Source organism: Lygodium microphyllum, chromosome 4 (assembly GCF_053477565.2).
Source record: "Lygodium microphyllum isolate KBCC chromosome 4, Lygodium_microphyllum_v1.1.10, whole genome shotgun sequence".
Classification (NCBI taxonomy): domain Eukaryota; kingdom Viridiplantae; phylum Streptophyta; class Polypodiopsida; order Schizaeales; family Lygodiaceae; genus Lygodium; species Lygodium microphyllum.
The window spans coordinates 157,365,333-157,437,421 of NC_141138.1; the positions used below are offsets into that span (position 1 = coordinate 157,365,333).

A 72,089-nucleotide genomic window follows, 5' to 3' on the forward strand; every position below is an offset into this window, starting at 1 on the left:
GGTTGGAGTTTGCAGTAAATGGATGTTAAGAATGCCTTCTTGCATGGTGAATTGCAAGAAGAAGTGTATATGGAGCAGCCAGCAGGTTATGAGGATTTAGAGCATCCCACATATGTGTGTAGGTTAAAGAAGGCGCTCTATGGGCTGAAGCAAGCACCTAGAGCATGGTTGACAAGATTGGAGAGTATCTTGTCAATATTGGATTTTGTATTTCTGATGCGGATCACTCACTTTATGTGCGAAAGGGAGATGCAAGGTTGGTCATCATAGTCATCTATGTGGATGACTTGATTATTACAAGTGAGAGTGACAATGGGATTGCTAAAGTTAAGGACTTCTTGAAGAAAAAGTTTGAGATGAAAGATTTGGGTGAGCTGAGATACTTTCTTGGCATTGAGGTGATCAGATGTGATGATGGTATATGGCTATCCCAAAGGTAGTATGGCTTGGATATGTTATCCAATTATGGTATGGCAACATGTAAGCCTCTTTCAATACCATTGGAGAAAAATGTGAAGCTGAGTGCTAATGTTGGAGATGAGATAGAAGACCCTACTATGTTCAAGAGGATAGTAGGGAGTTTGATTTACATGACTATCACAAGGCCAGACTTGAGCTATGATGTTGGTCTTGTCAGTCAGTTTATGCAAATGCCTAGAAAGCCTCATTTGGATGCAGTTAGATGTATATTGAGGTATGTGAAGTCCACTTTACATTATGGACTTTTTTATGAGGTAGGTAAGGACGTACTTGTCTTTGGATACACAGATGCAGATTGGGCTGGTAGCATGTCAAACAGAAGATCTACAAGTGGATTCGTGTTTTCCCTCGGTAGTGCAACTGTTACATGGAGCAGCAAAAAGCAACCTACAGTTGCTTTATCGAGTACAGAGGCTGAGTACAGAAGTGTTGCTATGGCAGCATGTGAGGTGGTATGGTTGCAAAAGTTATTAGTTGATTTGGATGTGCAGGGAGATGGTCTAGTTGTCATTCATTGTGACAACATGAGCAGCATACAGCTAGCTAGGAATCCAGTGCTCCATGCTAGGACAAAACACATTGAGGTGCACTACCACTTTGTGAGAGAGAAGGTACTTGCAGGAGAGATTGACTTGGTATATGTCAGCACACAGGATTAGATAACTGACATTTTCACAAAGGCATTGGGTGCAGAGAAGCTTCGAAAGTTTCGAAGCTTACTTGGAGTTGCAGAGATAGAATTGAGCTTGAGGGGGAGTGTTGAGATGGCAAGCTCAACACATGCAGACATTGATGATGGACCCCCTGGCTAGATGAGTCCGCACATCTATACTTAGCACGTTGGTGGTCATTATGATACTCACATGGCCACTGACTTATCACTTATTATATTTAGTTTGTTACACCTGCCTACTGCTAGCAAAGATTTAACACTAGTTGATTAGTGTAGTCGGTTATGTAATGTTTGACTTAGAAGGCCACTTTCCTTTATGTTGTATCTTATCTATACTTTGTGTACATTGTATAGTGTGTGGAAGAATAAGAAAAAAACAGCAAGAAAACGTTTTGGTCTCCATCTCTCTTCTTGTGTTCTTGAGTAAGCTTCCTCTCGTGGATATAGTGTGTGTTTGGCGTAGCAGCTCAAGCACATCCCCCTATCACGTGATTCTTGATAAGAGAGGGGTGGAGATGCCCAACGGAGAGTGGACAGCATGGGATATGGAGGCTCAACCATTTTATTTTTTTTATCTTCATCTTCTTCTATCTCTACATACAACTATTCTCACAGACTACTCCAAGTGGTATCCTGAAAGTGATAGATACCCTCAACTTAAGGACACTTTACATATGCTTCTACTTTAGATATATACAACCATGGGATATGACTTAGGATATGTCATATTTATCAACATAGAAAGCCAAGGGCTTTGTAGAAAGAGACAAGGTATATCTAGTATGAAAACTGAAGAAGAGTCTTTATGGGATTAAGCAAGCACGTAGGGAGTAGTACCATAAATAAAGCACAAAAAAAAGATTGGTTATTGTGCAAGTGTATTCAACCTCTCTAATGCTCATTCAAATACTAGAATTACATCCTTTAGAGCTTTATATAGTTGTAAAAATTATCTTTTCTCCATCGTCTTCCAAAAGATTGTCAATCTTTTGAGCTTGGTTAAGATGGGGTTTTTTTTTTAATGACAATGCAAATTTATGAAGAGAACTCAAGAAATACTAAAGTTGTATGTTTATGACAAAGACATTACAAATGTGTATGCTAAATGACTAAACTTTTTATGTTTTAAAACTTTAGAGAGGGCTCCATGTAGATAGTCAATTTCTCTCTACCAATGCACTTACTCTTGCTTTTGATAAATGCATTATTTGGAATCAGCATTCCTTGATTGAGAAGGGTGGTTGAACCTTGATTTGCAATTGATTACAACGATGAGTTAATCCATAAGATACATGATAAAGTGCTTTACTTTGGGCTAGATTTCCCTCAAAAGAGATAATAGCATGAGTTTCTACCTACAATGGAGAGAGAGAGAGAGAGAGTGTGTGTGTGTGTGTGTGTGTGTGTGTGTGTGCGTGTGCGTGTGTGTGTGCATGTATATATTAGCAACTGAGCCATTTAGATGTGAATGATATGTTATTATAGAATGTAGATATTAAACATTGTAGGTTAGGATTAGCTATGCATGGCTTAATTCTACAAAAATGAAGGTATCAAGAGTATGAATTGTTTGGCTCTTAAAAAAGCTACATACAGTATCTAAGAGTTTGCATCATACATTCAAGTAGCTTTATATTTATAACACATGTCATTGCACATGAAGTGCAAAATGTATTGTTTGTTTTATTTTCTTTCATGTGAGCAAAGGGAAGCAATTGTGCTAAACTCACTAAAACATGAAGCTAGCAAGACATAGGCTCATTAGCTTCACAACAGTGCCCACTATGCGAAGCACGATTGGCCAAGCCAACTAGTATATTACTATTTTCAAATTGCGATAAGCTTATAATTGAGGGATTTCACAAAATTGACAGTAATCCTAGCTATCATGTGTACAATACTCCCAAACCTCCTTTTTTCTTTTCAAAAAACAGAAATATCATTCCTCTTCCAATGGTGCATTTAAGATTCTATCATCGTAATATCGTGCACTGTCTGTGTGTGGGTACCCTCCTATTGTCACCTGCCCTTTTTATCCTTTCATCAATCTTTTATTGTGTAAGAAATGTCTCTCTTCAAGTTGATGGCAGTCTTAAAGCCCCTGCGGAGATGGAGAACTTGCATGAGTTTCACCACTTCCATCGATAAACCCCGAGTGGTAGGTACAATGCTGGATATCACACCTGTATTTCTTTGTCTAAGACGAGTACTCACTCGATATGATGAAGGTGGAAGATGCAGGAAAGTCTACCTATGATCTCTTTTTTCTGTTTTTCGTAATTGATGTAGGACGTTATTGAATACCCGGGTAACGGTAATTATAATTACATTTTATATTTTCACAAGATGACCGAGATCTGTCATACTAGCAAATTTCTTTCACCCCTAGCAAGTCTATGGATTGTGCGTGTGAATTCACTGGTCTCCTCGCACCATGCCTTTCTTCGTCATGGAAACAAAAAACCCCAGAATCCATTAATTTGATAATCGCCTTCAGCAACATTTTCATTTGATCCGCGAGAGAGAGAGAGAGAAATGGAGCTGCATTGCAATGCTAAGCGACACGATGACTGGCTATCGCATTCCACGAAGCAAGAGGCACAAGATTAGCTAGGGCAGCGCCTGCTGCGCCTCCTCACAAGCCACTCCACTCCGTCTTTTAGCTCATGATGCTTTTGTTTGTTGCCTCAAGGGCATAATTTTAAGCTAACATGTGCCATGTGCCCTTGTACCAGCAAAAAAAGATATCGGGGATGCTCGTCTAAAGATACATATGTGCCTGCCTGCCTGCCTAGTTAGGCAGTTTTTGTTATCTTTTGCTGCCTAACCATGTTCTCTTCAAGCAGCCAGCTAATTAGCGACATGCAGTGCCATTATGGATGCTGAGGGACTATGCTAGAGGTTTTGCCACAAAAGGCCCCATTTGTCTGTGCATTCCATAACTGTCTTTGTACAGAGAATATCCTCTCTTTGTCTGAGTTCTTTTGCCATGTCATTACTCTTTCTTTCCACTAAAAATGTTATATATTGAGATTAGTCCTTCCTCAGTATTGCTGCCTTCTTTCTTGCTAGAACTTGTGTGATTATTTTATCCTTGTTCGTCCTGCCTTACTGCTTTTGGAGTTACTTATTTATAAATCAACCATGGATCTCACGTGTAAATATAATTTTGAGACCTTATTTTTGGCTTTCCTCGAGCTCATGTCTAAATGCTTGTATTTTATTGTCGAATTCTAACAGTTTTGAGGATTTTAACATTGGTAAGTCAAATTCAACATAGTTTTAGGAATTGGGAATTAGGGTCTTATCCCCAACTAACTACCTTTACTTTCAACAATTAAGAATCGCTTTTGGATTCTAGAGTCCCCAACATATTGGGGCTTCTATTATGAAAAGTAGCTCAAAATCTTGGCAAGGCTAGTCAGATGTGTTCATTAGGTTCCTTTGCTTCTTCTATGATCCTCCATGTCTATCTCTTTCACTCATCCATAACTGTGCCATTTATGAGCATGGGACATGGACTAATCTTTTCATCTTCTTCTCCGCCAAAAAATAGACTCTACAGAAGCATCAATGCAAGGCACCTCCAAATGCAATGAAGCTTTAAGTTGTGCCATGAGCTTCACAAGCCCTTTCAAAGTTGCTCACCCTTTTTAAGTTGCATGGTGAACTCTACAAGCCTTTCCAAAGTTGTGGTGAGATTAAAACTTAGGACTTCCAACTTTAGCCTGATCATTTGTAATGTCAATTGCCTCTCTACTTACATCTTCCTTCTAATTCATAAGTTGAAGGACTTTATTGAAATAATGCATAAATGTATTGATGAGCAATACATGTCCTTAGGATGTTATAAGGAATGTATCAATGTATTGATGAGAAATATATAGTGCTAACAATAAAAATGAAGATATTACTATCATGTTCACAAGTATCTTTTATGTTTGTGTTTTATTTAGTTGTTATATTATGCGATTTATTATTCAGTGGCTTCTTTGTAATTAAACATTTTTTGTACTTGAGTTTATAGCCTTTTAGAATATTCATTGAGGGTTCAAGGCTGCATGTGCCTAGCCGCCTACATTTACTTTTATACAGTTCTTGCACATATATACACTGCAAGTGGCAGGCGGGCATCACAGTCACTTTATTCTTTATTATTTTAGTGGCAATTAAATAAGGGGAGGCAGATCCTACATTGTGATTATTGGAGTTCCCACAAATCGGTCTCTCTCTTCTTACTTAAACCTCCATAGCTCTTACTCTCTTCTTGCTTCTACTCGTGCTTCTACCAAAGAGTGTGATGAGAACTATTGATCTGAGTACTCGTAAAGTTGATTCTATGCAATTTTAAGTTCCATGTTTTACATAGGACAGAACAGTTCTGGTTTAGACACAACAAGCTTATAGGCTACAAAGCTTTATGTATCATATGCCTACATGGTATGTGAGTCTTCTATACGGTTATGTTGATGCTCAACATTGATATTTATGTTGGATATGTTTATGGTGACCTTTGAAGCTTGGATTTAAGCTATGTTGGATGTATTTAGATGTCAACCATTTCCTTCAATGATCCTTCACTTAGGGGTTGAAGACATATTGGATGTGTGTGCTCTTGGGTATATTGATTCATGTCTTTGGGCACCTTGATGCTATGTACTTGATGTATTGACCCTTATTGTACTCTTGGGCATTACGGATTTGCTTTTGGTGGGAGCCATTTGCATTTTTTCTTGTAAAGCTTGGTCCTTTAGAGACAGTGGGAGTCTCTTGCTCATGTACATGCTCAATTGATATATGCATACACTATTCTTGTAGACGTTGACTCTTATGGGTTTATTTGCTCTTAAGCATTTGGGTACCCTATATCTATCATTGTTAGTGGACTGTCAGTGGGGGATGCTTGATATGCATTGGTTGTATGCATCGATACACCTGACACTTCTTATGATTTGACAATTCTTGGTACTCGCTTACTACTTTATGTTGATTTATTGTAGTTTTATGAACAACAATGTTGAATGAGTAGTTTCTTTGAGAATAGATGCCTTGTTTGAGAACTCTACTACATACTATTTGTGGTCATCTATATACACTTTTATTCCCACCATTTTGCCCGCCCTTTTGGCACAATTTTGGGGTTGTTTTGCTCTACTTACAATAGTCTATACTCTTGTAATTTGCAAACCTTTTGCAATCATTATGGCAGGTGCTTCTCATGCATTAGTCAATAGTGTTATTTTCAACATTGAAAAGCTTGATATAACAACTTCCAATATTAGAAGACACAAGTATGGTGAGTCACGGTGCAAAAGACCCACGTTAGGCCATGGAAAACAAAGAGTGTAAAGCCAAAAGGTTGGGATCAGCTTGATGAGTTATGCAAGTCCACTATCATATTGTCTTTGTTTAAGCAAGTGTATTTCAATGTTTTCTCTACTAAGAGTGGTGCATATGATCTATGAAACAAGATCTGTGATCTAACAAGCAAAGTCCTATATCTCAATTGTATTAGTTAAAGAAGCTTGTGGATCTTTGCATGAAGGAGGGCACCCCCACATCTACTCATTTGGATAAGTTCCGCTCTATTTTCAACTAGCTTGTCTCGCATGACATCAAGTTTGAGAATAACATAAACTCGTTGTTCTTGCTTGTCATACTACCCAAGTCATGGGATACATTTCATACTACTATGAGTGCTAATTCTCCTGGTGGTTTTAAATGCAGTGATATAGAGAGTGTTTTACTTACTAAAGTAGACATGAAGAATATTTTACGCAGCCCACACTTGTCATGTTTTTTACTGTTAGAGACAAAAATAGTGAAAACGGTAATAATAATTATGGTAGAGACTCACATTCCAATAGGAACAAGTCTTGGTCTCGTGGAAAATCCCGTAGAAAGTCTTGCAATCATAAGTCCTCTTTGACATGTCTTTATTGTGGGCAATAGGCTCACATTAGATTGCAATGCCATAAAATACGCAATGATAGGTGCAATGATAAAGGCAAGATGAAAGTATAGGAAAATGCGATGTCTACAAAGATTGTGCCTAAGTCTAGTGCGAAATTAGAGGAGATAAATATCTTAGAGTACAAAAGTCCACATGACTATTGCTAATGTGGAATGCATTGTGGACTTTAGGGTTATCACGTTTGCAGGGCAGCCAAGTTATCAAGTCTTGTTAGGAAGGCCATGGATCTTGCAATCCGACTATCAAGTTGGTATACCTGCCGGTCGTCTAATTTTTGGTAGAGGTACTCGACGTGTGATAATAGATATGTATCATGAATCTCCTTAAAATGAGAGAGTACCTTTATCTTTGTTAGAATTAGATGCATTAGAGGATCCATCTGGTAGTGAGACTTCATCAAGTGTGACGAATCAAAAGGGGGGTCCACTACAAAGGATGTCTACCATGTGACTCTAAATGAGTCGATAGAAGCTCAAGATAGAATAAAAGATGTGGATGTGATTGAGCTAGAACTTGGTATGTTGGATGATTCACAACTAATTAAACTAGGTCTATGCTCAGTTTGAAAGAAAGGAAGGACTATGTGTCCTTGATTCAAGAATTCCATGACATTTTTGCATGGATCTATGATGAGCTAAGGGATATTCTTCCCAGTTTAGCTGTGCACACCATTCCCTTGAAGGAAGGTAGCTCTCTGTACGATAAAAAGTGAGGCATATGCCTTTTAAGCTAAGGGACAACATATTTGAGGAGTTGCAAAAATTATGTAAGGCTGGCTTGATATTTCTTGTACAACACACAGGGTGATGTTCGCGAGTACTTATTAGGGAAAAGAATAATAATCAAATCTGTCTTTGCATAGATTTTAGGGAGCTCAATAAATAGACAAGTCAAAGATTACTATCCGCTACCATTTATTGATCAAATTCTGGATCAGTTGGCAGGTAGAGATATCTATTCATTCATGGACTGCTTTGTTGGATATAACCAAATGGCTATTGCAAAGAGATACAAGTTGAAAATGATATTTATCACTGTATTCAGAACCTTTGCATATCATGTTATGGCATTTGATTATGCCATGTGGTAGGTTCTTAGCAATGTACAGCTAATAAAACTTTTGGTGATATTTCCCCAGAGGAGTTAAAAATCTTTATTGATGATCTAGGGGAAGCCACCACAAGGGAGAGATAGCTAGGTATTTTAAGAAAATGTTTTGAGCATTGTAGGTAGTTTTCCATTGCTCTTAATCTAATCCAAGAAAGTATGGCTTTGGAGTGCCCTATGGATTGTTATTGGGCCATGCGGTTAGCTTGATTGGTATTGCAACAAATCCTAAAAAGATAAAGGTTATTGTCACTATGAGTCTGCCACATGCTCCTAAAGAAGTACATAACTTTATGTCATCAGTAGGATACTATCAAAGATTTATCAATGCACTGGCAAAGAGGACGTTGCTAGTGACAAATCTACTATCCTTTAATTGTCAGTTTGTTTGGAGTGACCCATGTCGAGTATCCTTTGAGGATGTAAAGCAAAAACTAGTGAAAATACCAGTCTTGAAAGAACCCAAAAGAGTGAGATCATTTATATATTTTCGAGAGCCACAATGCATAGCATAATCTCTTGTTTAGCCTTGATTTGGGAGGAGAAGTGGTATCATCCAATTACATTTGCTAGTTGTAAATTGAGGATATTAGAGATTAATTACACCTACATGGACAAGTTGTGCCTTGGAATGGTATATGCAACAAAGAAATTTAGGCATTACATTCTCTATAAAAGGGTGATATTTTATACAAACGCATAGGGATTAAGGCTATTGATGAATAAGTTGCAGTCGCCTGACCGCCTATGGCAAAGTAGTTAATCACTTTGTAGGAGTTCGATTATGAAATCAAGAGTAAGTTGCCAAAGTTGTAGGGCATCCTTGAACACTTGTGAATTTTAGGAAGCCACAAGAAATTTTTGTTGAAGGTAGTGACCTTGAATGTCCATTCAAAATTGATATGGCTTCCATTCCATCTTGGTATGCTGCCATCATGCACTATCTATCTACAAGAGATACTAGAGCCGCTTTGTGTCAAAGACTGAGAATAGGAAAATTAAATAGCGGACTTTGAAATTCGTCTTGATTAGGTTGATGATTTTTATCATCGATGTGTTATGCCTGATGAGGTTCCATTTATCTTGAAAGAGTGTCATGACTTCACTTGTGGAGACGCTTTGTTGGACGGTTGACTGCACAAAAAGCTTTAAGAGCTGGATATTGGTGGCTATCTATTTTCTAGGGTGCATTTGCATATGTCAAGAGATATGATACATGTCAAAGACATGATAGCTAGGAGAATAGAAAGTCCCCACTGACCCCTATTATGGCTATACTGCCATTCAACAAGTGGAACATCAATTTTGTGGGTCCTATTATCCTGTCATCCTCTACACATAAGAGCTATATCATAGTGGCAACTAATTTTTTTACAACGTGGTTAGAAGCACTAGAGATGAGGAAGGATAATGCAAAGGAGACTACTAGCTTCCTGCTTGAGCAAATTATCTATCGATTTAGTCTGCCAAAGGAGTTAGTATAAGACCATGAAACCCATTTTCTAAATAAGGTGACTAAGAGCTTGATTGAAGCATGGAAATTTAAACATAATAAAACAACACCTTATAATCCTCAGGTGAATGGGTAGGTTGAAAGTGCCAATAAACATCTTGTGGGTATTCTATCGAAGATGGTATTAGAGAAGAAACGAGATTGGGATAAGAATCTATATGTGGCTGTGTGGGTGTATAATACGGCCTTTAAGTGAGCTACCGGCCACACCCCATTTAAGTTAGTTTATGGCAAGGAATGCATACTATCCCCAGAGATCAAGTTACCGACTATAAGATTTGCAATTAACCATTCTTTAGGGAATAAAGATACACTCTTTGAGTGCATTACCACTTTAGCACATCTCGATGAGCTCAAATTGTAGAGTTTGTTACATAAAGAGGTAGCTAAGCATTGAATGAAGCAACTTCATGATTTAAAAGAAAAGAAGTATACCTTTAAGAAATGATAGTTGATTTTATATTATGATACACATAGCGAGCTATTTTCCAAAAAACTAGAGCCTAAGTGGGATGGTCCCTACAAAAAAATAGTTAGAATTTTAAAAAAAAGTCCATAGCATTACTAGTAGATTTGCAAGGAGTGGAGTTTAAAAACAAGGTTAGTCTAAACAAGATTAAACATTATTATCTTTAGGTATACCGATGAGATAACTGTCTTGCAGGTCAAGGTTGGACTGATTTGAAACCTACAAGAGAGGCTAAAGGTTGGTTGATGGGGCAGCTAATTCCCTACTTAGAACACCTGTACTTGGAATAAAGATACCATCAGGGAAAACTTGTTTGGTGGAGCAAAGGTTATAAAGTGATTGAGCAAGAGGATGAGACATTTGTTTGGGAGATCATAATGACTACATTCTTGTAGCTTTATCTCTTGATGCTACACTCAATTGATTGATGAACTGTCCACTTAACCTCAATGTTGGTGTCTTGATTCAGGAGCTTCATTCCAATGTTACCTCTCATCTCTATTGGTTTCATCGCTATTATACCATTATGGATTCTATTAGACTAAGAGATGGCACTGCATTGGATATCATTGGTATAGATGATATTAGACTGTAGTTTGATATGTTGTTCCTTTTGTGATTCATGATATATGTCATGTCCCCGCTTTAACAAAAAGCCTTATTTCAAATGGATAGTTGGATAATGATAGGTACCATGTATCTTTTAGTGATTCTTCATGGAAGATCACCCATAGGAATCTTTTTTTTTTTTTTTTGCTAAAGGTGCCAAGGTTGGTAGCCTACCCTTTGTACATTTATGGGCATGTTAACCATGTTTTGGTTGTGATCAATCTATTGTCGCCTTGGGCATATGTCTTTGAAAGAAACAAAAGTATCAATCCATTTGCAGCATCTCTCACCCTTAGATTATTCATGTTTGATTCATGTGATCATTATTTGTATGCCAAGCAAACTCGTAACTCAGATAAGAAGTTTGATTCTACGCATGTGGGTGAGCCTTTGACTCTTGTGTATTTAGATGTTTGTGGCCCCATGTCCTATCATTCCTTGGGTGGCGTGAAGTATTTTGTTGCATACATAGATGATTATTAACTAAAGTTCGGGCTTTTCCTATTAAGCAAAAATTGAATGTTTTGCCTATGTTTCAACACTTCCTCACGATGGTTGAGAACTAATTTAGGTATAGGATGAAATGCATATGGTCTGACAATGGAGATGAATATGTTTCTAAGAATTTTGAGCAACTATGTGATGAGAGGGGTATTAGTTGTCAATTGACCACCTGGTACACCCCACCCCAAAATGGTGTTATAGAGCACATGAACAAGACTATTAAGGAAAGATTCTATAGTATGCTTAGTAAGGTAAGTTTACCGCAACACTTTTGGGCTGAGGTAGTTACTACTACCATGCATCTCATTAATAGATTCCCATACACTACTCTTGGTGGTAGAGTTACAGAGGAGATATGATGTGGTAAACCTCCCTCGTTATGCATATCCTTGAGTCTTTGACTATGAGCCTTTTTTCCATGTTCCCAAAGGCAAGTGCAATAAGTTGGATCCTAAGATTGTCAAATGCATCTCTCTCGGATATGAAATGTAGGTGAGATGGACTATCGTCTTTAGGATCCATATGCTTGAAAGGTTAACTGCAACCATGATGTTGTTTTCCATGAGGAGAGGGTGCATATTAGACCACAGTAGCTGATTGCAATATGCAAGGTGATCTTTCAAGAGGAGCCTCTTATTACAGTACAGCCAGTCCTTGTGAGAGAGCTTGCTGTTGTTGTTGATAATGTAGTGGCCTAGGATCCACCTGTTGTGAAGAATCATCATGTTGGACAAAGATGATAAACCATACATGCCTCGCCCAGCTAGTTTTGAGATGCTCTACTAGAGCTTCACATCCTCCTAATTGCTATGAGTCCTCTATGGATTATGTCATGGTGACAAACTTTGATGAGCCACTTACTTATGAGGAGATTATACATAAAGATATTCTCTTCTCAGAAGATTACTTTTTTATAGAAGAACCATACATGGAACTTAGTTCCCGTGCTTGATGGAGAGTGTGCATTGCAATGTAAGTAGGTATACAAGTTGAAAAGCACCATAAACAAACTATTTCTAACTCACATGATATATCTACATTTGAACTAGGTAAATGAAATGAAATCATTTTCTCAACCATTTTATCATAATATACCCAATCAATCATTTGTACCCTATTGAAGACTTTAGATATTCTATGATAATGATAAATAATTCTTGGTCTTTAATTTTTAGTGATAAGGTTGGTGGTGACAACAAAGTGCCCACGTCACAGCGTGGTTGTTTCCCTTTGCTCACCGAGATGCGAAGTGAGCTTCACTATGATGCCAGTTGCACGAAGTGCAATAGCGAGCGTGGTCGACAACTGGTCTTTTAATTCAACAAACACAAAAAAGGATAAATACTACTCTTTATGGCAAAAGATTTGCATTAGTGTGATTTGGATTCCATCCATTAGGCCCACACAGCTATGTGTAAAGTGAGGACTCACGAGATGTTATTCTCAATAATTACACGACAAGAAAGTGTGCTTGCAATCTCTCGTAACCCGATATTATGATGGTGGTGTTGTTGCTCTTCCATCTACTAATCACGCCACCATTATTGGCAGATCTATTGGCCACTTGGAGATGCTCAATTCTAAAAACCTCGAAAGCACTAAACTAAACGCTAACAAAAGCATCGACTAACCTTGATCAGCAACATCATATAGCAGAGCACATGAACAATGTCTGCACCACAAGGACTCTCTATCTCGTATTGGCATCATACCATATCGAGCATGTATATCTGCACCACAAGGACAGCAAGGACGTGACACACGTACGACATGGTCCACTTTATCAAATCTGATGGCCGACCTTCCGTACATTGTGTAAGAGAGACAACAATGTGAAAGGTCTTCAAAGGTGTAGGCATGAGATAGACAGGTGGAGGCGTGAAAGCAAGATTTAGAATTTAGTGTTCTGTTTAAGTCGGGAATGTACCATGAAAATGGCAAGGCAGCAAGACAATGACAGCACTAAGGCAATGAATGGGAATGTCATCAATTTTAACGTTCAACACGGTTTAGGGAACATACCATGAAAGCAGCATCGGGACTATGACAACAACATTGAGACAGCAACACACAACACGTGAGACAACAACACTACATGAGAGGATAGTGAAGATACGCGTCACAAATTTTAGCGTTCAACGTGGTTTAGGCTTTCTTAATTTTTTTCCTGTAAAAATCATACAAACCATGAAAATTTTTTTAAAGAATTAGATAAACCACCCCAAAAAAAGTTAAAATTAAAACCCCCTTTCGTTGCACATGTACCTAGAAGTCATATCAAATTCTCTAAACTTCAACATGTCATCTTACTTTAATATACCTCTACACTATTACTTCTATACTTGTTAAAACATTTGATGCACTACTAATAATATTACTTATAATTCTCTTCTAGTTTTGTTTGATGTCTATATTGGACTACTGACAACTAGGAAGAAGATTCACATCCTACAAATTTCGATCAAAGCACCTCCCTTTATTTTCCTGTAATCCCTCCTCATACTTGCCCGAAGACGTAGGTTGGTTACACACCAAACGACGTGCGCCCAACCCCTACCTAGAGTGTGAGCATGCAATTTTTGAAACTAGGCACAGATATGAGTTACACATTAAACATACACATTTTCCAAAAAAGTGAAAAATAATGTGTGTACAATTTTTTTGGTTGGTTGCTATTGCAAAAAGTGCACCCTTGTCCATCACTTGACAAATTGGGTGAGGGAGACTCCCTGTCCAAAAGTGGGCAAGGAGTTCACATGTTTAACAAGTAAATAATAGGCCATGTCCTTGCCGGTGTGTAAAGGACTACAATGCCCAACCCCTAAAGAAGTACTTTAATTGATTAATACTTATAAAGTGGACATTTGCCATTTGTTGTCTAACCAGCCCAGCCTTAGCGCCATCCTACCTTCTAGCCAACTTTTGACTCCCTCTATCCAACCCCTTACTCGACCAAATACCTCTCCTTTTGATCTCCAACAACCCTTCCAACTCCACAAATCCTTCCTCTCCCTCCTCTCTCTTGGAATTCCTAGAAGGCAATGCAATCCCTTTCCCCTTAAGCTATTAGGAATCTTTCCACCACCAACCCACTTCTTGACTTTTTTGAATAAGCCATTATGATCTCGTGCCCGCTTATTGACTTCCCTACATAAGCTTATGAAATGTGGGAGGTTGATCATTAACACTCTTAATGTCTAGTTTCCTTAGTTTTGTAGCATACTATTCATTTATTATACTTGAAGTGCACTAAAGAGAATGATGCAATCACAAGGAAATAAGCCATAAGGATTATTATGCTAATTATCGATGCACCTATCACGCTAATTCACCCCCAAATTTTGCTTGCCTATAAACACCTTCCATGATTCAAGTGAATGTTTGTACATGTTTTTTGTACTTGTTACCTTGTTTATTGTCTATATAATGCCTTTCTGCTTGGATCCTTCAAGGTTTGCCTTTCTATAGCATTTTGAGCCTAGGGGTGATCTATCAGCTCATGGCTCTCAAAATACCACAACATGAATTGATTTCTCCATAAAATGAGGACTAGATAGTGGATATTAGCAAAAACTACTTATCATTGTAATTTCCATTTCACGACCCCTCAAATGTCATCTACAGAAGTGGAAGTGGAAATATTAGTGGTGGAGAATCTCTTTGGACCCATATAAGTAGGCATGCAATATATAAGTAGGCATACATATGAATTAACACAACAGCTTTTGCTTTTCAATCATTGTACATCTCATATCTACCCATTCACGTTGATTGCTCTCAACTCAATCATATCATTCTCTCTAGCTTACTTTAACCCATCATAACCTCGTGCTCTTCTCTACCTTCATTTAGTTTAGGATTAGACCACCAAGGAATGACTGATTGCTAAATTGGGATTTTGTCATAAAGGATCTCCATTTTTTAAATCAATCCCTACTTTCTCACAACCCCATTTTTTCATCTATCTATGCCCTAAATAACTCAAGCATCCAATTTGGAGGACAAAGCTCATGTAAGAAGAGTTGTTAACAATTATACCTTAGTCAAGAGCATCCAAGTTAGACAACATCATGAGACAATGGTTTTTCTTTTTAATCTTTTGTTTGGTATATGTTGGCCCATTGAACATTTTGAAATTAGCAAATGGCCTAGTATTAACAAAATCAAAGCTATTTTGAAATTAGCCAAGTGCCTAGTATTAACAAAATAAGAGCGATTACGAGGGTACTATAGATATGTCAATGCCTAGGAAGAAAAAAACCATTGTCAAAACTTATACGTGTTCATTGTTCGAGATGAAGAAAGGGGTACCACATTGCCCCTTGTGCACTATTTGTGTTTCCACCTTGCTCAACACTTTTGTGATAGTCTTATCTTTTGCTAAAGTTTCACCACTAGCCAATGGAGAATTTGACAAGGCCCTTCACTACACTAATGTGGACCTCAATTACAATTCCTTTCCTTTTTAATGCATTCAGCTCAAGTTTACCAAGGGTTTTAGAAGCATACAAACCCAAAACTCTTTTTCACACAATTTGGGAAAGACCGTCTAACCTATTTTCCGGCGGTTTGCATACATTGACATGATAAACAACGCATCCTTTCAATTCCAGATTTGGGAGATATAAAAACAATCCTCAACCTTTCAATTCAATTTGATATACTGAAAAGCTGTCAATCATACATAATTGCATGCTTATATTGAACTGTGGAATCAGCAACACTTCACTCGTATGCTTTCATCAAATCAAATTGTTTTCAAGCCATACGCATACAACTTGGACCATAGTGGCTAAAAATCTAATAAAACACATGCTTGAAACTACAAGCTTGTTGGACACCCTTCCTTTTGGTTCCTTTTTGGGGCTAGGAAGCTTCAAACCTTAGCCTCCCCTCCCAAATAGTATGTCTCTTTAGAGAATCAAATTTTTAAACTTCCATTCTTTTTATTCCTTTGTGTAGGTTAAGAGTTGAATGCCTTGGAGCCATGTTTGAACGCACACAAAAGGTGTAGCTCCAAAGGAATCCATTAAATCTTCAAATCGGGTGCTATGGTGCTAACTAACCCATACCAAAATCTGGATATTCAAACACTATTCAAGGATGTTGAGCTACTATTTGGGCAGTAACATCAGCTCTAAAAACAAGATATCTTTTCCACAATACAAGATTGAGTTGGTTGAGGGTGTAAGTGCCTCACTCTCCTCTTCCAAGGCTCTCTTGCAATCAGCAAGTATCTTGCCTGAGGAAACATAAGATATTGGCCAATTCTTCTTTTCCTAAAAGCACCCACCCTCAGTCCAGGTAGCTTCCTCCTGATCTGTAGCCATGGACATCACTATTGTACTCAAATATTTGGACTCTGTCGTGATCTGTCCATATCACTCCAGAAGGAAGAAACTCCATAGTCCAATCTTCCCACTGGAACACGTGAGAAAAAGTGATGACACCCAGGTGTGACATCTCTTCAGCTCACCACGTGCATAATCCACAAAGAAATAAATCAGCTTCACAGCTTTCCACTCCTCTGATTCTAGCAAGTAGAAAAGGTCCTCCAAAAACTCTCTTTGATTGTGTACACAGGCTATTTGGATTTACCATTTGCACACAAAAGGGTTTAAAATACATTGAGACTGGAAAGGACAAGAAATGCTACAAAGAAAACCTGATGCTGGAAAGATTTAATTTGTGCTACTCACGCGACAGCTTGAGCTTTTCTTTCGATTCATGATCTTTCATTGTGTAAACAGGCTATTTGGATTTACCATTTGCAAAATATTTGATAATGTCCAACTGTTGCAAATAGGGTGGTGTCTTTCAAGTGCAGAAGGTCAATGAGTAAGAAAATAACGGAATGCACTTATCAACGAAAATAAATCTCCTGTTTCTTATACAGAACGCGTCAGACAATAGAATGGAACTTTCACTTTTACAGAATTGGTTTGCAAATCCAGTTTCTTTCCATCTGGTCTTATGCTAACAATTCTTGAATGATCTATACAACAAAAAACCGTAAGCCCCTTATACAGAGCCCTGGTGGTACATAAAGCAAAGGAGAAACATCTCCAAATAATTACTCTATATCTTCCAGATTAGGGGAGAGAAACTGTGCTCTTGCGAGAGGATACTCCTTTCCACGTACCCAAACACCAGCTTGAGACCACTGTATCTCCTCCCAGGCCAATCCATCCTCCAGAACCTGCTGACGACATAATTTAGAAAAACAAGGCCCAGTTATGAAAGGTTTGAATCATCAATACATTATGCTATGTCCTGTAGAATGAAAACACAGTTTCTGAAGCTGCTTCGATCATGTTGATTGAAATTAAACAGATTCAGATACTGAAGAGAATCTTCCACAAAAATCTAGTTCGGCATCATACAACTACCTTACTTTTTCTGATTACACAATTGAATTGCCAACATTCTTTTTTGACTGAAAGGCAGGACTCACCTCTATAGCTTCAAGTGGCAAGGGAATACCCTTTGAAAGCATCACTTTCAATGGTAATGGTTGCCTGCAGCGAGCCCATCTATAATGATCAGAGGCTTCCCCATTTTGACCTTGCAGGTGACCTTTGTCACTGTTGTGTGTTGCACGACCTTGGACTCTTTCCCCATTTTGTTTCTGATTGCTGAGTATTTTATCCATATCATTATCCTTGACCTTCTCTCCAGCCTGACATGGGGCAGAAGTTGCTGTCGTTGCCCCAAAACCACCACCATTGCAGGTCACTTTTTCACCATCATAGCAGAGTTCATATCTGTAGACCTCACAAAATTGGAGATAAATCAAACCAACGAGTAATTCAGACACAATAGAATCTACTAGACTTTGCTCGAACTTCAACATTGACAAAGCTCAAGACAAAAACCGCATCACACCTGTTCCTATGTGTCTCAACATAGAGAACTTCTCCTCTTCTCAACCTCGCTGAAGTGTACTGAGACTTCTTCAAGCCTCTGTCTGCCACAATGCTCATGCTGTACTTCATCCTGAAATAAGCAGAATTGCAGTTAAGGCACATTACAAAAAAGCAAATGCTGTCAGAGCATGGATAAAACAGCCCTCTGCTCCCTCCCTCATCACCAGCCCAGTCTTCCCTCATAGCAGCAAGAAACTGATGGTCTAAAAAGGTTCAGTAGAAAAAATCTTAAAGAAATCTCACCAAGGCTCGTTACACAGATTGTACTGTATAGTGACTTCTTGAATAAGGCGTTGCTGCCTATAAGCATTCTGCAAAAGTTTAACAGCAAGAACTAATAAACCAAGGATAGGAAGCATGCGAGTAAACGTGTCTCATAAGATGTAAAGTATAAGATTACCGCCGATGCAGCTCTTGTCGTCATTGTGCGCTCCATGGCAGCTGGTGCAAGTGTGGGAGCAACTGCCCAGATCCTAGTGAGGCAAGGTTCCAATTCAATGTGTCCACCACCTACCTATGGTGCATAGATGTAACCATAAAGCAAGTGGAAAAAGAACAACCGTAAGAGAGAGACATTATAACCAGGGTAAAGACAAACCATCCCAAACAGCCACAACTAGGTAAGGTTGTTATTATTGGTTAAACTTGGACTTTCATAGACATTCTTAGAATTTAATGTGAACTATTATTTGTGTATTCCACTGATGGAGCTGTCTAGCTAGTAACCTTTATAATGTTTTCCCTTTAAGAATTACTCTCTAATTCTTAATGTTTTCCCAAATAAGATGCCAACATAACAATGTCTTTCACCAACTAGCTAAAATGCTTTATCTGCCTCACTAAACTACTGAAGATGTTTTTCACACCCCTTCTAGAAGGACCTACTAGCCCTATGTTATGTTTGCCCACCTATAGCATACATCATAGTCGCGTGTTAACAGAAGTGGCAATGGAGCAACAGCCAACTCTGCCATAACAGAAATGGCTAACGACTAGGGGATGTAAACGGCTGGTAAACAATTAAAAAATGACTAGAAAGTGTTAGACATGTATAACTTTGCTCTCTTCAAAATGTGAAATGAAGATCTTTGAGAAGCACACCAACATAATTGCCAAAGATAGTGAGAAATATCAGCAAACAAGCACTAGACAGAAGAAACCTCTGACTGATACTTGGGCCAACATTAGGAAATGTGTGATGGAAACAACAATGGAAACTCATAGGAATGGAGTTTCCAAGTGAAAAGGCTGGGAAATGTCCGGTTCTTGTGAGTATCACATGCATAATTAGAAGCAGCTTCCCCTAGTCTAGAGCTATTGGCGATGAAATGTAATTTCACCCTTACTATGTACTAGATTGCAAATGCTCCGCACAAATGACAAGGGCAGGTTTTCTTAATTTGGAGACATTGCATCTATCGCCTATTGCATGTCTATTCCCTTTTACAGGTGGAGAAAACTTTGATGTTTGTTCATCCTCGAGATCCAGTCTTTTTCCTGTATTAATGCTCTTATCAAAGCAAAGATTTTGTGGGAATGTTAGCTTTTACTCTGAGACACTTGTTAATGATGTACATATCATGGTTGTACGGGCAGTCCATTTGAGTGCATTGCATTTCTAGGTAGGCAGCACAATTATGGCTGTGATAACCTGCATTTATGGCCCAATTAATTGCTGGCCAAACTGACAATTGTTTCTTTTATTTCAGCCTATCCAGAGGCTCTCTCCCCTCCATCTCGTAATCAACTTATACATGCAACTGCACCCTGCTGGAGAGGGACTCTGGGTGCACTCTGCTGGTTGCCCAAGGCATGTATGTGCCTTTGTACACACACTTGTGCTTTGGTATATGATTCCTTTTCCCAACTTCATTATTACTGAGTTCATGCATTCTTGTTCCTTTATCCAGTTCTCTGTGTTTATAGCAGCTTCATCTTTTTGCTTCTGTTGCTCCACATTCATCTGACATGTATAAGATCCCAAGCATCTTGGTCCTTGTGCTGCCTGTTGTGTTGGACTGTTGTTTCAAGTCTGATTCAACCTGTTTGACTGCTGCAAGCTTTGAGTTTTGCTGCTGTTTGCATCCAGCTGGCCTGGCCACATCATCTAACTGCTGGGCACTACTCTTCAGCTGCTGGGCAGCCTGTCTAACTGCATTTTCTGCTGTCATACTCTGCATTTTGACATCGTACTGTGTTTTCAACGTTGCACTTTGCGTCTTGATCTGCTATGCCATCGTTTGTACTAAACAGTCGACGTTTTCATCATTTTGCAATACCTTTCCATTTTTTGTCGCATGCATCAACACGTGTTTTCCTCTTTTCTGCATTTTCAACCTGATTTACACAATGGAAGAGAAGGTTCATGCATGTTGGTCGTTGTGCCTCTGTTCACCACACTCATTTCACATCCTATTCCTCTTTCTTCTCTTTAATCTGAACTCATCTCTGTTGCTTGGACTGTTGAACTCATGCTATTGGGTTTATTAACCATATGTGCTCCAAGTGTTCTCTCTAACACTCTTACTTATCTTCTCTACCTCTATCAATGGCTCCTCCACGTTGTAACATTGATAACAAGCTTTAAAGCCTTGACTATCTAACTTGGAGTGCAGTAATGTGTGGTTTGTGCAGAGGCATCTCTGGTACATAATTTCAAGTCTTGTTTGCGTCTCCAACACTACTCTTTTATTGCTCCACAGACAAAAAACCCAGCCTTCCTTCTTGGCAAGGGTGGTGATAATCTGGTTTAACTCAAAATGACAGCAAGATTTGAATATACAAATCTGAAAATACACACTTTACCACTTAATCTTGGACAGCCAACATCCAGTTGGCCCCAACAACTGACACCCCTTGCAATATTTCTTTATATGTGTATTGCTCTAAGGTTAAAGTACAATGAGATATAAGCCGATCTCCTTCAATCCTCAATACATTGGCTGTCATAAAATGCCAACACTGCTTAGGCATAATTTGCCCCTTGACTGTACAACAATTCAGGCTCAATTTGGGTCTTCAATCTCTTGCATGCCGGCTACAATAATTGGTGAATGGACTACCCCTTGGTTCAGCTGCAAATCTATTTGCCCTGAGCTGCAACACAAGTCTGGGTCTTCAGAAATTAGGCATGGATCCCAAGGTTGCTGTTGAAGCCCTGGTTTCTGTTGTAAATTAAGGTGCCATTGCTCTTCACCCCAACCTGAAATTGACTGAGAACTATTGAGGACTGATTGATAGACAAGGGGAAAATCAACTGAAAAGAGTATCTTTCGATCGGTAGCTCTGATCAATTCAGATGGCACCAACACCTTCAAAAGGGGGGGTAAAACCCCAATGCAACTAGCAATCCCTCCTCTGCTACCACCACCTCTCCCTGAGATGAAGAAGGAAACCTACTACCCCTATCTTGTCACGCTGCCGATCAGTTGTCGCTTCTCTCAAAGCTCATCCGTCCACTCCTTCCTCCTCCCTCAGCCTTTGAATGCTAGAATGACTCTATGCCAACCCCCAAACAGTCCCCCCTCCATTTTGCATGGGAAGTTTTGACAAGTGGCAGCCTGTTTTGCCACTTCGCGGCATTTCAAAAGTAATTTTCAGCTTTAATTAATTAATTTCAGGCTTTAATTTTTGGAAATTAATTAATTATTCTTTTGACCTTGCCCAAGAATTGGCTAGTGCCCATGCACAATTAATGTGCTAACCCCTATGGGACATTTACTGTCCCAACATTAATTGGCATGGGACTTGGCATTACTTTATGAATAAATTAATGCCTAGTCCCTCTAATGTCACCACTAGACATTTAATGGCACAATTAATGGCCTAGACCAAAACTGAAATCAGACACCCACAAGTACCTATCCGGCATAACTTTGCACAGCTTTTCCCAATATCACCCACTAATCACCAATGTTACTAAGGTTTCGCTATCACTTAATTGACTTGCATTTCATAAGTGCACCTCACATGTGCATAACTCAATAATGCCAAAGCTAAGCATTGAAAATGCATGTCCTCGTGACAGACGAAAACAATTATAAGTAAGCAATCTTAGATTGAGACAACAATACCAAAGCATACTTAGCACTTCTTTGATGTATCTCAAAGGAAGTCCTCCCAACTAATACAATACAACCATCCATTCTTCGAGTAACACAAATCTAGGATCAACTTCGCAATATGCAATCCGCTCTTCCCAAAGCCCGTCCAATGGGGGCTATTATCTAAAAATTGCCTTAGGAGCTTGATGGTGTGTCAAACACCTTACAAGCTCACACATCAGAATTTCCCCATCAGCTTCTAGCACATGACATCGATGCTACTTGAACATGAGTCCACCTTACGATTATAGGGGATGTTTCCATTTCGTTTTGGCTGCCCCTTTGGAAGCTTTGGTTGTTCAAAAAGGGGTCATGCATAGAAGAAGAAGGGACAATGCTACTTCTATCACAAGAAGGGGCACCTTTGCAAGGACTAAAAGAAGCTAGCAACATTGTAAAAACACAAGGAGAAGGAGAAGAAGATGGGGGAGGACTCCTCCAACACTTCATCATCTTTGGATTCTAACAAGAATTGTGATCGTGCAACAAAGGCCACAGCAGCCCCATAATGATTTTTGTAGTATCTTCATCCCTCTAGACTCTCCAATGCTAGGGAGGGAGTGTGAGCGGTATGGTGGATCCTAAGTGTGGCTTTCTACACTAATGAAAGTCTCATAGATTCAAATCTTGGAGCTGGTTTGCCTTCCAAGTTCATGATGGTGGGTTAGACAAAGAGCAGTCTTTGCTCCTGGTTTGTTCCTACATGAGGGAACACTTTGGCACAAATTCCATGCTCATAATGTGCCTTCTCCGGAATTGGTCCATGACAGGTATCCACATTCAATTATTTCTACTCTCTATGGTCAAGGATTGATACAATCAACATTGACATTAGAGTCTATATAAGGCACCTTGGAAATGGCTTGATCACAAACTACTTGGGCATCCATGGTCCTATCTGATTGTCCTTGTTGTATATATTATGGTGGGTCTTTCATCAATGTATTTTTTAATGTACTTATCACCCGTGATCTAAGAGAGCGTGCTAATGTTGCACATATCATAGTTGTACAGGCAGTCTATTTAAGTGAATTGCATTTCTCAATAGGCAGCACATTTATGGCTGGCTGACCTACATGTATGGGCCCCTTAAATGGCTGACCTGATCATCATTTTCTTTTATTTCATCGTATTTCAAGGCTACCTCTCCTCCATCTCAAAGTCAATTTATACAGGCACACATCATCTTGTTGGAGTTGCCCACAAGTTACAACCCATGCCTTTGTCCACACACTCATGCTTTTATATGTGGATTTCACTTCCCAAGTTCATTATTTCTGAGTTCATGTATTCTCAGCGGCTTTCTCATTTTGCTTTTGATGCTCCACATTCATCTGACAACACTTGCCCTTATCAGGCACAGCCCTCATGAGGTCAGAATTATTCTGTGGGGCCAGAATGTCACACCAGTTGTCTAAATGATTTTAATAACTCAAACAAAATGTTATGTGTATTATGTTATTGAAAAGGCATCTCACTTTTTTCTGAAAATTTTGAAAGGGCCTGTTTCAAAACTTGGCAACTGGCGCTTGTGGTCTCTCTTTCAACTGACCATACATTAGTTTTTCATATATAGTCCATCATGTGCAGATGGGTAATTACTTTGTCTTTTCCCCATCCATTTGTGCCATGTTTTATGGCCCAGAAGACATTGAAGAAACCCAGTAAGATAGTACTGTGAGGTTGAAAAGAGGAGATAGGGTGAAACCAAGTCAGATGCCTAAAGAGGTGTATGATACCAAGACAGGGAGCAGAGACTCTTGACCAGATTGGTGCCAATTGAAAACCCACAAGCTTGTTTCTTCGATAAAACCAACTGAAAGCTGTCCAGCTATCATTGATAACTTTTTGACTTTCCAAAAACAGGTAGAACATCTCCTATTGATGATGTCAGTAAAACAAATTGGTTTTCCACCTGCACACTCTAGATTGAAACTTTCTGACCTTTCCTTTTCATTCAGCTTCCAATTAGTGCACAGCCTCAGTGAATATTATCAGCACAATCAAAAGACACAAACTCACTACCACCCATTTGTGCCCATAAGACATTCAAGAGATTAGATAGGATAAGGTGTTCTAAACTTTAAAAATAGACATGGGAAGAAAACGAGGTGAGTATACCTTAAATGCATGATGAGAAAGTGGAAGCAGAAAGAGCCAAGCAAAACCCACAGGCTTATTTAATAAGAGAGAAGAATTCCATGAGACTGGACATCATAACCACAATCAACTAAGAATCTGTCCAACTATCAATGATAAGCTTGCTGCTATTAAAGCAGATTGAATTTCAACATAAGAAAATTTGCTGTCAATTCAAAAATTATTAGGTAACTTGCTCCCTTGCAGCAAATTGAATTTCAGCACCAAAATGAAATATGAACAATTTAACATGTACCCTCAGCTTGAATGCTAGCCTTCTGAGCTTCCGATTGAATTGCAAATTCAAGTCTCACCCCTATTTGCTTGGATACAACACATGTGCTAATTCTGATGTTATGTTTTAGAGCCAGATCAAAGTGAAACATTAGCAACTGGGCATATATGCTCAGCTCAAATGCTAGCCTCTCGACTTTTGAACAAATTGCACTTACAATCATACACCTATTTCTTCGGTACCACATGCGTCCAAAATGTGTAATTCTGATTATGTTTTAGAGCCAGATCCATGACACACCAAAAGCACAGACTTGATTAATATACCTTAACAATGTGGCACTGTTCTACACTGTAGCTGCATCCACTGGCAGCTCCCCATGCCCGTGATCTCACATTATTCCGTAAAGTAGAGGTGTAGCCTGCACAGACACGGTTAGGAATTGGCCCATCAAATCTCAAAAACACACTTACAAATCCTGCCTCTATGAGCTTCTCGTAGTGCATAATCCCTCCAATAATTTTCAACTGCCTTTATAACTGAAGATGGATATACTTTGTGAGCTAGAACTTACTGTCTTGAGGGGGAAGGACACGGACTGTGGCACGTAACTCTGAAATGGACAAAGGTGGAGAAGCAGCAGTCGGCCGGTAGTATCCAGTGTGCATTAAAACTGCAATACAGACCAGACCATCAGTAGCTTATTTATGTTACAGGAATCTTACAACAAAAATGTAATAAGACAGCTGCACTCTTGATTCTGTTCAAGTGAACCTTCTTAAACTATTATTTGTTGAAGATCATGCACACATAAGCTTTTGAAATAATGATAATTATATATAACAGAAACAAAACTTCAAAATCTAATAATATGATCACACTCCTGATTCTGTCTAATTGAATCCTTTTAAACTATTATTTGTCAAAGATAAGTTCAATTTTTTTCCACCCAAGCAGCTCCGCCCATGGGCAGTTGCAGTAGACATTCACCTTAGTGAGAAAAGTTTGTACCTGCTACCAAGTCAGAATCATCTGTATAAACATCTGTCCCCCACAGCTGACTCCCTCGCACCTGGTTTTCAGAAACACATAAAAATTCAGTCTCTGCACTGCACTGTTCAAGATCTGAAGGTACACAAGGAAAGTTAAGTAGCATGGAGTTTTTAGATGTTTATTCAAACAAAATCTTTAAGCATTGTTACTAGTTGGATATGTCCATGAAAGGAGCTTAATTACAGATACAAGTGAGGTTGATATAGGCAAGCAAACAACTGGAAAATACAGCAAAACTAAGACTGCACATGTTGTAATTAGCAGAAGCAAACTCACATATGTGCAAAGACATGTTGCGTGCAGGCAATAGTGTGAAAAGCAACAAAACACCACACCAGCTGTTGTTGGGTTCTAACACCTGTACTAATGCCCTCATTGTTCTTTAAAAAGCATGCTTGGCACTCCAAATATATTGGCTGAAAAAGGATCAAATGCCGCAGCTCACTATGAGAGAGCAAAAGCTGAAAAATATAGCACTAATAGTGTAGGAATCCAACACGAGTGCTGCATGTAACTGTTCCTCCATCCTCTCACCCCAACACCCCCCCCACCTTTTTCTCCCAGGAGAAAAAGCAATAACAAATAAACTCAAACAGATTAACAGAAAGGATTTTGTCACAAAGATTTTGGCCAACCTGCTCCAACAATTTGCAAAGGGAAATGTGAAATGCGGCACACCTGGTGATTGGAGGTAGAAACAAGCTTTGCAGGTATTCGAATCTCAATAGTTGGGCCTTGGTTCAAGCGTGTGCTTTCCCCATTCTTCATGGATAGTGCCTCATAATCTTTCCACAATTTTGCCAATTCAGGCATGTACTCTCCAGGTCTGTATAAAACAGCTGTGGTCTCACCACTACCTGCATCAATTTACCACTGTAAAAAACCTACATTGCAAATACAAACATACAACAAACACATTTCCAATGCAAAAAACCAGATGTTCACCAACAGACTTTCTCCGTAATATCCTTGATATTTGTATCAGAATGAAACTGTCTTCTCTCTGGGTAGACCGAGCAATACTAAAAATAGGCTGATAAGTATTCAAAGCCCATGAGACTTTAGACAGCTTTATTAAAAACTTTTTCTGTTTTTCCAATTGTCAAAAGTATACTATTTTTGTGAGCACAGGAGCGCACACTCTATTCCAATAAGCATGGTAGTTATGGATGAAACAATTAAGAATCAAAAGACATCTAAGAACCTGAGGTCAGTAGACGGACAAGTGCTGATAGTGTAATTAGACCACCATTGGCTAGGACATGATAATAGAGGCTTTGGAACATTGTGAACAATAGAGCACCTGAGAATAAATAAAGAATGAATGTGACATGTCAAGCTAATCCAAAGACAATGACTTGGAAATAGGGGATGTTATTAAAAATTGCCTAAATACTCCTTATTTTATGTGAGAGGCCCCATAACGCCAGCCACAATATAGTGCACCCATGATTTGGCAGCACTTTCCTTCATAAAACAGACAAATTCAAGAGACAGCATATGCTAGAACCTTGCCAAAAATGTTCCAAGTCCATGGTTACGTGATTAGCCAAGGTTCTACACCTCTAAAATTGCCCTATAAAGTCAAACTTAATGGTCAAATAGTGGGTTTGAACGACTTTATTTTGAAAGGTTTGGCTGTTTGGCTGCCTTATAATACATTTTCAGAGTTTGGCTATTTAAAGTAATTCTTGGTCTTCAATTCATCAATCAGCCATCTGCAAGAACAGAGAGCCAAATGGCAAGTTTGTTGATTGAGGTGCCACAAGTGAATGTAGCTAAATGTGGCTGATCAAAGGTTTTCCTACAATGGATAGCAAATGGATTGCATGCATATAGGGCAAGGGGAGAGGGGAGAGTATGCACTGCACATGAGCTGGAGTGCAGCATGGATTCATTGTTCCCGGCATTTACTCGTGTATATATCATTATTATTGCTGTCATATAGCAAAGGAAGAATCATTTTTACCTATGGATTCGCTCCTCTCTTTAGAAGCGTACCCATGGTTAATGTATGATACAATAATATACATTAGTAAATATTACCTTAAGATTTTTTAAGGTCCAGTATGATAAAAATGCATGATTCTCCCCTAAAAATTCTAATTTTTTGACAATGAAAGGTAGAGAAGTCATTTGAATCTAACAACATACTCCCATGAGAGAATCATATAAGTATAAGAAGCCTTTAGCTCATCCCAAAGTGCAAATTGGACCACAAAATAAGTATCCGTTAAGTTGGTACCTTATGGTACTAACATTCAACACAGTACCAATATTACAGTATAGCATGAACCCTTTCATATGAAACTAGTGGAACTATGATTGTGCCTTTAGCGCCTCTTATCTTACAATTGGTATTTAAAGTAGAATTGATGACCAAATGAACAAGTGAAGAGCCAATATCACCATGCGAAATTATGTGAAACTTTACATTTTGTGGAACAACTTATTATAACATACTTCATGTTTTGTATGAGGGCTCATAGATTTTTCTTTTTCAACATGCCAGCTTCATACAAAGAGCTCATGTTGCAATGTGAAGCGGATGGAAGAGGGTGACTTAGCAAATTCACCTAGGTTGTTGCAACTTTACCTTGAGGCATTTCGATTGAAGCCTATCTTGGTTGTAGCTTCATCAAGCTCAACAAAGCGCAAATCTAGAGCATCGCTTGATGCTCAAGAGGGAGGTAGCACTTCCACTCCTTTTGGTCAGATATGCTCAAATGTCTAGCAATCGCTTGGTGTACTTTATGTTCATCCAAGGTACTATATGTTAACAATATATCTACTTTGGGACCTACTATGATTAGTGTTCTAGACAATATGAGTTGTTATGCAACTATGTATAGATGCTTACCATGGCACTAAGTATCATACTTTTTGGGAAACTTTGATTTGGATTATACTCATGGACATATTTATGGTAGTAGTAATGCACATGTTGCTTCAAACCATTTCGTGTTACATATCTATGTATTTTGTTTCATATGCCGAGTGCGGGGAACTAAATGCATATTTTTTAACCTTGAATGGAATGCTTTTATGCTTAAGATGTGTCACTAGTGTGCATCTCTTGGGAAGGCCATGACCATAAGTATTATGAAGCAACATTAATCTCTAGGGATGGCTATGAACATAAGTCATGTGAAGCAACCATAGCTATTGGCATATGTCTTGTAAAGCAACTATTATGGGTGACTAAGGCATCTAATGAAGTAAAGTGTTTGTGAAAGGATTAGAGTGTAGCAAGTGGATTCTTACATGGTTTTCTCTTGGTTCTTAAGTAACAAGCAAGGAATTTGACACACTTTTCTCATATGAGGTATATTTGCTCATGGACCATTGCTGTGTTTTTTGGAATACATTTGAGGGTATTCCTTTCATTTGTCTCATTGGCAAATATATGTTTGCACAAAATATGGCTTTGGGATAGCCACAATATAGAGCAATGGCATGACACGGACTGTTGCTTTGCAGTTGGCTGAACCTTTCCACAACCTTTGTGTTCATGAACTTTCAAGCTTCAATCATGGACTTGTGTTGAGGGCTTTTACATATGTTTGTTGGGTAGAGCAATGGCAAAAAATGAATTATTGTTTTGCAGTTGGTTAAAGCTTTCGAGAGCCTTTGAATTCATGATCTTGCAGGCTTCAATCATGGACTTATGTTGAGGACTTTTGCATATGTTGGTTGGCTGTTTTAGTACACCCGATCTGCTAATCGTAGGTGTGAGCTTTGAGGATGATACACAACTGGTATGGGAGTGAGTGAATCTCTCATTGTGGCAGCTGTCAAACTGGACAGGCACAGGCATTCAACAAACATTGTAAGACAGATCCATGCATTTCTGAGCAGGTTGGCCAGTATAATGCACTCACCAGCATGTTTTCAGTATTTCCGGGCTGGTCAAGTAGCATTGGGACAGGGCAGACAGTTTGTGCAGGCTGCCATGTAGCAGGCAGATTTTAAGCAGCTTTTTTTGAATTATTTTCTTTGCTGCAGTCAGCCAAGCTGATCAGTTGACCAGTTTCAGCCAGGCCAATGTGGTATTTTCTGACATTATTTTTTTGTGCTATTTAGTTCCCAGCCATCCCCAGTCACAATCATTCACATTGTGTGTTTGCGGTAGAGAGATTCCAGCTAGCATATTTCTAGAGCCTGTTGTACATATCTGCTTCCTTATTCAGCATTCACTCACTGCAGATTTTTGTGTTCTCTCTCTCTCTCTCTCTCTCTCTCTCTCTCTCTCTCTCTCTCTCTCTCCCCCCGTGTTCTCTTTCTTTCTTTCTTTCAGTCTGATCATACGCTTCCACATTCGCTGCACTTTGGCATGGTATCAAAGCAACATTGAAGGGCTGATTAATCGTGGGCAAACCTGAAGAGGAGATTTCAGTGCAACAAAAGGCTGTGTTTTCAGCATTCGAAGGTGACTAAGAGAGTTGTGCATTGACATAAGGCTGAAACGAGCGGATAAGCATAGGAAAGGAGCAAATTTTGCTGATTTTTGTATGTTTTTGCCGTTTGTGAAGGAAAAAAGGCTGCATTTTCAACTTTTCATTGCAGATTTTAGGTTGAAATTGGTGCACGTCCAGTGGAGGAGGCCCTAGCAAGCTGCATTTTCAGAGTCAGAGCAGGCTGCCCTTGTACAAGGGAAAAAATCTTCAATTGTAAACACCAGGAGGTATTATGATCTTCAACCAAACCAGTTCCTACCAAAATCCTTAGTTTGCTTACACAATCCATGAGTGAACCCAAGCTAGTTCATTGACAAGTTGCTATGCAACTTTTGCAATTTCTGAGGGGGGACCCCCAGCCTTGGTATTTATTATTTAGCAAGTAAAGGAGATTCAACTTTCGTAGATCAAATACTAATTATTGATTTACTTGGGAGTAAGTGCTATCTCTTGGAGCAATAAGAAGCAACTCATAGTTGACCTATCATCTACAAAGGCAAAGTACAAAGCGGCGTCTTCTACCACTTATGAAGCAATGTGGCTTCGAGCGTTGTTAGGAGAGCTTGGGTGTCCTAAGACACGTCCTACTACACTTCATTGCAACAATGAGAGTTGCATTGCATTGGCACACAATCCCTTATTCCATGCTAGGTTGAAGCACATTGAGATCCAATACCATTTCATTCAAGAGAAGATCTTGGATAAGACTATTGATGTGGTATATTGTGAGACAGATAATAACTTAGGTAAACTTACTTACAAAGGCTTTTCCTCCGGCCATTCTCCAATATCACTCTAGATCCCTAAGCCTTATGCCACATCTAGGATCTAAGAGGGGGTGTTGGAGATTTTGTCATCCCCTAGATGGACATAGGCATTGTATATGTATTTTAGGGCAGATCCATGCATTTTTTAGCGGGTCAAATAATATGATACCGTTGCCAATATGTTTTCACCATTTCCGGGCAGGTCGTGCAACATCAGGTCAGCACGGATAGTTTTTCCAAGCTGTCACATAGCAGACAAATTTTACACACCATGTTTTTATTACTTTCTCAGCAACAGTTGGCCAAGTTGATCAATAGGCTAGTTTTGCCCAAGCTGACTTGGTTATTTGGCATTTATTTTCTACTATTTAGTTCCTAGCCCTCCCCAGTTGTAGTCATTCAGATTGGGTGTTTACGTGTGGAGAGACTTTGGCTGGCATATTTCGACAGCCTATGGCCCCATTGTACATATCTCCTTTCTTATTCAGCATTCATCCACTGTAAATTTCCATGTTCTTCACTCTCTCTCTCTCTCTCTCTCTCTCTCTCTCTCTCTCTCTCTCTCTCTCTGTGTATTCCTCTCTTTCTTTTAGTCCAATCATACACTTCCACATTCGTTGCACTCTAACAACAACTTGGTGTGTTTGGACCTCTACCAAGTCAAGCATATGCTATGCTATGTTTCACAATTGAATGGCATGGATTCTTTAAAATGTATGGTCATCCTTGGTGTCAAAACATGTTGCGCTTTACAGTCGCTAAGCATCAATATACTGATGCTATTGAGAAAGCAATTCAAACTTTCTTTGAAGTTTAGCCCACATTGAGACAAGAGAGAGATGATTTTGTAAGGAATTTGAATTGCATGAATGAAGCTATTAGGTTTGTTGCACCCTTTTGTCTTAGTAGATAGTGACCTTTGAGACTTGCTATGATCAGTGTCGCAAACATGTGTTTCTACAGCTCTACTTGGTTATTCACTAGTGTAGTGAGTACCACTTCAATAGCCATGGCCCATGGATATGTACAATTGTTATTAGTCATTCACAAGTGTAGTAGACTATCATCTTGCACAATTCAACATTACCTGTACATGGAGTAATAATATTGTACTCGATTACTTGGAAACATGTATATACAACTGTACATTGAGAATAATGCAATAGCATCACTATGCTTGGTTAGTTGCAAACACATATCGGTCATACATACCATGTTGAATCTTCATTATGTGCAATTGAGGTCGCTTGCAATGTTTCAAGAGGGGATTATCTCACCAAAATGAGGAATGGGCTTAATGATTTTAAGTAAAATGAACTCTAATTCTAGTACTCCAAGGTCTTGGCATAGTGAACCATGACCCTTGCACCAACAATAAGGGATTTGACATCGAGCACTGCGGTGGACAAGTATACAACCTATGTTGTACAAAGGCAGAGCAAAAGGAACAAGATGAAATGAGAAACTTTCATAAAATTGAAAGTTTGCACCTTAGGATTGAGTTACATTGAAAGTTTCGCCCAATGAGCAACTCACTTAAGGCACTTAAGTTATTAAGCAAGTCCTAAGCTAAAGTTTCATCCAATGAGCAACTCGCTTATGATTAATGCTCAAGTCATTAATTAGCCCTTAATCAAATGAGCAACTCACTTATGATTAATGCTCAAGTCATTAACCAACCCTTAATCAAAAGCACCAACTCACTAAGAAGCTACGAGTTATTCATTTGGAAACTTGATCTTGGCTATTTTTGGGCTCTCTTTCTCTCATTTTGGAGTAGCCGAAGTTTGGAGAGCTATAGCAACAAAAGGAGAAACACACTTGCTGATTTTTCAATGACCAACAATAAGAGAGGAGTGTTTAGCAACCATCCCTAAGTGCTAGATAGCCGGGAATCGATCTCTCGGGCTGTTAAGCTCTATTTTACAGCATATCAAGCTTAAGGTTTGCTATATACAACAGATATGTGGCTAGGGTTGGCAAAAATCAATCATTTTGGGTATATAATCGCTTGCTGAAGACATTCCAACCAAACCTTCCAATTTTTCCATTTTTTTGGATTGCCAAATCATTGCAAATATCAAGGAAAATGTACACAAACTTACATATCTAATTTTCCAGCCACTAAAAGCATTAAATTCAATACTCAATCTCAAGGTAAATGCATGCCAAAGATTAGGGTTTATGGACAGCAAATTTACAAGTCTGAATTACTTCAATTAGACAATGAATTGAGGATGCATTGGATAGGGCAAAGCTCTAAGATTGTTGGACAATCAAGGCCAAGGTCTCATTCAACAAATAGAATCAGTCTAGGATTGAGATTCATGCGAACTTCTCATCGATTGCAAAGTGCCAACATTGAGAGACTATGGATGCATTTCTCAATGTCATGTTCGTCAACACTGGAGCGATTGCAACTTTGTATGCTTAAAGACATACTAGTTTAAGCATGTAATTGAGATAGATTCAAAGCTCCTTGGTCAAGGTTGGTGAGAGCAAGTAAGGATGTAACAATTGGACTAAATATAGTCCATTCAAGAGCCAAGCACGCGAGGAATCATTAGCAAAAAGTGTGTTGGTCTATAACAACCATATTGATCACATGAGCAAGTCACAAGTGGTCTATGTAAAGGCTCATCTTCAATACTAAAGAAATAACATAAGGGGCACTCACATTGAGGGCCAATCCCATGTCGTCTACTATGCAAGAGCACTCTAGTTCTCACGTTCTTTGTGTCATTTGTTTTCTTTGCTGAATTGAATAGCGTGTGTGCTATAAGCTTATTTTTCATTGCCCTATAGATCAGATCTACATGTCAGTTTCATCCAAACTCCCTCTCCACAACAACATGTTGCATGCATGAAAGAAGAATAATAATATGGAGGAGAGATAGACTATAAATATGCAAAAATAGAGCAATAAAATAATCAAGTCAGCCAGTCATGGATAGGGCCACAAATGCATGCCAATCAAAATGAAACATGCCATCCATACAAATAGAAATGCACCCAATGATGGGCCACTAAAAATGTTTGTAGAACGCATGAAATGTACTATGCTAATAACACCATGTTCCTTACATTATCACACCCTATCTCTCTCTACATTCTGACCAATCATGATCACTGTCACTAATACCATCATCGTCACCTTATTACCCTAGCCATCTCAACACCAGCCCTCTCTATACATTGACACCCACTCTTTCTTGACAATTGATCCTAATGCTTGTGTCACCCTCTTAGCTTGGCAACATCATCTATTGTTTTTTGAGGCCTGCTTCTATCACATTTCTACCTTAGCAACCTACTACTATAGTTGTGTTACATGATTTAAAATGTGATAATTAAACCGTTTGCAGGACATCCCCACACATGCAAGACTTCTTTGTATTGATATTCCTATCAGTTTTGTACTTTGGTTTCACTTTCATATGGACTAATGAGTGGCAAGCCAAAGTTACACATCAATGGAAAAAAGAGCCCAAGTCCCATACGAGTGTCTCATCACCTTTGCGATCATTGCTGGCCTTTGGACAGTCCTTTGTGGCAACCTTGGTCCAATGTTTTGATTTCACTAAGGTGGACCTGTTGGTGGACTCAAAAGAAGATATCCATTGCCTCTATAATCCTAGTGGGCCCTTGGGCAGTCTTGCATGACATACTTGTGGCAACCTCAGCACAGCTGCATTTGACAGTTCTCTGTTGTCATCGCACTACCAGGCCTTCATCAAGCACAAGTAGTTTGCTCCACTCAGGATCCGTTCTGGAGGACGACACTGTCTGGCACTCTTCCCTAGCCTACTCACATGAGAGATGGTGGTTGTTGGACAGCTCTGCACTCCTTCAGCTTCTATTGTATCACTGTCCACAGACTATACTCTGTCTGTTCACTGAGTTTTCGGCATTAATTGAGCTATTTCTTCCTCATGTTCATACTCTCTCTATGTTTTCTCTACAGACTATACTCTGTCTGTTCACTGAGTTTTCAGTATTAATTGAGCTATTTCTTCCTCATGTTCATACTCTCTCTATGTTTTCTCTACAAAACATAGAAAACCCTCATGTTTCTTTCTTAGCTCTAGTGAAGTCTTATATCCTTTACCCAAGTCATAAATGCTCTGTTTTAGACTTTTTCGCTGTAGTTACCTAGTCAACACTCCTAGAATCGTTTCTTTCCTTTGAATTAGCAATTTCAATCTTGTTCATATTGGTAAATATATACACAGTAATCATCTAAAATCGTATGCGCACAACATCTTCTGTGCATATCCAAATAGCACCCTTGATTGCCTTCCACACAACCCAGCCCTTCTTTTTACAATAGTGTATTCCTTGGGCTCTTCATAGAAACCCTAATGGTTTTGGCCATCCCCTTGTAGTAATGTTAGCATTCCTCTATCCATCTGTTATTTTAGAACCTAATCTTGCTAAATATATAAACATAGTTCCAAGCACAGTCAATAGCTCCCTCTCAGGTTTGAGGCTCAGGGGTAAGTTCAATTAGATATCCTGCAATTCGAAAATGATTTATGATAACATTTTCTGTAAGTCCAACAGCACACAAAGATTACCAAATAATAGCCATTGGAGATCAACTACCACATGGACTTGATTGATTAGCCGGTTGTGCCAATCAAGGCACATGGTCGATAAGAAATCAAGGGTGTAACAGCAAAAGTCCTAGTTTGCCAAGACACATAAACTGATTAGTAATGACTAGGAGAATGACATAACAATATAGTCTTTAGCCCTGACATTTTGTAGCTTCCAACTTTGGCATGTTTTGATTTAGCACAAATAATTCTAGCAACAAATTGAGCATACAATTACAGTTCAATGTTTTATGTGATAGCATGGAGGAATTACCAAGTCACAACGCCATTTGAAGCTTCAAACATAAAGCTGTGATACAGACATGGACAAGCATCATTCGGCAGAGACAGTTAAGAGACTTGGGGGGAAGCAACACCTACCTCAGTTAGAATCATTATAATTTCCTATGCCACATCAAAACATTAAGCTGCGTCTGGGATAAAAAAGGCCATGCTTGATTAATGTACCTACAGATACAAGCTGCAGTTCCAGGAAAAGTGTGCTCGCTATGATTTATACACTGGCATGACCAAAAACATTTGCAGTAACAGGACAAACAGAAGAGGTGCTCCCTATCACTCTATCAGCAGTAAATATATTCATACATTCCAGGTCCAAGCTCTACTAGATCCCATATGAGGACACACAATAGCATTGTGAAAATGGAATTGTTAAACTTTGAGACTCTCTCTACTATTTGGGTGCAACCTCACACCTGCCATTTGAACCTCTACCAGCACATATGCACCTTTCTGAAATGATAATTCCCTATACTATGTGAGCCTTACACTGTTCTAGGACAACGCAGGTCATTTTAATCATGTGCCTAGCTGTTGCCAAACTGCAATTCCAGAAAGAATGGGCTTGTTTTTGACTCTGATAGTCATGGGCGCCCTAAGACAATGGCACAGCGACATCACAGTCTAAAGAGATGCTCCCATACACTCTGTCAGCATTCACTAAATTCACGTACACCAGATGAAGACTGACAACTCTGCTTCTACACTAAATGGTATTCTTCCACGGTATACAATAGCTTCTGTTCAGTTGCATGAGAGAAAAAGAGGTGCTGGAAGAAACCATGACTATGTGACAACCTGAAACTTCACTGAAATTCCATTCTTCAATCTTAGCTGTAGAAACATACCTTGGTTCCTGCAAACACAGAAAACACAAACCACCAATCAGTAATACTCAAACAATAGTCAGCTCATATACAAAGAAAGAAGAATTACAATCTGCACTTTCTGCTGACATCACAAAGAAAAAGTTATTGTTAAAATATACCCACACAGACATACATTGTGCACACCACCTTAAACCTGTTAATTTATGTATTGACCTTAGCCCCACTCAATGCATTAACACAATTTCTGCATTGAGTTAACTACTGCTTGACATCTTTCAGATTGTGGTGCACAGTAGAGAAATGCAATGTGCCTTGTATTTCTAGCCTTGGAAATGGCCGGGAACTAACGTTGCACAAACGTGATATATGCCTAGTGATGCTAGCAAACATTTGGGCATTGATGGTACAAGAGGGGGTCTGATTGAAATTCAACATACACATTGCACATAGGATAACAGTTCACAATGTGGACTTTTGAGAGATCATACCAAATTTTATGCAGCAAAAAGATCAGCAAAAGAAAAGAAAATGCTACCCATACAAAAAACATGGATGTGATCAGATCAACATACCCATCCGTTTCCTTTGAAAGAAAACGAGGCCGCCCATCTTTTCCAGCCACTTGAGAATGTCCTCTAGCTCGCAGCATCCTTTTTCTCTGCTGGAAACTGTAGTTAACAAATGTCTCCTTTTCCCTCTCCCCAGCTCCCTCCTCTGGGCTTGTCTCCTCAGGTTCCTTTTCTTGGTCCCTTGTTTTCTTCTCAGCATCTGTCTTTTTATCATAATCCCTTTCCTTCTTCTTCTCCCTCTCCTCTCTCTCCCCTTCTTTCCAAGTCTCTAGCTCTCTTGATGATTTCCTTTCGAGTTCAGAGTTCCCTGCAATGGCACCTTCATCAGATCCAGACTTTTTAAGTCCAAACTCATCTACATCTTTCTTCGCTACATCAGGATCCTCCTTTTCTACCCTCCGCATGTGATCTTTCTTGTCCCTTTCCTTATCTCTTCCTCTTTCCTTTTTCTCTTTTCCATCTCGGTCCTGATAGCTCCATGGTACTGGCACAAAATCTCCATATTGTTTTCTTACCTCTTTATCCAGCCTCTCTCTGTAGCTGTCATCCTTGATTTTCTTTTCCCTGTCCTTCTCCTTCTCTTCTCTTTTCAGATCAACTTTGTTTTCTCCAACTATTTCTCTTGTGTCCCTCACCTCTCCATCTTCCTCCAGAGAATTCTTTCTTCCTAACCTCTTGCTCCAAATAAAGTTCATAGGGTCATCCACATGACCAGAAGCACCAAAATCAGTATTATGATCTTTCCAACTCTCCCGTGGATCTTCCTTATGATCAAATCTTTGATCTCTTTTCCAGCCACCCCGATAGTCCCTATCTGAGGTATAACTTCTGTAGTCCACATGACTGTGTTCCATACGAACATCCTTCCCTGCCTCTCTTACAGCTCTCTCTTCATTGGTATCAGTCTTAAAATCCCCATGCCCCCCTTTTTCATCAGAATTGACCTTTAGTTTTGTAAAATTGGATTCCCGAGTCTCCTTAGGCTCCCGAGTCTCAGCCTTACCATCCAAAGAAAATGGTAACTCGGCTCCAGAATCCTCCGCTCCAGAGGGCTTATATGGTTCACGGGCCTTTATCCCCAGGTCAAGTCGGGGAAGTTTCAAAGGTCTAGATTCGGCTACATTATCTGAAATAGGTATCATTTCAGCCTGGGATCTTTGATCACCATTAGTGATGGTAGCGCTTAGCTCCTCGTGCTGCCTGGCTGAGGATGTAGCATGGACAGACAGATTGTTGAAATTTTCATGTAATCTTTTCCCTCCCCCACTCATTATCCTCGCATTTGATGCAATACAAAATCAGCCAGTGTTCCTCGAAACTTGGCAGTTGGAAAAAGTTTCCATAGTAGTTGATGTGGCAGATTGCAGTCAATGCCTCGCAAAATTGTTGGCCCCTGCAAAGAATGAACGAAAAAGATGTTCAAATAATCAGATGTCTCCAAAACCAGGGAGGGTTAAGTGAAGAAGCAACAGGATTTGAAGCAAGAAAAGTAATTTGTACAAGACAGACGATGGTGAAGGCCAGGCATCATACAAAAGCCGTTGCATCGGCAGAGTGAAAGAAGCGATGCTTTCAGCAAACACCAAAGAGAGAAGGTAGCAAGAGGATACCTGGTGAAAATTTAGGGCAAAAATGCGACGGAGAGCTCCGCTGACGCCACGCTCCTGAAGTAACTACCGAAGAGGGCTACGGCACTGCAAGCGGAAATAACCGGTGAACTATGGAGGTGGTGCAGCGATCCAAGCTCCAATGCCGCGCCACGATGGCAGATGAGCAGCACCTCAACTGATGGTTGTAGCGATGGCGCTGTAACACAGACAGACAGACGGACAGAGAGAACGACAATGGCTAGGCTAGTCCCTCTTCGAAGCACGAAAACTGAACATGAAGGAAGGGGGAAAAAAATCGGCGTATAACTATGCCACAAAATAACCAAGGTTGAAACGTTCCACTTCACATCAACTTGATATTATTAGCTTATATGATTAACTTACATCGTTGACTAATGTCATTAGCTTATATACCTATGCCATGAAAACCCAAGGTTGAAGGTTTGAATGCTAAAGGAAAATGTATCAATATTCATACTTAGAAATTCTATGAGTTGATAGGCAAGAGTTACAACTCAAGGAGGAGGTAAGCAAGAGTTCTAGAAATCCTAACTTTGAGGTGGTTTTAGAAACTTAGAGAAGTCTTCTTGGTACTATGGACTAAACTAATGTACTAGCTTTGAGGTTGAAGATTCCACTAGTTTCTATCATTTACACATCATTGCTATATACCTATGCTATAAAACAATCGAGGTTGAAGGTGTTATCGTTATCATAAATAGCCACTCTTATGTGTTAAAATAATTATCACAATGGCCTAATTGATATTAGAATACTTCTAAGGAGCATATGGTACCAAAATATAAACTCTTTAACCCTTTCCTTTCTCTCTACATTACTTTTGTTGTTGATAAACATGGTGTGAGACCTTAGTGAAATAGTGGACTTATAATGGGTCAAGATAAACATAAATGCATGCATAATGGAGGCTACCACAAAGATGCATAATGAGATGATGTATTGCTTACTATGACATGAACATGGACATGATATGAGCCTTGAGTTAAGTATTGTCAACTTAATATGGAGCACCTACATAACCTTCCTTGTAAAAATATATTTCAAGGATTGTATGATGCCAAATATGTCCTTGCATGTGCAAATAGCCTATTGGCCTTGTCTATTGTACAAACCACTTTACCAATGACATACAAAAGCCTCAATTATGATACACAAACCAAATGTCATGATAACACCAAATCAATTTAATATGCTTTGCAATTACATGCTCTTTGTAAACTTCTTTAAACAAAGAAAGTCAAAACTATGATCATCCTCAAAAGCAATGGATGTTCTAGAAGATTACTTCATTAGTGCCAAGTTGAAAGGGTCGTATCATGCATGGCCTTTAGACCATTGATATGTATATAAGCCTTGTGAAAGGATTCAATTTAGATGTGCAACAAAAGGAAGATGACACAATATATGGAGGTTCAATACATCTTCTTCTTCTTCTTACTTATTATTCTCTATCTTCCATTGTCAACAGCTTACATGCAAAGTGATAGATACCTTTTGACTTTTAAATCACTTTACACACAACCTCTCTCTTATTTAGTACACACATATAGCCTTATAAACTTAGCTTATGTTATATTTCTCAACACTTCCCCTCTAGCTCAAAATAAGCTTGCAGATACAATATCCTAAGTACATTTCTAAAGTACTCAAACTTATATTTACCTAATGCTTTGGTAAGGATATTAGCGACTTGGTCATTGGTTTTGACATGTACCAAGTCAATCTCTCCATCAATGACTTTCCCTTTCATGAAATGATAGTACACTTCAATAATCATCACCCTTGCATGATAGACTAGATTCTTTACCAACGTAATGATACTAATGTTATCACAATACATGATAACTCCACCATCCATCTCAATCCCCATATCACATAGAAGTAGTCTTAGCCATGTCTACTTACATGTTGCCAATGTTATTCCTTTATACCCTACTTTGCTACTTAACAAAGCAACTATAGGTTGCTCCTTATTGCTCTAATGTACCATGGCTAAACCAAACGAAAAAGCGTAACCATTGGTGGATCTCCTATCCATAATACGTTTGGCCAAGTTTGCATATGTGTAACCAAACAATGTAGGCTCGATCCCTTTCTCATAGAACAAGCCGTAGGTAACTATCTTCTTGACATGCCTCAACACTCTCCTCATTGCATCCAAGTGTGACTTGCATGGCTTTTGCATGAATTGGCTTATCACTCCCACTAAATAGCTCGAATTTGGTCGTGTTAATTATGGTCAAACTACCAACCATCTTCCTAAACATTGTAATGTCCTTGACAAACTATCCATCATCAACCATCTTTATGTTTTAGTCCAATGGTGTATCAACTAGTTTACATGTTATCATCCAATATTTCTCAAACATCTCCAATGAATATTGGCTTTGCACCAACCAAATTCCATGTGGAGTATCAGTCACTTCAATGCCCAAAAAGTACCCAACAATCTGAGGTGTTTGATGTTAAACTCATTGTGCATCTCATGCTTTGCTTCAATAATCTCTCTTTCAAGTGCACCTGCTATGAGATAACATCATCAACATGGATAACAACAACCACCATTCCATCCTCCATGTGTCTAACATAGAGTGAATAATCATCCATGCTTTGCTGAAATCCCATGTTGCACAAAAACCTACCAATCCTCTCACACCAAGCTCTAGGTGCTTGCTTTAACCAATAAAGTGCCTTCCTTAGCTTGCATACACAATGAGATGCTTAGGGTGCACATACCCTTCAATTTGTTCTATATATACTTTCTCTTCCAATGATCTATTCAAGAAAGCATTCTCGACACCCATTTGATATGAATTATAGCCATAAATCAAAGCCATGATCTCATTAAAATCATATTTGCAACTAGACTAAATATCTCATCATAGTCCAATCCATATATCTATGCATAACCCCTTGCAACTAACCTTGCTTTGCATCTTTCCAATGAGCCATCTGAGTTGCACTTAACCTTCTACACCACACCCACTTATAGCCAATTGCTTTTTTGCCATAATGCAACTCAACTAGATCCTAAGTCTTATTCTAACCCTATATGGCAAGGTGGCATTGATCAAGGTGATATCTCAAGGTGCTGGTTTATGTGGGAGAGGACCATGTTACTAGTAATGAGTGAGTGATTATGTTGGAGTGGCTTGAGGCAATGGGAAAAATCATATTTGAGATAGTTGTGTGTATGGGGATGAAATTGAGGTGATAGCAAGCTAATGTGGGATCCTCAAGGTGGAATTGTGGAGGCTTGAGGACAATGGCCACTAGGGCTCAAGGTGACTTGCTTTTTCATTTCTTTTTTTCTTTTTTCATTAATACAATGCTTTTCCAATTCTAATTGAGTGTGTTTGCTTTTTATAAGGTGGATACCTTGCATTTTCTGCAATTTCTACCTTCTTTTGTGCACTACTCAACCAGTCACTCCATGGGCTATAACTACTACTACTTTTCTCATGGTCTCGAGGTCGATGCATGCCCTTAATACTAATTTCTTTGATTATTGTTTGCTGCAATTCTCTTTCCATAACCATCATCATCGCTATTCTCATAAGCATCCATCTCAACTGCAACTTTAGGTTATACCAAGACTTATATTCACATAACCTTATGTCCTTGCTTATATATACCTCTCTAATGACATGATCATAACATTTATAACCCTTCTTCTCATCTAGATAGATAACAAAAATACATTTAGTAGCCTTGTTCCGTATTTGTCGTCAAGTCATCAAGAATATGAACATAGCATACATAGTCAAACACCCTAAAATATGCAACCGCAAGCGTTCTTCCATACATCTTTTCATACAGTGATATGTGAAGAGTTAATGTTCTAGGAGTCCTATTTATACTATGAATTGCAATATGTACTACCTCGACCCAATAAGTCAAAGACATGCATTTGGTTCATCAGCTCGTGCAACTTTTGTGACGATCGTGTTCTTTCTTTCTACAACATCATTTTGCTAATGTTGCCTACTATAGGATTTTATTTTGAAATACTTTGAAAGATACATTTATTTTGAATCAATCAAGATAAGTAATTTTAAGCTTAAACATTGTGTGTGAGAAAATATGAGAGTGGGTGAGAGTGCATGTATTCATGGATGTCTCTTTGTACACAAGACTAAGAATGCATGTATATTTAGTTCTCTTGCACGTGTGAGAAACCATAAACGCTCACTTATTTGCAACAATCCAAGAGCCCCTCTCTCTTTCTCTTTTTCTATCTGGTCATTTTAGCCTACCACACACACACACACACACACACACACAAAGTAATAGAGAGGATCCATTTCTCTAACCCTAATCCTAAAATGAGAATATAAGGTTCCTAAGATACATCTATTGTTTAGTTTCAATGTGGAGAGAGTTTAGTACATCAAATACTTTAAGATAGTAATTATTTAACTTTAGTGATAGTTTAGTATTACATTCCTCTAAAGCCATTTCAACCTACCCCACATGCACACATCCACATGTACATAGACACACACGCGTGACCTTATTATCTTGGGGTTTAGAGTTCTCTCTCTCTCTCTCTCTCTCTCTGTCTCTCTCTCTCTCTCTCTCTCTCTCTCTCTCTCTCTCTCTCTCTCTCTCTCTCTCATCGTATGCCTTTAGGAGTGTATAGTCCTCTCTCTCTTCATCTTTCAAACCTACACTTTGAGAATATGTGTAGACAGGGTAAGGTAGATTAACACATTTTTATGTGTGAGACATGAATAACCACATGTCTTCTTTGATTCTTTCACCACATAAGTCTTTGTATGTTCTTTCTGTAAAGGCGATGAAGCTTTATTTGCTACATGTGTGCATGTGTGAGGGATGTGTTCATGGATGTCTATTTGCATGTAAGAATAGGAATGCATGTATATTTAGTACTATTGCACCGTAAAAGAGATCCTAAGCCTCTACTTATTTGCAAAAATCCAATAAACCCTCTCTCTTTCTCATTTTCTATCTTGCCCTAATCTTAGAATGAGATTGCAAGGTTTCCATATTATATCTATACTTTATTTTTAAGATAATAGCTTGAGATATGAATTTTTTTACTTCAGTGATACTTTAATATTCTCATTCTCTTGCTTTTTCTTTTTCTCTAGAGCCATTTTAGCCTACCCCCATGCACACACACACTCATATACATAGACACTTATACACATGACCTTATTCTCTTGGGTTATGGAGCTCTCTCATTCTCTCTCTCTCTCTCTCTCTCTCTCTCTCTCTCTCTCTCTCTCTCTCTCTCTCTCTCTCTCTCTCTCTCTCTCTCTCTCTCTCTCTCTCTAATCCTATGACTCTAGGAGTGTATAGTCCTCTCTCTCTTCCTCTTTCAAACCTACACTTTGAGAATATATGTAGATAGGGTAAACTAGAGTAACACATTGCTATGTGTGAGACATGAATAACCGTATGTCCTCTTTGATTCTTTTGCCACATAATTCTATGTATGTTCTTTTTGTAAAATGACTAAGTTTTCTTTGCTACGTGTAGAGTGGGTGTGAGTGCATGTGTGAGGCATGTGTTCATGGATGTCTCTTTGCACGTGTAAGTATAGAAATGCATGTATATTTAGCCATCTTGCACTATAAAAGAAACCCTAAGACTTCACTTATTTGCAAAAATCCAACAACCCCTCTCTCTTTCTCCTTTTTTGTCTTGCCCTAATCCTAGAATGAGAATGTCAAATAAGGTGATAGCTTGAGGTTAAAAAAGTTCAACTTTAGTGACAATATTCTCCTTCTCTTGCCTTTTCTTTTTCTTTAGAGCCATTTTAGTCTACCCCCCACGCACACATGCACACACACACACACACACACACACACATCCCATGCACTCACACATGGATACATTGACACATACACGTGACCTTATTCTCTTGGGTGTCTCTCTTACTCTCTCTTTCAAACCTACACTTTGAGAATATGTGTACATGTAGTAAAGTAGAGTAATACATTGCTAAATGTGAGACATGAATGACTGTATTCCCTTTATGATTTTTTGACCCCTTGCTTCTCAATATATTGTTTCTATAAAAGTGATGTATTTTTCTTTTTTTCTATCTAACCATTTTAGCATGTACCTCATAATATATGCACACACATGGAGAAAGATGGATGATCCAATTCTCTTGTCTCTTCACTACCACTTCAAAATCACATATTTGCTCAATTAGAGAGATGGAGAGAAACCTAGGCTCTACTTGCCCCCATTAACTAAACAAGAACCCTATCTTCTTTACCCTATTTAGCCTCCGCCCCACAAACTATCTCTTTTAGTGTATAACCCCATATTCTAATTGATTCATGTGAAACCAATATTCCAAATTGTAGATTTGCTCTCCTATAGAGAGGGAGAGTTGCCCCCGTAACCCATAACTTTAATCATGGGCTCTTGCTTCACGATCCCTTATAATTGTGACCTTAGGCCCTATCCTCTTTGCTTCTTTGAGAGACAAAAAAGGCAAAAGTAGGAGGTGAGTGCCCCACTAGCCATGTTCTTATTTTACCCCCTTTGAGAGTTGCAGGTGTTGATAGTATAGCCATCTACTACCAACAATTTAAGAGGTTACAAAGGCAACTATTTCAAGTGGTTTTTTGGGCCCTACTTATTTCTCTTCTCATCTCTCACACGTTACACTTCAAGAATATGTGTAGATAGGGTAAGCTAGAGTAACACATTGGTATATGTGTGACCACTTACTCTAACAGTGGACACACACAAAGAGAAAGCAAGAGGATGCTATTTTCTTAGGGTTTAGAACCCCCCTCCCAAAAGGGATATTTAACCTAGAGAGGGAGAGAATCCTAGGCTCTACTTTCCTCCATATCCTTCTTATCCTATAAATTAAACCCTATGTTCTTGCACTGTAAACCCCTATAATTAGTAGGTGCCTTTTAATTTGGATTTTAATTTAGATTTACTACTATTATCTTAGTCTATATAACCTCATGGCTACTTTGTGCCCTTTGTGTCACATAACTCAAAAATTTTATGACGGCTTTTGAAGACTATCTACTAAAGTGTGTCCTAAACTTTGACATAGATTTGTCACTTACTTCTTTGTACATTCTTTGTGTAAGTGATGGAGTTTTCTCTTTTAATATAGGAGCTTATATATGAATGGAGAAGGGTGAAGCCATTCTAGCAAATGCTATGATAGACCTTCTAGAAGTAGTACTTTCCCCTCCTCCTACACCAACTTAAAATCAAGCAAGTCAAGGATACCAATCTTTGTTTGTTGCTCACCAAATTGGTATGAACTACGTGGATATGCAATGCAATTTTTTTTGCCTCCCTATCAATGTTCCTATCATGGATTACTATGTACATTTAACTAGAACATTTTCTATGTTTTATGCCAGTCCATATGTCGACTCCGAGAAAGTGAATGTGTGAAACATGAAAGAAGTAGCAAGGAGGCAAGAAATCTTTCGTGCAAAACATGGAGGAATTATAAAAACTAGAAGGAAAGTTGATCCAACTCCAGCTACTGCATATTTAAAATCCTTGGAAAGCAAGATGATAGTAGTGTTTAAGCTACATACAAGTTTGTGTGCATGTGTTGATGGTGCCCTTGGGATGTTTTCAATTGTTGAATTGAATAAGCAAGCCAAAGGTTTGCATGAAGTTGTACATGAAACAAAGCACACACAAAATGTACTTCAACAAGTCTCAATGGATCTGAGGGCTGAAGTAAAGACTCTTTTAGGAGTGGTTTACGAGACAAATAGATTGACCAATGTACTGGTAAATGATACGTGGATTGTGTTTTGGGACATGTAGATGACCAACAACCTGTGATTTGCAATAAGGGTTGTCGATTTTCATTTTCACACATGCAAGAGCAAGTTTGTCTACTACAAGGGGAAATGCACTCATTAAAAATGAGTGTTGGTAGGTTCCATGGTTTGTTGCAACACATGGATCATCATCTCAATGATGGCACTTGAAGAAAACAGGATATTCTAAATAAAGTTGATGATTGATGCCATATGTTGTAGTAAAGAAATCTTTGATTAATCTAATTTGATGTGCTGTCCTTATCTCTTTTGATGTAACAAGCAAACTCCTTTGGTGTGCTATCTTAGCTCCTTTGATGTAATAAGCAATATCTTTGATTTGTCAAAAAGCACTTTCGATGTTTTATCCTTGGTCTTCAATATCTATAAGGTTCTTTTGTGGTGGCTTTATAGAACATTCTCTTTAGGCATACATACATGCGCACATATACACATGTACACATGCATGCATACACATTGGAAATGTAGGTATGTAGAGAGAGGCACAGTAGCACATTACACATGTGTGAGACATGCATGAAGCCACATGAATTAATGAAGATAATGAGAAATTAAGTTAAACAATGTAAAAAATGCTAACCCTTTCCTTTTGCATAACAATGCAATTCCACTTTGTTGAGGATTAAATTTGCCACCTTGATGCTATCCACTATGGCATTTTACCAAAATAAAATTGTAAATCTATAATTCTTTTATTACTTACATGTTTGTTCTAATAATACTTTTATGCGAGAAAAGTTACCAATTTTATTTAGAGAGAGAGAGAGAGGAGAGAGAGTGTGTGTGTGTGTGTGTGCCCGATTCTCTGTGTGTGTGTGTGTGTAGAGAGAGAGAGAGGAGAGAGAGAGTGTGTGTGTGTGTGTGCACGATTCTCTTAGTATATACAATCACCTCTCTCTCTCTCTCTCTCTCTCTCTCTCTCTCTCTCTCTCTCTCTCTCTCTCTCTCTCTCACATATGTCTCCTCTTGCTTCACATGGCCTTAGGATGATCCCTACATTTCTTACTTCTCAAAATGTAGTGCTAGGCCTTTACACTACATAGGTAGTACTGGGTGATTGCTCTCACCATATATACGTATGCATAATATTGTGCTAGGATTTGTTTTATAAATGTTGTAAAAGTATATTGATACCAATGTTGTGTGTATAACGAGTGTGCATGTGTAGAGAGAGCTATGATTAATATTAAAACCTATCAATGTAATATTGTACACCTTGAGAGAATTGGAGATGTCAGTTGCATCTTCAAATTTTAATAAAAAACGAGATGGGAAAGGTTGACAAGTTTTCCTAAGTTGCCATGGAAGTTTGAGATGGGAAATGTTAACACATTTGTGTTTGAAGAAAAAGAAGAAGACGAGGAGGAGTAGGAGGACTCACAATGCTGCTTCACAACAATAGTAGAAGCTATTGCAAAGCATGCAAGGAATGCTAATATATACCAACCATGGTCCATGTGGGGATACAAGTTTATAAACATGTACTCTATTCACATGATGCACCCTTATATGACCCTTATCAAAAGTGAACATTGGACTAAAGGGGAATTGAACCCCAAGCATAACCAAACCACCAGGGATAATCCCTCATCCCCACTCTAGCTAACCAAGATGCCAGAACGCTAGTTGGTTGGTTAAAAGAATGAGTATTCAACAAAGATAAACCTAATAAAACATTGTAAGATGTTTTATTGAAATGCATGCACTATACTCATTTTTAATTGATAATGGCAACAAGGTTGGGTGTTGAAAAGTCTCTTTGCTATAACAATAATTGTTCCCATGCACGTTTGACACTTGATCAAAATACAACTCTATGCAATCTCAAAATCAAAACAAGCATAGGACTTGTGCAAAAGAGATGTAAAATGTTCTATTGAACAACATATATTAGATACACTTTAGTAAACAATGCCAAGAAAGTTGGAGTTGAAAAGCCTCTTTGCTTCACCAACAATTGTTCCCTTACATGTTTGACACTTCATCAAACTACACCTCTACATGACCTAAAAAGCAAAACAAACATGGGACTTGTGCCAAAAAAAACACACAGAGAGAGAGAGAGAGAGAGAGAGAGAGAGAGAGAGAGAGAGAGAGAGAGAGAGAGAGAGAGAGAGAGAGAGAGAGAGAGAGAGAGAGAGAGAGAGAGAGAGAGAGAGAGAGAGAGAGAGAGAGAGAGAGAGAGAGAGAGAGAGAGAGAGATGAACCCCAATGTACCATACACATGTTACTATGGCCAAGCCTAATATTCCATGTACTCGATATTGACAACTTGGGAATAAACCTCAAGGGGTTCACTATATATATACACTCCATATCTCATGCATTCGAGATCTGTTTCTAAATACCCTTATTTGTGAATATTCCATGAATAAGAGTACACATTTTCTATTCAATCTGTAAATGACCACTTCATATGACATCCTTCTATATGTGAAAAGGGTTTAAAAATGGTATTAAAAAAAATACCTTATATGGAACATGTGCAATATGCATATACATATCTAATAAAACATTAATAGTTTACAAGATATACAAATTTTTTGTGATATATCAAGATTAGAAGCACTCATAATGCTTAAGAGATAGAAAGGGGTATGAAAGTTCATATACACAACATATAACTCATATGGGATTGTGTATATTGCTAAAGCTCAACGATCCAATATAGATATCTTGTTAACACAACAACATTTCCAAAGAAGTCTACTATGAGCATGCACAAAGCAAATAGCATGTATTTCCAAACCTTGAACGTCTAGGCATACAAATATAGGTAGGTACATTGCTAATTTCAAATTCGAATGTTACATCATTAGTTGCACCACTCACTATTGGTTGTGAACTTTCCCCACACATGCCAAACCACCATAAGGCTACCTCAACATTCCATTCTCAAATGACCATGCTAATTGAGCTTTGGTATGATCGAAAGTGTAGCCCTAAAATTTTGATTTAACCTAGTGTTTTTGCTTTTCTCCACATTCTAATGGTGGCTAATATGCATAATGCAAACTTCTATGATATTAGATTAGTGCCAAATGGTTGAGCTCACCTCAACGCACCTCCAAAAGATATTTTGGGGTATCATGGTTAAGTTTCCTAGTGAGATTTGTCCCACTTGTTGGTGCCACAATACCTCCATCATCATTATAAGGAAAGGTTTGCAATAACCCTACACACACACACACACACACACACACACACACACACACACACACACACACACACACACACACACACACACACACACACACACACACACACACACACACACACACACACACACACACACAGAGGAGAAGTTGCATCTCTATACAATAATGAGAGAGAGAGAGAGAGAGAGAGAGAGAGAGAGAGAGAGAGAGAGAGAGAGAGAGAGAGAGAGAGAGAGAGAGAGAGAGAGAGAGAGAGAGAGAGAGAGAGAGAGAGAGAGAGAGAGAGAGTGTGTGTGTGTGTGTGTGCGCGCGCGCATCCCCACATCTATATACAACAGTGACATAGGGGAAGTTGTAGCCTAGTTATGTATAGAGAGACAAAGAGGAAGATGTTGGGGGTAAAGGCACATGTGCCTAGCTGCTCGTGTATTAGTTACACTGACAGTACTTGCATACCCACACACTTGTACACTGCAGGTTTGTGGTGAGCGCCCATCATTGTCACTTCATTCTTTATTCTTTCAATGACATTTGAATAAAGGAAAGACCGCTTACACATTGTGACTATTGGAGTTTCCACATATTGTGTGTCTCTCTCTCTTGCTCTTGCTCCTTCCACCATAGCTCTTGCTTTTGCTTTGTGCTTCCACTTTAGGGCTCACTCCCTTCAACTGGTATCATAGCCATTGTATCGGCATCATTGAGGAGCTCAACCCATCATTGCTTTAGCTTGTGGAGAAAAGCTTCAACTCACAGTTTCAATGGTAACCATGGATTCTTCACCCCAAGGTATACATTGAGCTCTCCCTTCTTCCTACTTCTTCCTATCAACAACAACAACAACTGAGGCTTGTCCCAAGGCTTCCTTGGGACCTATTGAGCTTCCTCGAGTCTTAAACACCATCAACATGAGTAGCCACAATAGTAGGAATAGCAAACATGATTTGTGCATGGTTGTCTTGCTCCTTCTCTAGCTCCATCCCACAGTGTGGCCTTTGGCACTTGGGCAATCCTTCACAACACTCCTTGGCATTGGTATTTGCTACTTGAGCACTCCATTGGAGTGTTATCCTTTAGCTATCGACTATGCATTATAGTTTACAAACCCTAATAATAGGGTAGCCCCCTGTCTTTAATGTCTCATGATCAGTGGCATGCTCATTTGATGCCTGAATGGCTATGTATGATGCTATCATGTTCAAGGATGATATTCCTATGATTTGAGCTCACTTCAAAACTATTTTGAGCACTATTCTTGCTTAGTTTGATACTAATCTAGTTGCTATAATAACTAGGGTTGAAGCCTATTTCATCAGCGAAAGCATATGCCTATTGCTCCTGGGTGCTTATTGATTAATCTAAGTGATATATCGATGCTTATGGTTCATGCTACATGCTTGTTATGCTTCCAGATTGCCTTTGAGCTAAGATTGAAGCCTTTGAATACTGATATTGGCTCTCATTCATTGTTATGTATGGTTATTTGATGCTCCGGTAAGACCTTTGCAAGATACTTGGGCCAGATGCTCTTGGATGTATGCTACTTGGATCTTGGATATATGGATGCCTTCTACATGATGCTTTGAGTTTTGTTTGCTTGTTTGGCATTTGACTTTCATTCCAGTGGGAGCCACTTCTTAACATTTGGACATTACATTGAGCTTTCGATTATACGATTAAACTTGAGGGTGTTACAGTGAGATCATGGGACTTGGTGACATATACAGGCTCTTGTCATACTTTATGTACACAATTGATGCTTAGTGGGATAATTTGACATTATTTCTAGGTTGACACCTATCTTTGTCATGATGTTGTCAATGATGTATGCATCTTGGTTGGTTATATACTGAGCTTTTGTTACATTGCTTAGTCTGTTGTGCCTCTAGTTGGTCTCTTCTATTACTCGTGAGACCCACTCTATGCATGATGGTTATGCCTATGGGATGTATCTTAGTCTGACATGATTCTTTGACAGTTCTTGGTGCTAGGTACATATTCACTCACTGCTAGTTGGAGCTCTTCCCTGGCAGTTGTAGTTTGTCTTATATCAATGATTGTCTCTCTTTGGCATCGAGGTTATTGATGTACTTCATTTTTAGCATGTTGTAACTAGAGTTTATTGCACTATTTATGTGAGTAGTCACCTTCATTTGATAGCTATTTGCGTTGAGTTTGTGGACAGTTCATTGCTTAGCAGTGGTTTAGGGGTATTTGTAGTAACAACAATTTGTTTTGACAGTTTGTTCACTTGTTTGCCTTCATTATGGTTGGTGGCTCGACTGATAGTGCTATCTTTAATATTGAAAAGTTGGATGGTATCAACTACAGCTACTAGAAAACCCAAATCTGGCAAGTATTAGTGAATAAAATGTATGTTAGGCCCTTAAAACATAAGGGTGTCAAGCCCAAACTTATTAATGCAAATGATTGGGCTGAATTAGATGAGCTATGTAAGTCCACCATCATATTACCCCTCTCTAAACAGGTATTCTATAATGTTATCTTTGATGGGCAGCTTGTATAGAAATTATGGAAAAAGATTCATAATGTCTATGACAAAGCTCCGTTTCTAAGATGTATTGGCTGAAGCAACTCATGACCTTCGCATGAAGGAGGGCACTTCTATGTCAATCCACTTAAATGAGTTTCATTCCATTATCGGTCATTTGTCTTCATAGGGAATGTAGAGGATGCACTCTTGACTGAAGAGGTTAATAAGAAGAATGTGATGCTTCTTGCACCTCTCCTGCTTTGATAGTTAGAGGCAATAATGGTAGGGGTGGTAATGACTGTTGTGGTGGTAGAGACTCTCAACAGTCTCGCTCCCAGTCACATGGATAGTCTCGCAGTAAGTCTTGTGGCCATAAGTCCTCATTAACTAGTCATTACTATGGGAAAGCAAGGCATATTCGATCGTAGTGCCATAAAATGTGCGAAAACAAGCGCAAAGAAAAGGGCAAGGGTAAAACACATGACAAAAATGATGATAATAACATTGTCTTCAGCAAGTCCAATGTTAAGATTGAAGAAATTAATACTGTGGAGATTGATTTTGATGATGATTTTATACTTGCAACTTCTTCTCTTGATACTTCATAGTTGACTGATGCTTTATTAGAGTATACTCAGTATTGGTTGATACATTCAAGGGCTTCATTTTATGTGACTTCTCATAGAGAGTGGTTTCACTCATGTCGCAGTTTGACTAGATCTATCCATTTGGATAATGACCTGGCATTGGAGATAGTTGATATTGGTGATGTCAAGCTGTAGTTTGGTTCAGGTTGCATGTTTACTCTTCATGATATACATCATGTATCGGCCCTCATGAAGTGTTGGGGGTAAAGGCGCCTCTGCCTAATAGCTCGTGTATTACTACACCAACAGTACTCGCCACTGCACATTGTAGATGGCGGGCACCCGTCATCGTCGCTTTATTCTTTATTCTTTTAGAGATAGTTTGAATAAAGGAAGGCTCGGTCACACATTGTGACTATTGGAGTTTCCATTTGTGTCTCTCTCTCTTCTTGCTCTTGCTCTTCGCCATAGCTCACTTCCAAGCAAGCTTCAATCCTTCTCACCTTTCAACTGGTATCAGAGTGAGGCTTCCCGACTTCCCGAGCTTGGTTCGTGGCATTCTTAACTCCCATTCAAATACCTACAACTTTGGGTCTCCTTCCCGGCAGCCATAGCGCGGCACCTTCTCAAGCTCCTGTCACTCCCGACTTCCCAAGCACCTTCCCGGCCTATTGAGGCACCCTTAGGGCATTGCTACAGAGGTACTGAAGTGTTCTTTTAGTGCTTTTATTCAGTTCTTAGGTTGCAGTCAATCAGGGCAGCCATAGCTCAAACCCTTGGAGCTTGGATCTTGCTCCCTCCTGCATTTGGGCACTTGAGGCTTATTGTGTGCCTCCTTGGGCACCCCTTGGAGCTTCCTTACCATCTTGAACAGCACAAAAATAGTGGCATAAGCTCTTAGTAGATCAGTGTGATTTGCGCTTGATCTACAGGCTCCTTGGACCGCTCACCTCCCACTTGCTGAAGGTCATACCCTGCTCCTGGGTCAATTTTGCACCCTTGGCATTGATGCTTGACATGCTTTGAAGCCCCACGAGCCTTGGACATTGATCTAAGATCCTGTAGCACTATTTTGAAATAGTTTACAGCAGCCTACAAACATTAAATGTCAATGCTACACTAGCAGTTGATGCCTATGCTTGTTGGTGCTTCCTAGTTAAGTGGTTTGATACCTATTGATGACTGATTGTTTGGGGGATGCAAGGCACATGCTATGCCATCATTTTGGAGTGACCTTCTTGCTGAAAATACTCATTTTTGAACAATAAATCACTGATGCACCACAGTGGGCTGAAGCCTATTACCTCATGTTTGGTTATGCCTATTGGCTTCGGGCCATGTCTTTGGGATATGCAATGAAGTATTGACCTTCGGGGTATGACATCGAGCTTGTCTTTGGTTCTGGATCTTTATTTTCACTCGAGCTCGGCTTTGGAATGTATTTGATGCTCTGTCTTGGATGTACATATGGCATGTATGTTATCTATGTCTGACCAGTCTTGACATGCTTGGCCTATGCCACTACTACACGATCATTACATTATTTGGAGCCGATTGCTACTAGTGCCTTGTCTTGGAGTGCATCTGGCTTCCTGAAACTTACGTGGGATATTTCTTGGCTTGCTAGAGTTGTATTTGGGATACGGTTGATGTCTATGGATGCTGTACTTGGAGGCTACAGAGCCTATATGCTCATGATGTCTTCTTATTAATGTCTGGTCTTGGATCTTTTGTCATTGGTGCTCTCATATGCCTTTCTTGAGCTTCTTGGATTGATCCATATGGCTTTTGTGCCAGTGGAAGCATCCTTGGATGTTTGCCAGACATTGAGCAGGTGGTTTATGCTATTGAGCTTTGTGTCTTCTGAGACTAGGATCTTCTTCACTTGGATGTTGCATAGTTGATATGTCGTGGTCCGCAACATGTACTTGGGATGATTTGGGCTTCGCACTCCCTGAGCATACACCTCTTTGTGTCAGGTCTTGCCAGTGTTGTGTACACTTTGCCCTATTATACAGGGGGTGTGCTGGCTTACTGATGGATTCGTTTGACATGCTTGGGTGTTTGCTCAATGTTCCTATGACTGTCATATGCTGATTTATGCCCGCTTGATGTTGGTTATGCTTTAACAATCCGTGGTTGACTTGGTGCATTGATTTTGCCTATAGTTTGCTCTCATTGTACTCGATTGTAATTTATTACAGCAAGCAGTTATGTATGGAATGATGTGGAATTTTCATGATGAATTATCTAGATTTTTGTACTTTTGATGGTACTTGGTGGGTAGCATCATTAGCTATCAGTTCGTGGTCATTTTGCCTTGGTTTTGGTGGTATTTTAATTGTTTACAACAGAAAACAGCAAGCAAATTTAAATTGTCTGCACTGTTTTGGATTGCATTATGGGTTCTTCTTCCACTGATAGTGCTATCTTCAACATCACTAAGCTTGATAATACGAATTATGCCTATTGGAATAGCCAAGTTTGGCAGGTATTGGTGTAGAAATCGTAGATAAAGCCACTAAGGATGAATGGCGAGTAGCCTGAAACTATGACTGATGACGAGTGGGATGAGCTTGATGAGTTATGCAAGTCCACCCTCATCTTGTCTCTCACTGAACATGTGCATTACAATGTGGTTGAGGAATCACAGATTGCTTGGCAGCTTTGGGATAAAATTAAGAACCTCTATAACAAGAAAAGTCCAGCAAGTCAGATGTATTGGCTAAAGCAGCTTATGGACCTACACATGAAGGAGAATATGACAATGTCTACTCATTTGAGCCAGTTCCATGCTATTCTTAAGAACTTGACTTTGCAGGATATTACCTTTAATGATGAGGTTACTCCATTGTTTTTGCTTGGGACTTTGAGTGATTCATGGGATGTATTCCACACTGCCTTATGTGCTCCTGCTACTATTTTGAACTTGCCTGATGTAGAGAGTGCTCTTCTATAGGAAGAGATCGACTGTAAGAACTTGGATGCCTCTCGTGTGTCACATGCTTTGACTATTAGAGGCAGAGATGGTAATGGCAAGAATGACCGTGGGAATGGCCGTGGCAGAGACTCGCAGAAGTCTAGGTCTAAGTCGCGTGGTAAGTCACGTAGTAAGTCTCGTGGGAGAAATGCTAATGTGACATGTCATCATTGCGGCAAGAAGGATCATATACACCCATAGTGTCATGAGTTGCACAATGAGAAGTGCAAAGAGAAAGGGAAAGACAAAGTATAGGAAAAGTCCTCTGATCGTAGCATTATGTGGAGTACATACTTGCCACTAGTTCTTGTGATGCTACATCGTTGGCCGATGTTCACTCTATGTATGTGCAGTGCTAGCTTTTGGATTCTGGTGCTTCATTTCATGTTACACGATGTTGTGAGTGGTTCCACTCCTATCGCACTATCTCTGGTTCAGTTCACTTGGGTGATGACATCACTTGCTATTGTTGGCATTGGGGATGTACGGCTGCAGTTCTCTATTGGCAGTACTGCAGCTTGATGATGCTGGGTTTCATGTTTCATTTGCGGATTCTGCCTGAAAGATCACTCATGGCAGACTTGTGCTTGCTAGAGATGCCAAAGTTGGCAGCCTCTATCCTCTTGTAGTTGATGGGTCCTCTCTTGACCATGTTTTATCAGTGGGTTCCATCCCACATGTATCTCTTTGGCATGCCCATTTAGGCCATATGTTTTTGAAGGGAATGAAAATGCTTTTTGGTTTGCAGTACTTACAGCCCCTTGACTACGCATGTTTTGATTCATGTGAGCATTGTCTTTATGGAAGACAGACTAGGAATACACATAAGAAGTCTGGTAGGACACGCATGAGTGAGCCCTTGGCATTGGTACATTCAGATGTATGTGGCCCCATGCTCTGTCAGTCTATGAGTGATGCAAAGTATTTTGTGACATTCATTGACGATTTTTCGCATAAAGTCTGGGCTTATCCCATTAAGCTTAAGTCCGAAGTCTTGGCTATGTTTCAGAGATGGCCTGCATTGGTTGAGAACCAGACTGGGCATAAGCTGAAATGCCTTAGGACTGACAATGGGGGAGAATATGTGTCACGTGTCTTTGAGCAACTATGTGACGAGAGGGGTATTAAGCATTAGTTGACTGCCCCCTATACCCCACCCCAGAATGGTTTGGCTAAGCGGATGAATAGAACCATCCAGGAGTATGTACGCAGTATGCTTAGCCATGCAGGATTACCACAGAGCTTTTGGGCTGAGGCAGTCAGTACAACTGTGCATGTCATAAATAGATCGCCTTCTAGTGGTTTGGATTTCCAGGTTGCAAAGGAGGTATGAATTGGGAAACCTTCATCTTATGCGCATCTACGTGTCTTTGAATGTGAGGCAACATGCCATGTGCCCAAGGACAAGCGTACTAAGCTAGATCTTAAGAGTGTCAAATGCATTTTCCTTGGCTATGGAGATGCAAGTGAGATGGGTTATCGCCTCTAGGATCCGCAGGCATGGAAAGTCATCTACAGCCATGATGTAGTCTTCCACGAAGACAAGATGCATAGGCAGCCTTAGAGGGTGGTAGAGATACGTAGGGTTATATTCCAGGAGGAGCCATGAGCTCTTGCACAACCAGTTGGACAACCTGCAGCAACAGTTGGTACACATGGCCAAAGTGCTGGACAAGCAGTTGAGCCTGTCGTGAAATGATCTACTAGAGATAGACGTCCACCTGATAGATTTGAGCCCTTGATGCATTATGTCTTGGTTACAGATGCAGGAGAGTCTCTCACTTATGATGAGGCTATGTACAGGGGTGACTGTCACTCTTGGGAGAGGGCTATGCAGTTTGAGATAGACTCCTTGCACAAGAATATGACTTGGGATTTGGTTGCATTGCCTCAGGGCAAGAAGGCTTTGCCATGCAAATGGGTGTACAAGCTTAAAAGTACCCCTGGAAACCCCAAGCTGGCTTATAAGGCAAGACTTGTCGCTAAGGGTTTTAAACATGAGCATGGAGTTGACTTTGATGAAGTCTTTTGTCTTGTGGTCAAGATGACCACCCTACACTTGGTTTTGGCCTTAGTTGTGCAGCTTGACTTGGACATGTATTAGATAGATGTCAAGACTGCATTTTTGCATGGGGATTTGCATGATGAGATATACATGGAGCAGCCTAAGGGCTTTGTAGAACCTGGCAGGGAGCACCTGGTGTGCAAATTGAAGAAAAGTCTTTATGGCTGAAGTAGGCACCTAGGGAGTGGTATCATAAGTTTGATGTCTTTATGCAGTCACAGGGCTACAACAAGAGTGCTATAGATCCATGTCTTTACACGAAGACAGCCCGTGATGACTCCTTGCTTATTTTGGTACTTTATGTGGATGATATGCTGATAGCAGGGAAAGCTCATGATGAGCTAGATGCTCTTAAATCTCAGCTGAAGAAGAGATTTGAGATGAAGGATTTGGGACATGCCTCTCACATTCTTGGTATGCGCATTAAGCACGACAGGCATCAGGGACTACTCTACCTCTCACAGAGGGAGTACATTCATAAAGTCCTTGAGCGTTTTCGCATGTAAGACATAATGCCTATTGGCTGTCCATTACCTTCTTATGTGAAGGTTTCACAGGCCAATTGTCTGTAGACAGATGAGCAGAGGGTCGAGATGGCTAAGATCCCTTATGCATCAGCCATGGGCAGTTTGATGTATGCCATGATAGCCATTCGTCCAGATATTGCCTTTGTAGTTGGTGTTATGGCACGCTATATGGCTACACTTGGAAAAAATCATTGGGATGCCATAAAGGGTATCATGAGATAGTTGAAGGGCACAATAGATATGTGTATTTTCTATGGTAGCCAAGATACAATAGTTGTAGGCTACATAGACTTCGATTATGCAGGACATGCAGAGAGTAGGAAGTCCACTTCCGGCTATGTCTTTACCTATGCTGGAGGTGTTGTTTCTTGGGTGTCCAGGGTTCAGAAATGTATGGCTCTCTCTACCATTGAGGTCGAGTATGTTGCAGCCATTGAGGCTTGCAAGGAGGCCATATGGTTGGGCCGTTTGGTTCATGACCTTGGGATTGATACTATCCCTATGCTGCATTTGGATTCTATGAGTGCTATTCAGCTAGCCAAGAATCCGGTCTTCCATGCAAAGACAAAACACATTGAGGTGAGGTATCACTTCATACGTGGGGTCATGGAGGACAAGTCTGTTGACCTTGTTAAGACCTCCACTGACAAAAATCTTGTAGATCTGCTCACGAAAAGCCTCATTATTGAGCACTTTGCTTTCCTTAGGAGATTGATGGGCATTGGATGAGATGACGCTTTTCCTCATCCTGTTGTACATGTGTATATTGTACAATATTTTCTTTTTATTTTCCCTCCTCACTGGGGTAGATTCGCCTTTAAGTGGGAGGTTGTTGGGGGTAAAGGCGCCTTTGCCTAGCCGCCCGTGTATTACTACACTGACAGTACCCGCCACTGCACACTACAAGTGGCGGGTGCTCGTCATCGTCACTTTATTCTTTATTCTTTCAATGACAGTTTGAGTAAAGGAAGGCCCAGTCACATATTGTGACTGTTGGAGTTCCCATTTGTGTCTCTCCCTCTTCTTGCTCTTGCTCTTCACCATAGCTCACTTCCAAGCAAGCTTCGATCCTTCTCACCTTTCATGAAGAGCCTTATCTATGCTAGCACTTTGGATGATGCATATTATGTAGTTTCTTTTGGTGATTCCTCGTGGAAAATCACTAGTGGGAAATTTGTCATTGCACGTGGTGCTAAGTCCAATACTCTCTATCCCTTGCTTGTGTGTGGGTCAGTTGACCATGTTTTAGCAGTGGATGCAGTTCCACATATATCCTTATGGCATCGTTACCTTGGACGCATGTCCTTGAAAGGAATGAAAATGCTTACTCATTTGTAGTATCTTTCATCCCTTGACTATAAGTGCTTTGAGTCTTGTGATCATTGCTTATATGGCAAGTAGACACCTAATATGCATAAAAAGTCTAGTATGATATACATAGTGAGCCATTGGCTCTTGTTTATTCAGATGTATGTGGTTCGATGCCCTGCAAGTTGTTAGGTGACACAAAGTATTTCATTTTTTGCATTGATGACTATATGTATAAGGTCTGGGCATATCCTATTAAGCAAAAATAAGATATATTGGCTACATTTCAACATTGGTTAACTTTGGTTAAGAACTAGTCTGGGTATAGGCTGAAATGTCTAAGGTCAAATAATGGGAGTGAGTATGTCTCTAAAGCCTTTGAGTAGTTTTGTGACTGCCTCGTACACCCACTTGTATGCATATGATAAATAGGATAATTCAAGTAGGATAATTCAAGAGTGAGTACATAGAATGCTTAACTAGGTAGGCTTACCATAAAATTTTTGGACTAGGGCAATTACTACTACTGTATACTTGATAAATACATCCCCATGTACTACTCTTGACTATCAGGTTGCAGAGGAGGTACGGTCTAGAAAACCTCCTTCGTATATTCATTTGCATGCATCTCGTTGTGAGACTTTCTGCCATGTACCTAAGGACAAGCACAATAAGCTAGATCCTAAGCCTAGAAAATGTATATTTCTTAGTTATGGAGATGGAAGTGAGATGGGCTATTGCCCATGGGATCCACATGCTTGAAAGGTTATCCATAGCCATGATGTTTTTTTCCATGAGAAGAAAATGCATAAGTAACCTGAGCATGTTGTTGAGGTATGCAGGGTGATCTTTCAGGAGGAATCTCATGTTACTATACAACTAGCCAGACAGCCTATAGTACAGCTGATATCCCAGTGGCCCAGGTCCTTAATGCTCCACAGTATATATGGGCCCCACAGCTTAGCTTTGAGGCGGTCAACATGAGATATATGATAGCATGTGTGGTTTGAGCCCTCTATGGATTATGTTATGGTGATAGTTGGTAAGCCTCTTACTTACGATGAGACCATGTGCAGAGGTGATAGTCACTCTTGGGGGAGGGCCATGTAGTCATAGTATGACTCACTATAGAAAAATCATACATGGGATTTGGTTCCTTTCCTAGTGGCAAGCATGCTTTGCCATGCAAGTGGGTGTACAAACTAGAAAGTACCCATGGATTCCCCAAGTAGGGATATAAGGCCAAATTGGTTGCTAAGGGCTTCAAGCAGGAACATGGTGTAGACTTTGATGAAGTCTTTTCTCCTATTATGAAGATGACTACCCTATGCTTGATATTGACTTTGGTTGCTTAGCTTGACTTGGATCTTTATCAGATGGATGTCAAGACATCTTTTCTTCATGGGGACTTGCATGATGAGATTTACATGGAGTAGCCTAAGGGCTTTGTAGAATATGGCAAGAAACACCTAGTGTGCAGATTGAGGAAGAGCTTTTATGGCCTTAAGCCAGTACCTAGGGAATGATATCACAACTTTGATACCTTTATGCATTCACATGGATATTTCTGTAGTGATATGGATCCATGTTTATACAGAAGAAGGCTTGTGATGGCAGCCTTATGATTTTGATCCTCTATATAGATGACATGTTGATTGTTGGGAGTGCTCATGATGAGTTGGATGCCTTCAAAGGTCAACTCAAGAAGAGCTTTGAGATGAAGGATGTGGGATAGGCCTCACATATTCTTGGGATGCACATTACATGTGATCATTGGACTCCTCTACTTGTTGTAGAAGAAGTACATCTAGAAGGTCATTGAGTGGTTTCACTTACCCATCATATCAATATCATGTGTATAATGATAACAAGGCTTTTCCCAATCCTACAAAGATAACAAGGACTAATGTGCCAAATGTGCCATAAAACCCAAGGATGTGTATGGCTACCAACTAGCATGGAGGTGCAATATCCTAGACATAAATGACCATGCTTGGTTTGCCATTTGTAAGACCATTGCAAAAGAGAGACTACATTTGACATGTTACCCATCTCCTAAGTGGAATCTTATTTTATTTGATTTAGAGATGCATGGAAGGTATGAATTTTTTAAGATCCCTAACATCAATGCCAAGGAACCCAACATCGCATACATGTTTCAGCCAAGAGACTTGATGCTGTTCTTTGGTGCTTTCATCAAGACCTTTACCAATTGGCTAGATCTTGCTTTCTTGGCCACCACATACAATCACTTGAGGTTACTTATTCTTCTACTCCAAACTTTGCTCACTCTCCATGTGGTCTTCTTCATTGCGTATGCATGACATTTATGGAGAATATGACCAAGAGTTAGTTTCCATGTTGCTCTCATCCCTTCTTTTGTACTGTCTAACTTGGATATAGATGGTAATTAAAGATAAACTATGATTGAGGCTTACCTACCAAAGCCTAAACTACTCCCTATGGCATTAAAAAATATTTTAAAAAGGAAAAAGAAAAACAATAAGGGAGTACATGTTCCAACCTAGATTTAGGTGCATGCACTACCATTGCACCCACAACTCTAATCTATTGCGGTAACCACAAATAGGCTGTAAACTAGTGAGAGTCAAATGCAAATTGTAATATCTCTAAGAGTCACATAAGCAATGTAAAGGGTAGGCAAGTCAACCAATTATTAAAAGTCTATGCCACAACTGTAATCTATTGTGGTAACCACAAATATGCTAAAGGGCATACATGAGACCAGATGATCAAATCTAGGAGAGTATAAGAGTTGAGTTTACCCAAATGGGAAACCCATTGTATACAATGCATAAATGAATAGAAACTCTCATTATTCTATATGCAAGTTTGTAGGCTCTTGCTTCCTTCTTCTCCCTTATTTCTTCCAACGTAGTGATTACTTCTACCTGGGGATTTAATATTTGTGAGCTTCTAGTTTTTTGCTTTTGCAAATATTTAGTTCTTTTCAAGCTTTAAAAAATAAATATTCCCACATGTAAATCTTTTGGTTAAGGTTGTGTCAAAGAAATATAGATTAAGCCATTACAAACCCTCAGTGAGTGAAGGAATAGGAGAAATTGTGAAGGTAGATTTATCGTGCTTTTTGTAGATCTTAAGTTTGTTGAAATACCTAAAGATATCATAAATGGATGAAAGTGAAGGAGAAATTGTGTGCTGAATTTACAAAACAAGTGGTGGTTTTTAACGCATACCAAGAGCTCACCAAGCACAATTTGTAAACAAAACCACATGGCAAAGAATTTCTAACACTATTGTCTATGAAAACCTTAGAACTTCATTTGATAGAGCAGAGTGTCCATATAGAAAAGAGAAATGCATGCACACAAAATCATAGTTGTAGTAAAATTATTGTCACGACAAAAATGTATAAAATGTAGTGAAAGGCCTTCTCAAGTCACATGTCCAAAGATAGCAGTGTTACTCCTAAACTAGGGCCTCTCTTTGCAAAGAACTGGTCCACATGCAATGTTCAAGAGGCATTCCAGTGTAGTAAATCATCAATCTCCATGTGAAGGCAATGGCAACCATCCTTGGTGCTAGCGTGCTTGAGGCTGCCACATTCCACAAACACGTCCAAGACATAATCGCATCACTCCGTAAAGGTAGCAAGCAACAACCTAATGAAAACAGAACTCATCAAAACACATTCAACAAACTATCCTCTAGCATTCCAAGTATATGAGACATCACCTCTAGAATAATAATGATCTTTACGCACCACCCAAGCAAGGATCCCATGCACCTATGTAGGATAAACAAAGGCATCATTTCCTTTCTTTGAATTAGTTCTATGCCATCTAGCACATAGCTCTGACAAGTTGCAAAGTGAACTCCATCAGTGGCCTCACCAACCTCTCAATTGTATAATGACATCTACTTGCTTGCTTGATGCCACAAGCAAATGCTGAGATCTAGCACCTATTTAACATTACAATATGTGTGTATTAAGGATAAGGTCTACCCTTGTGGTGTTTGTAATGAACTCTCTAATGTGCTTTGACAAGCACATTGTAACCAAGAATCCCTCATTAGCCAAGTAATGAACTCTCTAATATGCTCTAACAAGCACATTGTAACCAAGAAACCCTCATTAGCCAAGTACTCATATCCCAAGTCCATTGTGCTGATCACCAATTTCTTTGTTAAGACATTCCACTTAGGTATAGACATACTCTCTATACATATCACAACACAATGACTCATGAACCTCAAAAGTGGCATACAACACATAACACATACCTAGCTTGTGACACATGACATAACTCACATGCCGATAATACTGGATCCAAATGCACCCACTAGCAGACTTGTGGGAAAGTCTACAAATATAAACCATGCAACCTTGCAACATGGCACACCATTCATGTTGTACAAGTCAACCTTCTATATGGAGGAAAACTTGTTTATACTACGATATTAAACCATGCCATTGTTACCCGCACTTTAGACATTGCAAGCAAACATTGGTTATATAATGGGAAATGAGAAATACATGTCCAATGGAAACCTACCTATGCAAGTTATATTCATGAGCAATGCATCAACAATGTTAGTACACTAAAAGCCTGCAAATTCATGAAGAACGTTAACACCATACATCCCAATTAGGACACCCAATTGATGACTCAACCATCAAGGATGAGGTTGGAGCACTACTTTAGCCATAAATGATGGATGCTAGGCATTGTACGTATTGACCCATACTACCTTTCATATCCTAGTTGGTTTGTGTAGCAAGTGCAACATATGCTTTAGGGAGTTTGTGACATCCCTGAAAAGACAGTGCGTGAAAGGGGCAAGAGGCACATAAGAAGGAAATTAACTAAGGAATTACAAACTTAGTAGAAAAGAAAAAGAAAAGATAATAAGATCCTTGAGACAGTCATCTTGCTGCCACCATCGAACAACTTTGAACTTGATGCCACCCCCTCCTCGATAATACCATGAACTACTTGCCGACTCAAGTGATGTGGCCCCTGTAATCCTTACCAAGGCCACCATGCACCATACGTTGAAGAGTCAAGATAGCATGATAGCAAATAGAGCCAAAGGCTATAAAATCTTAGCCTAAGCTAAGGCTAAGGATCCTTTTGTCTTTGGCCGCTAATTGGTGTATACATAGAGAGACAAAGAGAGGGTGGAGAGAAGAAGAGGTAGAGAAGAAGAGAAGGGAAGGAGGAGAGTAGAAGAATAGAAGAAGAGGGGAAGAGAAGAGGTGGAGAAGAAGAGAAGAGAAGGAGAAGAAGAAAAGAAGAGAAGGAGAATACAGGAGGATAAGAAGGGAAGAGAGGGAGGAAAAGAAGAGAAGAGCAGAAGAGGAAGATAATAAAATAAGAGGATAGGGGAGTAAAAGAGAAGAAGAAAGGAAGAGATAGATGACGAAAAGAGGAGAATAGATAGATGACGAAAAGAGGAGAATAGAGAGGAAGAGAGTGAAGAAGGATAGAGAGTGTGAGACGAAGAAGAGTAAGAGAAGATCATCACCAATCGTGAAAGAGAGCACCACTTCGGGTTGCTAAAGACTCATCTATCCTTCATACCTCTAATGCATGTGGAGCAAGCCCTTCTCCTCTCTACGAAGTCTTTGTCTCATAAGGAGCCTACCTAATCTTTTGGAGTTCCGATCAAGTCCAAGTTTGAAGCTAGTGTGTGTGAACTCCTTGCTCGCAATGGCCTTGAAGAGACAGTATTCTGGAGTAGGGAATGCGAGAGTTACAAATACGATCATGCACATGGTCAAAACGCTGTCACACGCAACATAAGACCAAGTCCTTCCATAGATTTATGATCATTTATTAATACACAAATAAGAATCTAGGTAAAATAGTTTATTATTCAAAAAAGAAGTTATAATCTAATAAAAAATGATAATTCAATAGGAAAAAAAGGATTAGAATAAGTAGGAGCCATTAATTTAGGTTTTCAAATCATGAATAGTAGGATAAATTCCATGACATCATGATGGATTGAATAAAATCTTCTTTGGTTTCTTATAAACAAAATTGCACCATGAATATTTCTTTTAGCACTTACAAATTATATAAATGTAGGGAAAGGTGAAAGTTGCATCAAGAATAATTTCTTTTGGCAATGTGCCCATCTAACTTACAAGATGCATTAATTTGAGCATGACCCATTATACATGAACTTCAATCAATATCCAAGAGTGGAAAATTGTGGGGACAAAGTTCTCTATCCAAAGTACTGTGAAGATACATCAAGAGGATCCAAGGACAATACTAGACCAATCAAAGAAAGAAGGCCAAGATGAGTGCAATTGAAAACTTTGTACCTACAGTGGGCAACAAGGAGGTATCGAGATGTTTTCATTGCAATGAACCTAGCCACTTCAAAAGACAATGCCTAAAGTTAGGTCAACCAATCTGACAATAACAATTTTGTGGCCAAAATTGAGCAATTTCAACCACCAAAGGAAAAGTTGCTACAGAAACCTTCAAAGGGAGGAACAAAGAAAATAGATGAAGTTGAAAATCCCACTTTAGAAATGGACATGGAAAGAGCAACAATACATTTTGCTCCCAACAAGAAGGGCCCAATTGCCAGTTCTCAAAAATCTAGATCTCATCACCTTACCAACATTTAAGATTTTGATTGATTGTGGAAGCATCCACTCATTTATCTCACCAAATTGTGCAAGAAGACTAGGAGTAAACAATGAATCTACATCTAAGTTGTTAGTGGAATTGGCAAATAGGAAGGAGGCAATTTCTACTAAATAGACTAGAAGAGTGGAATTCAACTTAGAAAGCAAACTTTTCAACATGGGGTTTAGAGTTATGAATTTAGGAGCTTACGACTGCTTGCTAGGAATGGATTGGTTAATCCCCAATGATGCTTTATGTTCATTACAGGAAAGGTCAAATCACATTCTTAGATAAAAAAGGAGAGTTAGAAACCACTCAAGGTGAAGTTGAAAACCCTAGAATCCAACTAGCAAAAGCTTGTCAAATCATAAAGGGACTAAGAAAAGCACTACCTATCTACCTAATCAAACTTAATAAGATTGAGCAAGGAGATAAAGCTAATGAAGAATCATCTTGGCTAAATGAATATATAGATGTGTTCCATGAAGAGCTAACAAAACTTCCCTCATCGATAGAAGTTGATCATGAGATTCAGCTAACACTAGGAGTTGCACTAGTAGCAAAGGGTATCTATCATATGTCCATTTCAAAAGCCATTGAATTGAAAGAACAACTCAAAGGACCTTATACATCAAACAAAGTAATTCACCATGGGGAGTCCCCCGATGCTATTCCAAAATAAGGATAGATCGACTATTGTGGGCTAAACCAAGTGATGATAAATAATAAATATCCAATTCCAAGGATAGACAAATTACTTGACTGTCTTCAAGGTGCAAGAATCTTCTCAAAGATTAATCTATAATCATGATATTATCAAATAAGGAACAAAAAACAAGACATTCCAAAAATTGCATTTAATACAAGGTATGGCCATTACAAATTCATTGTGATATCTTTTGGATTAACCAACCTGCAACCTTTAACAGGCTCATGTAAGACACCCTTCGGCCCTATCTTGATGACTTTGTTCTTGTCTTCCTCGATAACATCCTGACCTACTCAAAGAGGGATGAAGATCATGAATCACAACTTTGAGTTGTCCTTGAAATAATGAGGACACAAAAAGCTCTATGCCAAGAAGAAGAAATGTTCCTTCTTTAAGAGGCAGATTGAATACCTTAGATTTCTAGTATTTAACAAAGGGATTACGATAGACCATGCCAAAGTTAAAGACATACAAGAATAGACATTCTGATGATAGTTAAGGAAGTCTAAATTTTTCTAGGCTTGATAGGATGGTGTTTATGATTTTTATCGATGACCATGCCTTGATTGCCACACCCTTGACTAATTTACTCAAGAAGCAAATTGCCATTGTATGGACCCCCATTGAACAGTTTATCTTTGAGAAGCTTAAATAGAGTTTTATCACAGCTCCTATTCTAAAACTACTAACTTGAACCAAGAATTTGAAGTTGTTCATTGATGCAAGCTCTCTTGCATTACGCTTTGTGCTCATGCAAGAAGGCCATCCAATAGCCTATTCTTCTAAGAAGTTGAAGATTCATGAGAAGAACTATGCTACCCATGATTTGGAGCTACTTATTGTAATTCATGCTCTCAAACTATGGAGACACTATTTTCTTGGTAGCAAGTTTACCTTAGTCACTGACCATAAAAGTCTCAAATGGATCTTTACTCAACTAGACCTAAACATGAGGCAACGATGATGGATTGAAGTCTTGCAAGAGTACGACTTCAATATCAAGTATAGGCCAGGTAAAGAGAATATCATTGGGGATGCCCTAAGCTACAAAGCATTTCTCAACACCCTTATCTAAAAAAAAAAGAACCCTCAAAGGCAAGATCTCTAACAATAATGCTGTCAATGCTTGGTAATCCAATCATACAAATGGCTAAGGAGAAAGCAAATAAGGACCCAAGGTATCAACATAAGATAAAAGAAGTCATATCCAAGGAGATAAACCCTAAGTTCAAGCTCAAGGGTTTGAACTTCTCTATAGAAGGAGGACTTTTCTACTTCAAGACAAGGTTGTGAATCTAAAGAAGCCAAGACCTCAAGAAAAGGATACTTTGGGAAGCCCATGATTCTCCTTTCTTGGGACATCTAGGTTATGCAAAGACTCTTAATACTATAAGAAGAAGATTTCATTGGGAAAAGCTCAAAGGAGATGTGCTTAAATATATCATTGAATGCCCAAGTTGCCAAAGGGTCAAGGTTGAGGATAAAGACTAAACGCATTAAGATGCCACAGAAACTCCAACTGCTTGACATTCCACAAATAAAGTGGGAATCTATAAGCATGGATTTTGTAGTTGCAATTTGTCCAAATCATCTTCTAGCAGTGAAGATAATTATTAAGATGCGTCCATTTACTATGGCTACAAGTATTAAACTTTTAAGATCCTAGATAGAATATTGAAGTTGAATTTAATGGGAAAATCAAGCTTGAATTGTGCTACTTGGAACTTTACAATGGTTGTGTCCAATTCTTCTTAGATTGTAGCTAGCAATACCTTGAATTGGATCTCAAGGGTTGACAATCTTAAGGTCTTTATCGTATGTCTAACTATCTTTGGGTCTAGTTGTGGAAGTTGCTACTCTTGGATGGGTTATCTTTCACTAGGTACTTTGAGGTGTGTTGGGGACTTCTCCTCAGAGCTTGACTCTATGCCCTAAGGATCATTGTAACTGGTAGCGAACAAGGCTAGTTTGGAGGTTCCAATGTCACTTGTACTCCTCCTCCTGATGCTTGTGGTATAACATTGGAAGAAGATGGCTCTCTTCAATAGATAAATGATGTGATGCCCATCTCTTTGATTGGCCAATTAGAGGATAAAACTTCTCTATAAGTTCATATCAGATTTTCCTCGTAAAAACAAATTCAAATCTTGGTAGCATGGTGCCAAAATGTAACAAAGAGCTACTTTTGTTGTGGCTAATTTCTTCAATGAGCTCTACGCATCCTCTTCCTCTATTGGTTTTGGGTTTTTCTTAACTCCTTTTAAGAATGTCTTGGTTTTGGGTGAGTGCCAATTGTTCTATCAACATGTCTCTTCTAGTGTATTCTACACGAGTCTAAGATAAACCTTCAAACAACTATGCTTCTTTCCTTCCAATACTTGCTTTCTCTCTTCCTTCAAGGTCTTTGTGGATTCTTGTGGTCCCCTTGAGATATTCTCTAGAGCTGATCATGAGAGTGCTTACTATTTGGAGCTCGGTGGCAAGCATGATATTCTTAGCTTGCTCTTATGCAAACTATGCTTGCAATTATGTAGTTGTCTATGGAGTGCTTATTGAGTCTTAAAGGCTTCCTTTGGGCATTGTATTTGATCATGCTATCTCTTGATGATGGTGTTTTGCTCCTCCAAGGTTCCTTTTAGTGGTTGGAGGTCCTTAGTAGCCCCAAGGATATCTTTGGCTGCCTCCTTTATATTGGCTTGATAGAACACTTTTTGTTCATATAGTAGCCTCTATTCCACTTGTCACTTTCATGGCCTTATCTTTGTCATCATAAAGCTCTTGGCATAGTTCTTTGAGAGAAAAATTACTCTCTTGCACTTATATTACCTTGAATATATGACTTTCTACCTCCACTTTGGTATCAATTGGTTTTTTGGTTGTGGAGGCCATTGTAGTTTTATACATTGACTTCTTCTCAAGAAACTCCATTTTTCAACTATTTCTTGTCAACTTTTGATTGCAATATACTAATTCAAAATTTTATTGTGGCATTGTATATCTAGAAGATAATATCTTCTTAGGGTCTTTTGGTTTTCCTTTCCTTGAACTAGTAAAATATTATTAGGCCTTTGTAGTCTTTCCTCATACTCCTTCTAAATGAAGGTTTGTTCTTTTCACATTCCCTCCTCAAAGGAAAATTTGATTGTCCTCTTATAGTCCCCTTGTTCTTTAGCTCTTTGTGCTTGGGAAGTCTCTTATTCCTTTCACAATGTTTCCAGCACTACTCTCATATCTTCATTCTTCTTGTTGGTTTATTCTATTTGTGTTCTTCATAGATGTCTTTGACTTGTCATGTCTCTTGTTTCTGATTTCCAATTTCTTATTGGATTTGTCTTGTTTCTTCTCTTTTGATTCCTATGATTGCCTTGTCTATGTATCATTCCTATGATTTGTTATTTGCTTTGGTCCTTAATCTAAAGGGATTAGACTTTGTTCAATTTATGAGGGAATGTGCAAGTCACTTATGACATCTATGATTGCGCGAGTGCATTGCAAAAATTGATCATAGCAGCCTTGGCTTCTACCTCCTTCCTCCTTTGTGATGATGAACTCTTATAGTCTAAAATCAACTCTTACAGCTCAGAAGCTTGCTTCTAGATACCAAATCCTTCATCAAACTTTTCGGATTCCTAGTCATATATAGATCGTGTATCATGTTGGAAAAAATAGTATGAAAAAACTAAGCTTTGAGGGGAAAATCATTCTCTTGAATGGCTTGAATGAGACTATAGCAACAAATCACCACTTTCAAGTGAGTATGAAGGCCTTTCGACTTGTATCATAGGGTTTGCTCGTCCTCACGATTTCAGTCACATCTTTACAACCTTGTTTACTAGGGTGATAGGATGTTCACATCCAACTAACATTTTCAAAAAATGTTAAAAAATTTAAGGTTCTTATAGATGACCTTGATTGGCACCCATTGACAAAAATGTAGAATGCCTTGTAGTGTTGTGGGATACCTTATGCCCCTCGAGCACAACAAAATCACAGGATAAAAAACACAAGAACAAAATCACAGGAACAAAATCATAGGAATAAAATCATGATGAAGCACAACAAAGAATTGGAGTTTGGACCACTCAAGGAATGGAGAATTCACAGTGGATGGCTTGCAATGCATATTAGAGGAAGACTTGTCATGGCAAAGGGCTAGATGGTAGCAACCCAATGTCTTGCTGTGATATAAGATGATAAATAGTAGTTGTTGATGAAGCTTGGGAGTTGTAGAAAAGCAAATGAAAACACATATGAAATGGTTGCAAAAGAAAGTGAGTTGTGGCAAGTAAAAGAGCATGTTATGATGCATTGAGTGGAAATAAGAACCATGTAAAATCGTTGGAAACAAGGGCCAAAGAGAGTATCACCATTATTGAGTTATATCCTCCTTGCACAGAAGGCAAACCAACTACAAAGTCCATGTTAATAAACTCCCATTTCATTTGGGGAATGTTCAAGTGGCTGGAGTTTTCCTAGTAACTTGACACGTTCAGATTTTACCCTTTGGCAATTTAGACATTTAGTGACATACTTAAGTACATTGCCCTTGAGTTCTTGCTAGTAATAGGTTTTCCTGACAGTATTAAGAGTTTTTGCATACCCTAGGTGTCCTGAAAAAGGAGAGTCATGTGCTTCCCAAAGTATCCTTCTCTCGAGAGTTGACTGGAAGGAATGTATAGTCTTATTTTGAAATAAACAAGTCCTTCGCCTGTAGAGAATTCTTGATTCTTAGTCTTGAATTTGGGATCTTGTTCCTTATTCTAAACTTCCCAAAATAAGTGTTGATAGTTTGGATCATTATTTGCTTTATCCTTAGTCAATTCGATGATAGGATTAGTTGGCATTGATACCATTGTGGCTAGAGTTTATGCCCTAGAT

The 72,089-nt window shown here is 39.1% G+C and overlaps 2 protein-coding genes across 3 annotated transcripts; both read right to left on the minus strand.

Moving 5' to 3' along the window:
* Window positions 1-17,189: 17,189 nt before the first annotated feature.
* On the minus strand, window positions 17,190-35,703 carry LOC148037818 (uncharacterized). Of its 2 annotated transcripts, none has more exons than XM_087676778.1 (10): window positions 35,587-35,703; window positions 26,464-26,642; window positions 25,744-25,804; window positions 25,307-25,405; window positions 25,059-25,153; window positions 18,656-18,769; window positions 18,499-18,566; window positions 18,215-18,325; window positions 17,784-18,093; window positions 17,190-17,528 (listed from the first exon to the last, which is right to left on the minus strand). In XM_087676778.1, the coding sequence occupies exons 1-10, from the start codon at window positions 35,657-35,659 to the stop codon at window positions 17,403-17,405; spliced, it is 1,236 nt and encodes a 411-aa protein (XP_087532904.1). In that variant the 5' UTR covers window positions 35,660-35,703; the 3' UTR covers window positions 17,190-17,402. The 2 variants fall into 2 exon arrangements, with proteins under 2 accessions (XP_087532904.1, XP_087532903.1); XM_087676777.1 differs by lacking the exon at window positions 35,587-35,703 and adding an exon at window positions 26,990-30,016.
* A 799-nt stretch (window positions 35,704-36,502) lies between these two features.
* On the minus strand, window positions 36,503-39,233 carry LOC148037819 (uncharacterized). Its single transcript, XM_087677162.1, has 4 exons — window positions 38,917-39,233; window positions 37,310-38,699; window positions 36,756-36,763; window positions 36,503-36,567 (listed from the first exon to the last, which is right to left on the minus strand). The coding sequence occupies exons 2-4, from the start codon at window positions 38,575-38,577 to the stop codon at window positions 36,503-36,505; spliced, it is 1,341 nt and encodes a 446-aa protein (XP_087533288.1). The 5' UTR covers window positions 38,578-38,699; window positions 38,917-39,233.
* Between the last annotated feature and the right edge of the window lie 32,856 nt (window positions 39,234-72,089).

What these genes read in the sequence shown, in the direction of transcription:
- LOC148037818 (XM_087676777.1), bottom strand. Translation starts at nt 27,071, where the DNA reads ATGTTCCAAAGCCTCTATTATCATGTCCTAGCCAATGGTGGTCTAATT. An exon ending in TGTCCGTCTACTGACCTCAG is followed by an intron (nt 26,643 to 26,989) that starts GTTCTTAGATGT and finishes AAATTGATGCAG; the next exon opens with GTAGTGGTGAGACCACAGCT. An exon ending in TGATTCTGACTTGGTAGCAG is followed by an intron (nt 25,406 to 25,743) that starts GTACAAACTTTT and finishes TCTGTATTGCAG; the next exon opens with TTTTAATGCACACTGGATAC.
- LOC148037819 (XM_087677162.1), bottom strand. Translation starts at nt 38,577, where the DNA reads ATGAGTGGGGGAGGGAAAAGATTACATGAAAATTTCAACAATCTGTCT.